This window comes from Accipiter gentilis, chromosome 31 (genome assembly GCF_929443795.1).
Source record: "Accipiter gentilis chromosome 31, bAccGen1.1, whole genome shotgun sequence".
Classification (NCBI taxonomy): Eukaryota; Metazoa; Chordata; class Aves; order Accipitriformes; family Accipitridae; genus Astur; species Astur gentilis.
The window spans coordinates 6379316-6451037 of record NC_064910.1 but is presented as its reverse complement, the minus strand read 5'-3'; the positions used below and the strand labels follow the sequence as shown (position 1 = coordinate 6451037).

At 41.8% G+C, this 71722-nt stretch overlaps 2 protein-coding genes across 2 annotated transcripts; one reads left to right on the top strand and one right to left on the bottom strand.

Moving 5' to 3' along the window:
- Nucleotides 1-13284: 13284 nt before the first annotated feature.
- On the top strand, nt 13285-47666 carry SLC9A2 (solute carrier family 9 member A2). The gene is made up of 12 exons (XM_049834373.1): nt 13285-13598; nt 19136-19599; nt 25007-25257; nt 32041-32258; nt 33569-33771; nt 36543-36632; nt 37828-37898; nt 39333-39494; nt 40081-40177; nt 41074-41205; nt 43039-43129; nt 45243-47666. Exons 1-12 carry the CDS (start codon nt 13322-13324, stop codon nt 45611-45613), a joined length of 2427 nt encoding a protein of 808 aa, XP_049690330.1. The 5' UTR covers nt 13285-13321; the 3' UTR covers nt 45614-47666.
- A 4335-nt stretch (nt 47667-52001) lies between these two features.
- MFSD9 (major facilitator superfamily domain containing 9) lies at nt 52002-63096 on the bottom strand. The gene is made up of 6 exons (XM_049834372.1): nt 62972-63096; nt 59863-59950; nt 58481-58524; nt 57065-57194; nt 55566-55775; nt 52002-55018 (listed from the first exon to the last, which is right to left on the bottom strand). The coding sequence occupies exons 1-6, from the start codon at nt 63071-63073 to the stop codon at nt 54228-54230; spliced, it is 1365 nt and encodes a 454-aa protein (XP_049690329.1). The 5' UTR covers nt 63074-63096; the 3' UTR covers nt 52002-54227.
- Between the last annotated feature and the right edge of the window lie 8626 nt (nt 63097-71722).

Here is a 71722-nt window from a genome sequence, read left to right as displayed (position 1 = left end):
AGCCACAGCAATACAGATTGGTAATTATTCCTTCTGTGTCTGGTGTTATGGCAGGCCTGACCATGATCACAAAGCTGGGAGTTTTCCCAGTTCAGGTATTTTAATTTATTAATGCCTCCACCAGAGCCTCAGAAGATTTATTTTTACTATACTTTCCAGAACCACTGCTGTCCCTCTGATCCTAAAATGTCCTTCTCACAAGAGACAAATGGATATTGGTAATGACACTTTACTAGTATCCACTATGGTATCCTTGTTCAGGCTCTGCAGAGAATAATTTCTGCAAGTAAGGAGGCAAAAACCCCAGGTTCATTCTGTTTTAAATAAAAAGTATGAAAAGCTGTACACAAAGCAGTATCTTATTTTGATACAGATAAAATCAGAAAATGAAATAATAATCAGTGCACTATGATATCATTAACTAGATAGTGGAAGTGTAATTGCTCTGCCAGTCTAAGAACATCAAGATGCACTAAATGTACAGTATTAAAATCAGTCCTAGTTTGCATATGTTACAGATGCCGTAAATGTCATGGCATCTTATACAAATTTCACAATAAAGCCAAATATTATAGGTACCCATTTGAGAACTTCAGGCTGTCAGGCATGAAGGAAGCATTGATGTATCTTCCATATATAATTAATGATCCTGGCGAAGATCTTTATTGACTTCTGGGAAATTAGGTCTGGTTTTTTTTTCACTCTGCATGAGTCTGACAAATTTTTGTGGAGAGTGGTCAGGATGGGAAGTACAGCTGGGTGGTAGGTTAGATCAAAGATTTCTTTGCCTCAGTATATTTGGCATCCTACAAAGACCTCTACATGTTAAAGGACTCACTCATCTGAAGATAACCCAAGAAAAGGCTCTGTTTCTGAAAGAGTTTATACATTAAATAAATTATGTTAGAATAGCACATAAAACCATTCTATATAAGGAACAATTATTTTCTGCCAAGCTTACCTTGTGATAGGACAATTATTTTCTTTTAGGTTCCTTGGCATAATTCTAAAGTGAACATTTGTAATATTGTATATAGCTACAACTTTTGCACCGAAGGCTGAAATCACCCATGCTCTAATATCTGTGATAAAGATGAGTCCCAGTTCCACATGTATTAGCTTTTCTACCTCAGGTTTAGGAAGCAGATTGTGACTCAAAAGGAATCTTATCAAAATATCTTATTGCCATTTTTCTGCTGTGCATTCTTATTACCCAGCATTCAGGCTTTGTAATTTAGTTCTTTTCCAGTTTAATCTTACAGTGCATTTATGAACAAGTTATTTATGTACCAGTCTTCAGAGGTCAGCTCTTTTGGCTTATCTTATAGAAGAGAAAGGAAAAAGTCAGCAGTCATCTTTTTTTACATCTGGAAAAGTATCTTTTTTCATACAATTATAACTGTTTGACAGGAATTTGCTCAAAGTTAAAGAATATCTTTGGATGGAGATTAAAAATGGAAAATTACATCTTCAGAGATGTACTTTTCTTTAAATTACTAGTATGTGAAAACTGTTTTGGAACTTTAATTGCTGCTACAGACTTACTACAAAATAAACTTTGCAATAAACCCTGGCTGATCCTTATCTATAACCAAAAATCTCCACACTAGCAATAATATAATATAGGGTGAAATCATATTTGGATTTGGATTTTTTTGCAACTGAGTTCAACAAGGCAGGATTTTCTCTTTCAAACAGCCCCAAACTTCTCCTCCTCTGTGCATGTGGAGATTATCTGGATCCTGCAGTAATTGCTGGTTGGGTCAATCGCTTGATTTTTTACCGCGAGGAGACTTACATACTTTCTGGTTTTGGCCTCACACAGAAGGATTCGGGCATGATTTCTCAGGGTAAACTGGACAGTCAAACCCAGAATTTGAGCGACCTTCTGAGTTAGAAGCCAGCTTCTCTGCTTAGTGCCAGCTCGGAACCCTAACAATTATGCCTGTTTCCAAAAACTGCATCCGAACCTGCCATTCTTTTGACCACTGTGATTTTGGCAATTTGCGTATCTCTGCTCGTCCTGTTTTGGCATCCTGCAGGTGGGACAAACCTGAGGCTCAATCCCAGGAGAGAAGGCTTCGTCAAAAGCTCCCAGACTAGCAACCACTGCAAAGTTGATAGGTAAAATCCCTTCTCATCACGGAATGGTTGAGAAGGGACCTCTGGAGGTCATCTAGTCCAACCCCTCGTCCATGGCTCCTTTCCCCTCTTGTGAGTAGTCACTTGGAGAAGACCTGGACAATGCACGCAGCCACAAGTCTATCAATGCCCAAAACTCATATTCCATCCCAGCGCTGTAAGAAAAAAATCATGAAAAGAGGTACATGCAGTGAACAATGAGGGAGAAGGCACCTTACTCAGCTTGGCCCGTCATTTTAGCAGCAGCAGCAGGACAAATGAAGGGTTGGAATCCCCCACATCTGGCTGCAGATGTGTGCGCCAGCCTATAACCCCCGGCTCCTTTCATGCTCAGCTGTAAGAGGCAGCAGCTACAGGCAGTGATTGATGGCCCCGTATTGCGAAGCAACACGCGGGCCCTTTGGAAGTGACTGCTGCTTTCCAGGAGCCCTAAATAGAGCCCAGGGTGACAAGCTGGGACATAGATGCCATTGCTAAAGGGCAGATGAGCCACCCTGTAAATAAAATTATGACTACTACTGAGGAGCTGAAGGGGCTTTAATAGATTTCGGTCTTTCTATGGGCAGCACCTGTACACGTTTTATGTGATGCTAGGGCTGAAGTTGTGAGCAGTTGTTAAAAGAGTTCTGATACTTTTTGCTGGAGTTCTGTATGCAGATATTTGCATTAGCTCTAAAAAAGCAATTTCCAGAACCAGAACAGCTATATCAAAATCTGTATCATGAGCCCTGTGCCCATCCACGTTTGTCTAAGAAGCCCAGCTACCTAAGAACGTATGTGCCCACATGTGTGCTGTCCTGAGCTAGTCTGGGAATCCTGCTACCAGGGCTGGACTTCATACAGGATCAAAAATTTGTTAGTGCCTCACTGCTGGACTTCATGCAGCTTCAAGTCTTAAATTGACTTCTACAATAGAAAACACAGGTCAGAGTGATTCCTCTTTCCCCTCTGAGGTTTTTCAGATAACTAGCTTCTCTGGTTTACTTCAAACACTGTGGGATGGGTTTTGCTACCATTACAGGACTGGCACCAACAGGCTGGTCAAGCTGAGATGAGAACCAAACTGCTTATGTGACAAACTTACTTCACCACAAGACAAGCAGAGGTTGATTGCACAGGACAGATATGCAGCCTCTGCTCCTCTCCTCAGAAGTGGCATTATTACTTTCTTGGCATTTTCCAAGGTACCTCCAAACAGAAAAGGGAATTTACTTATCTCTGTGTATCATAAGACAATAACCCCTTTTGCCAATTCTGTTAGAAATTTTGCTAATTCCATTTTTTGGCAGTACATTCCTTCCTCAGGAGGCATAGATGGAGCGTCACGCAGGAGGAGTTCAAAAAAATACTGGTAGTTAATGACTATGAACATAATTGCTCCACCTTTTTTTTTCCATGACGTAATGTTCCAAGAAAGACTGTTGCACAAGAAAGCAATCAGAGGCAGGTTAAAATACAACAAAATGGATATAATCTTCTCAATAAAGTAATGCTATCCTGACATGGCTTCCCTGAGTAGATTTATTTGTTGTAGGCATTGGAAGGCACTTTACCATTCCTCCGCACTTTCCTGCTATGCTTATTAAAATGGTTTTCTTGAGGTTTTTTTTGTCTGTTTGTTGTTTTTTTCCCTGTGCAGCCTTTTCTCTGATTAAAAGGTATGCTCACATTTTGATCCCCGTATGTAATTGTGGGATCAAATCCTACTGCTTTTTTTTTATAACTTGTAAATGCTTGGGATTAAGTTGGAAACTCTACCATTTAAGTATCTATGCCTAGCTGAAATGATTTAAAAATACAGGAGCAGATTCCAGATTCTGCATTCATGAAGAAAGGGAGGAATAATTTAAAATGTAGAACTGTTGATCAGAGCTAACTATGTGGAGGATATATGAACTATAAATAAAATTATACATACACACGCACATGTGTGTGTGTGTAAATGTGTAGATACAGATATTAAATATCTATATGTAAATAAAAAAGGAAAAAAGGCTGGCTGTTAGGCCGTGCAGAAGCAGTAAATTTATTCTCTACTGAACTATTAGTATTCCAGTATAATCAACCCCAAAATATAGGTAGATAGAGAGGGTATGGGGTTCAAAGTGATACTGATGATCACCAAAGGATTGTGACCACTGAAAAAGGTTCATCAGATCTTTCCAGTGGTATAAGTTACGTATGTCTTGCATTTAAAAATTTATCAAATGCTGTTAAAGTTTACCGAAGTAATTTCACTAAGACAAAGAATATTTGCCGTCTTCCTCACGATGCCAATGTGTCCAGGTTGTTTCTACAGCAAACAGCAACCATTAATTTGTTAACAAAGGTTTTCACTCATCTGGAAGCTTTCCAATGAATTGTCCACATTTTCTATTCCTGAAAGCTCCTTTATCCTTCTTCCCAACTTAAAATGCCATTAAAATTCTCTGAAAAGTTTTATACTGTTAGTAATTCATCCTATTACTTTTCATTTTTTTATTTGGAAAACTCTGAGAATGAAAATATTGTACATTTTTCTTTACACTCTTTTGGAAGGTTAAATGAGGCATGGGGTTCAACCATATCGTCTCTGAGATCAAGAGAAAGCTCCTTCTATAAAACAAAGGATTTTGCTGCTTGGCTGCTGCTAGCTCTAACCGCTGCAACATTGAATATTTTAGGCTGAGGCTCTCTTAACCCCACATACTGATGCTATTCCACTTGGGACATGCTAAAAACCAGGCTGCAGGTTAGAGAGGGTTTTGTGTGCAGCTGAACGCCGTACCCTTTTCTCCACAGTGGAGAGGCAGAGTTTAACAGCCGGAGTCCTTTTGACTCTGTGTTTACGGTGCCTACAGGGAACTTCAAACCGAAGGCTGTCTTTTAACTCTCACAGCCTCACTGACTATATTTTCCCAAACACGTTATGCAGCAATGGGGAGGGTGGACTTTCCCATGATATTTCTCCTTGAATGAATGAATGATTTTCATTCATTTCTTACCTGATTGTTCTGTGCTAAATTTCCCAAGGACAGGATTATGTGAAGAGGTGAGGAAGGTTTGTTTTTTTACACATGACTTTGGAACAACAATTGAACTGAACTAATTTTTATTGAAAACATGCCATATGTAACATTCTGTGCAAAATTTAAAGCCAAACCTCCACTAAGTCAGGTGGAAACCTATGTTCACACCAGCTGTCTACTGGTCATAAAGGCAAGCAGCTGAGATCAACAGTTAAAGATTCTGCAGGGGTTTATTAACTTTCTGCATTGAAAATATCGTAACATAAGAGATGCAAGCAATGGCTAATTAACTTCAGTGAGTAGGCTGGATAAAGGGAAACAAGGAAAACTGGGGAGAAGTATTTCTGAACCCTAACAGAAAGCAATACATAGCGTATAGAAAAGATCACCTACTCTAGGTTTCTTCTTTGTCTAGATAACATATGCTCACTCTTTAACCCCTGTGTGCACAGTATTAGTATACGAGCAGTTAACTCTTTGGCTGACCACTGCAGCAATTCACAAACTACCCTTTAGTGCAACTCAAACTGCAAAACACCTTCTTTGTACTGGGGCTGCTTCTGCTTCAGCTGGCAGGAACATTTCCCTGGCTTCAGTGGGATACGTATAGCATCACCCAAGACAGAGAGTCAGCTTTGAGGGTTGTGGAGGATCTAAGGCAGTTTTTTATGCTGTTGCTACAGGATTGTTCCTCTTGGCTCAGGGATGACCAGTGCTGGCCAGCTCTGACTGAGCAAGCACTGGGTGCTTGTATTTGTATTTTGCAGGTGGGTTCTTGGTGTGAAGGGGAGAGAAGAAGGTGTCAGAAACAAAGGGGCAGGTGGGAAAGGGGCCATGGGGTGAACAGCTCCCTGTACCACCCACGTACACACAGCAATTCCAGCTACTGGTTGTAAACTGACCTGCATCACCGACTACAGGATGATGTTCTGTAAGGCACCCCAGTAGACATTCCTACACTCCTGAAGATCTGAGTCCTCTCAGAAAAGCCCTTATCAAGGGCGTAAATCTAACCTGCTATGCCTCTACAAACCCGCTTGTGTTGGTGAAGGAGGAAGCAGGCTTTAGGTTGGGCTGACGAGCTGAGGGCATGCGCAGAGAAGAAAGCTCCTGGGCTAGGGGAACCGGTCATGGTAGGAGAGTCTGAGAGTAAGGTGGCAGTTGATTTGATTCAAGGCAGAGCACAGCCTGGACACATTTTTTGCTTGCTTCAGAACTGCTTGAAAAACATTGTGACATTTATTTTTAAATGAAATTTTCTTCAGGAAAAAAACCCCACAACCCCTCAGCGTCTTTGAAAACAACGTTTGTTCAACATGCTTGTGCCATTAATCTACTGACAAAGAACGAGTAGCAAATGTAGCTTAGCAGAAGGCCTCCCAGGACTCTAGGACTGGGTAAGGCTTTACCTTGCCCTTTGCAAAATGAGGTTGTGCCTCTATGCTTTAAAGGTTGCCAGAGTTGTAAATATAAGCTATAGCGCTAAAGGAATTGCTTCAGTCACCAAATTCAACACTTGAACTCATGGGAAAGCATTTAAAAATATGTTTATAAACCTATCAAACTGCTTTCAAAGGAAAATTCTCGTTGTTGGTTATGATGCTATTGAAAGGCTGAAACAGGAGGCATTCTTTTAGTCATTAACTTTTTTTCCCCCAAAAGTTAAACATTTAAATTAGTATTTCTGTATTCATGGCAGTAACAGGTGCTAGGCTTGAGAACAGTTGCTACTTTTGACAGCCAGCGTGGGGACACAGCCTCAGAAATCATTCAATGACTAAGTGTCCTGGTGCAGAATGAGCTAAAGAGGGAATTTACAGTTTAAACATTACACATGTTGCTTAGCTATTAAACAATTAGATTGTTCTAATCCTTAAGAGATGGAAATCAATCTGTCATCTCTGGTCCCGGGTTTCCAGCACATGTGCCCAACAATGTCTTTTTCCAGTGATACCCAGATCACTTGGAACACAAGTAATGAAAGAAAGGAAAACCAGCACAAACCCCTGCCAGGCGGCTCCTCTCAATTTTGCCTGTCTTATGAACAGAAGGAGGGCACTGTACTTTCAAGTTATGGCAAAAATTAACCTCATGGGTTATTCACCTTCCTGGGATGTAAGTGTGCTTCTGGAGCTAGAAACATCACAGTCCTCCTGCAGTAGCTGATGGCGGGTCCCTTTTTTGTTCTTCGGTATGATATTTAATGCTGATGCCCTGCAGCACTGCAAAAACCTCTCTGTTATTTGGTACGAGGCACAACACGCTCTCGCAGAGCTTCCTGGCTGAACCTGCCGGAGTTGCTTACTCATGGTGAGGAGAAGTGCCTGCGTACACACCGGCCGGCTGGGAGAGACCTTAGGAGAAGTCTTGAGGAGAGCGTTCACAGGGGTGCAATTACTCTGATACCCAGATTAGCTCTGGGGAGGTGGTTGCCCATAATCCGCAGAAGCAGCAGCACGTTGCTCCCTCCGGGCTTCACGCTGGAATAACTGCGACTGGTGCCACGGCACGGCAGCCTCTGCCTGCAGCCTCGGGAGATCCCAAGAAAGCAGAAATTACCGCTCGGAATTCAGCCACAAACTCGTGTTCAGCTTCGCTGCTGCTTCATTCATGGGGCTGCTTTTGAAGATTAAAAAAAATAGCTACGCTCCTTCCTTCGTGCTCTGCATCTGTAGTCATATAGCTTGCTGCTCCCGCCACTCGAATTCCGGAAAATTAGGCAGCTGCCAGTACCTGTGTGCTTTCTCAACCCTTTCCAATTTAAAACCCGAGTTGTGCAGACACAACAGTTAACACCGTAAGGGCTTTAAAACAGCTTACCAAAGTTCAGACCTGCACAACTAAATTGCTGCCATTAAAGTGCCCATATGAGGAAGGTATAATGCCTCTGGTGGACCTGGTTTATGGGGACAGTTGCTAAGCAGCCCTGGAAAAGGCTGTGGAAAAACACATCCTCAATGGACTATTGATTTCATATAATAAATCAGTGGATAGCTGAAGATATACTTTCACTAATTAATGGATTTAGAGACAGAGTTACACGGTGAAGGCCATGATGACATAGTCCTCATAAAAAGAGTCTAACCCCTAATGGAAGAGAGATTTTGAGAAACGTTTGTTCACATAATGCATGCAGGTGAGCAACCAGCTCCCCTCCCAAAGAAAACAACTCTCAGTCAACTATGTTCGAATTTTATAATCCTTAAATCTCCACTGGAACTATTTCTAAATGAGTCAAAAAGACCTATGTCACCTCTTTGGTGTCTGTTCTCCCTTAACTCTTTGAAGATCCTTGTTTTCCCGGCATTGCTGTGATTCCCATGCAGCTGCACGTGTCAAGAAGAACCACCTGTTTACCTGTGGTAACCTGAAAACTTCCTTCTTTGTTCTAATGGAAATACTAGAATTTTTAACAAATTTACTTTAGTAACACATTAATGTATTTTGGCAAGGTGGTCTGTGTTTAAGCCTCCTGTACTACACTTTTGGGGAAAATTGGAGAAAATCTTTGTTTGTTTTAGAAAAGTGGCTAGGAAGAAGGGTGAAATTTATACTTTTCTTCTGAACCAGGAACACAGAATTTACAATACTGCTATCTGGACTGTGTCAGGGAAAATTTAAGAAATATGCAACATAAAAGCTCCTCTGCACAGAGTTAATTTCCATCAAAATAAAATATAAGCAGTAGAATATAGCACATTTTTAGTCTACTGAAAATGTCTGTCAAAGTAAAATAGCAATGAAAATTATGGACAAATATTTATTATGTATGATTTTCCCCCAAAACATTTCGATTTTTTGATCATATTTACTAGAGAACATCTATAACATCGCTTGTAGGAGATCCAGTTATTGAAATAGTCACAGTAACATTTTCCAGAAATGCTGCCTTGATATTGAAGAGAGGTCAGAAAATTAAGTATGAAAATATGACCTCATGACTTTTAGGGAATCCCTAAAAATGGAGCTAAATTTATGGTATAGTGAAAATTCTAATTTGTTCAAATCAGCATATTTCTTTTAAATGTGAAAGCAGAGTTTTGTTAATAGCAGTAAAGATAGATCTTTTCCTGCTATATAGATAAAGCTGGATTAATAATAACAGGTGACATACAACCCTGTAACTCAAAGGCATGCCTACAATGAAAAATCCAATGCCAAATACAGCAAAAGTAAAACTAAACTGTCATAACACCCGTATGAACCACCCAAGCTACCGCAAACCTGCGTGGTGGGACTGCCTGTGCCTCTCTTTCCCAAACCGCATGCTATGGGTAGCTTGAGCAGTTCCCTGCTCTGGTAGTAATTTCCAGTAGTAATCAATAAATGGATTAAAAGGTAAACAAACTGAATTATGTGAGTTACCGTCCCGATCTGTAACGCAGCATGCACTTTGTCACGTGAAGTGCCGTTAGCTTTGTATCTGGTAACGCAGGCAGTGCCTGTGAGCAGAATTAGAGATAAAAGTGCTCGTGGGTGCAGATGGCACAGGACGGGCAGTGAGGCATCACTGGGGGCATTGCGGGAAGGTCCTTTATGGATCGGTTGCGACCAGGCGAGTGCGGCGGGCGTGCTTTCTGTTTGTGCTATCACTGAAATGGTGCGGAGCGACCCGAAGAGCAAATTGTTCTGAAGTGGGAGCAGATGCATTGAGCTGTCAGGGGCAGAGCCATGACGAGACACCGCGGCGCCAGGCACACACCTTCACGTCTCCTCTATCCATCTCCCTGGCTGAGGGGACCCCCCTCCTTCCCCTTCCGGGGCAGCTTGGAGACTTGGGAATATTTTTCTCCATATGGCAATGTCCCCAAGGAGCTGCTTCTCATGCAGATACCAGCAGGGCTAGGCGCAGCGCGAGCCGTGGTGGAGGGGAGGGAAGCTCTTGCTGCTGTCTCTTACAGCCCGGGTGAAACAGAGATAATGGGAATATCACCCCCCACTCTGCCATCTCAGGTAAATCTCTGCCTGGATTTAAAGACCTTGCACCAGTGGTGAAACACTTCAGTGCCTGTGGGACCAGCTGCACAGGGCTGGTGGTGATGAAAAGCAGCACGTGCTGCAAATACCGAGAGGAACTCCACAAAGAGCTTCAGCACCTTATACTGTACCAAGTTTCGCTGCATCTATTTCAACAAGCTCCAGAGTCAAGTACGGTCCACTTCCCTGCTCTAGCAGGCTAGCCTGTAAAGGCAGTTCCTAGCCAAATGTTGGATATTCTCATCTACACAATCCATCCATAAAAGAGATTATGTTGGTGTAAGGATAGACAGTATCAACTTTAGTAATTAATCTCAACTCCAGTTTTCTTTGCTCTCCCAGTTCTTTGGAGTCTGTGTCAATGGATTATTTCCCTTTTTATTACTGGCATATAAGTCACCAGCCTCAGGATTAAGGGCATCTTTCCCTCTTTTTTTTTTTTTTTCTTTTCTTCCCAATTACCAACTTCTCAATTTCATAATATTATTTAAAAAAAACCCCAAAATTAGCCTGGCACCCTGATCCACAGCAGTGCCAGAGCTAGAAAGATTTCTGTCATGTGTGCCCTTTTATTTTTGGAGAGGAGGAAAGTAAGAGGACAAATAATGGCAAATATGTGGATGGTGCCTCAAGGAAGGGTCCGTATTCCTGTGCCTGGGAGAAACTTTGTGACTGTAAAGGCATGACCTGGGTGCCAAAGCATCGCTTTGTCTCTGCCAGTCCGCAGCAGCCGGGCTCTGTCATCCCTCACTGCCTGTAATGAAAAGGGAAGCAATGAAGTACATTTTCCATGAGAAAGGACCTTCCTCCAACTTCTCATGCCTCAGCACTTTCCCACCCAAAGTTTTTCTTCCCCTCTTGTGGCAAACCGAAAATCCTCAGCCAGTTGTTCACAATTTCCAAATGCTGGTCTGGCGGCTGGCACAGCCGTGGGGCTGTCGTACGGTGGTCCGGTTCCCTGCTCTACAGCGTATTTCTGCTGTGATTATTGAATAGGGATATGAATCCCAGCGTAGAGGAGGATTATGAGGTGATATTAGAGAAAAGGTTTGATGGGACAGTCTATAAATAACCATGCTTCCAATAGCCTTGGCCAGCTTGCTCTTGCCAATGCCTTTTCATTGACATTATTGAAGATAATTCTCAGTCCAGCGCAATATCCTGAAGGCACATGTCAGATAACTAGAGAGGATCTGTAACGCCGCTCTTAGGAGAACGGGTATTGACACTTTCATAACCGTATTTTTCAGAAAGTCTTTCTTCATCTGCAGGAAAGGTCATAAAATGAGACATGCAAATACAGTTACAGATCTTACGATTTGAGACTGAATTACATTTATGATTTACAGTCTGATTTGCATGTGAGAGATAATGCTATCTCCTTCACCTGAGGGTTAGACTTGTCTTCTTGTGGATGGTCTTTTGGCAGGCACCAGGAGATTCAGGAATGACTGAGCTTTTCTTTTTGTATTTTTTTTCTGTATAAAGGAAATGTCCTCAGAATTTGCAATATTTATCTGTTTCTCGTATTTCAGAGGATCTGATATAACAAATAAAAGGACCTATGAAGATATCATATGCAGCTAGAGAGTTAGATGGTGTATACACTGGTTTGATATTCAGATGTGTTCTCCTGGCTGACTTGTAGATAAAATAAAGAAAAACCTTTTATTAGTGTCATGTTTCTAATTTTGCCATTAAAACCATAGGCTTAGTAGTGCCCTGTTTTCAGGTTCTGGGGGTAAATGACAGCTACAGATAATCACCTAGTTGATTCTGAGCTTTAACTCACTACAGGAACAGTAGCCACTGGTTACTTTTTGCCCTTTGGGGAAAAAAGGAGAACTCTTTACTGCCTGTTTTTGTTTTATTTGAAGTCAAGACAGACATGCTTTGCTATAAAGGCACGCAGAACGGTGTGCTATAAAGATTTTATGAGTTTGAGCTTTGGAATACTGTCTTACTCACAAGTGGTGAAGTCATGAGCACATTGTGGCTGAGATTCCATTCTTTCAGAAATACAGAAAGCCGGTGCTCAGCAGTATCTGACGGAATAGCAGCCGTGCTGAAATTCACGGCAAATTCCCCATGCCTTCAGGAACAGGATTTTGCCAATCACTTGTTCAATATTGGCAACACGCACTCACGCACACGCGTAAACATATTATTAGCTCTATACACGTATATGAGAATATACGCATGAAGACTCATATATGTCTTTACAGTGTGTTCTTTTAAGTCTCTGAATTAACAGAATGTAAACCTCTTCCTTAACAGGAACAGGATTGTGCCTATAATGTATTTGATGGGGGGCAACACCTAGGTAATATCTATTCATGCGCCATGTATTATTTTATGTATGAAATTTATTATGTAATATACTAAACAATTATCTATCGTATGGTACAGAGTATAGAATGTATTATTATATAGCATGTATATGCGTGTACGTGGACCGACACACAGATATGTATACCGAGCGTGTTCTTTTAACTCTCTGAATTGGTGGAATTTAAGTTTTGCTGAGTAGGAATGGAACGCTGTCTTTCGTAAGTTTGGTGGAAGCACCTCTCCTGCATTTGGTAATGGCAATATATATATATGTACATGCACATATACAGAGAGAGGTATACACGCATACGTGAAAGTTACTTTATTAGGACAGATATACATCCACACATCCATACGCATATACGCACGCGTTCGGCTGTGTGTCCGTACGCGTATACGCGTACAAAGTGAGTTAGATCTGTGTGTGCAGCGACCACGTCTGTACGCCTGTACCTGTCCCCACAGCGCGGGCGGCCTCTCGCCATCCCCTTCCACGAAGACGCAGGGGTGCGTGTGTATTTCCACACAAACCTCCGCCGAAGCAGCTCCGGCTCCCTCCGTCCCTCTGCGGGCTCAGCCCGTTACCGAGGGGGGGTGGTGGGGGCAGAAACCGGGGTCGGCGGGGCCAAGCCCGGAGGTTTTAGCCCGGCGGGGGCGGCCGCGGGTGTGACAGGATTTGGGCGGGAGCGGGACGCCGGGCCGGGCCTCGCCCAGTCACTGGGGAAGAGGCGGAGCCGGCGGGGCCGCGGCAGGTGCCCGCGGCGGCGGGATGGTGGCGGCGGCGGCGGCGGCGGCGGCGGGCGGCTGAGGGGCCGCAGGGGGGGGGGCGGCGGGCCCGGGCAGCGGCAGGAGGGACGGACGCCATGGGCGGTCGCGGAGGTCCCCCGCGGCGTACCGCGGCTCTGGTGCCGGTGCCGGTGCTGGTGGCGGTGCTGGCGGCCGCCGGGGCGGCGGAGGGGCGGGCGACATCGGAAAGTCAACTGCCCGGCGCCTCGGCCGTGGGCACCGGCCCCCCGCCCAGCCCCAGCGGCACGGCTTTCGAGGAGACGCGGCTCCACGTCTTCACCTTGGACTACCCCCACGTGCAAATCCCCTTCGAGATCACCCTCTGGATCCTGCTGGCCTCCCTCGCCAAGATCGGTGAGCGGGGCCGTCGGGTGAAACGCCACCCCCCTCCCCACCACCACCACCACCACGACCACCCACCCCCGGTCGTCCCTCTGGTCGTCCCCGGGGCCGGGGTGAGCGGTGGGCGGCCGGAGGCTGATGGTCGGCGGCGGGGCGGGATGGCCGGGCGGGATTTGGGTGGCTGGAGATGGGGTGTTGTCAGTTGGGAAAGGTGTGGAGGAGCAAGTGGGTTACCTGCAGCCCGTAAACCCCGGGCCAGGAGGAGGAGGAGGAGGAGGAAGGTGAAGCCCGGAGTTCACCCCCTGCACCACTGCCTTTTCCTTCATCGCCCTTGGAGCACCATCTGCTTTTTCTTAAAATAACGCCGGGTACAGGGACGGTCTCAGAGCCGCGCAACGGATCGATGGAAAGCAAATATTTATGAGGGTAGAGGAAGGCTCCTCGTTATACTTCCCACCGTTCGCTTAATGTCCCGAGAAAGACATAAAAAGGCAGCACTGAATGAGTAAGGAAGGCCACCTCTTCCCTCATGTGGAAAATATTTGTACTGCATAGTTTCGCCGTGTTTTCTGCAGCTGATACATAATGGTTTTAATTAGCTTTCTAGGTCCCAAACGGAAGAGTGAGGACGCTATTATAATCTAAAGAATATCACATAAAGGTGTACTGCAGAGCCATTTAAAAATCAGTAAATCTCTGCAAATGATGAAATCTGTATCTTCTTAACTAGAAGATAATGTAAGGAATAAAGCCATGGGAACAACAACAAAAAAAGGTTTACTCACATGCCAGTTGTTTGATCCAGAAGTCTGATTTTGCAGCTCAGATTTCAAGAAAAGCTATGATCATACTCATTTTGATACAACATTTTGATAAAACTTCGACTTCTGCTTGTGGCATTTAAATAGACACTGTCACATTCCGGTTAGTGATCAGGTAATTAAGATTCTGCAAAACCAAAACTTTGTACTCACCTCCTGCTGCGGCTAGTGGTGTGGTTGGGGGCTGATCCTCTGCCCAAGCAACTGGCTATGTCTTCATTACTTTCTGCAGAAGTACTGTATGTTGCATCCATTAAGGATGCGTGTACCTCGAGGCAGGTATCTTTAATGTATTAAGATGCATGCTTAGGCTTCAGTATGTGTTTAGGTGTTGCAGAATCAGGGCAGAGTTCAAATATGATACACTCAAGTGTATCATGAACAGTAATAGCCAGAAAATATGGAGTTTGGTAAAGAACTTAGCTGGTTGAGTATTGTAAAATTGCTCTGGCTTCTGAGTTTAGATAAAGCAAGAACTGTTGAATAAGCTAAGACTAGTGGAAGAGTTTGTGTTTTATTAAAGATTACAGGGAGGCCATCTGAAACATGTAAACACACCTGCATACACAATAATATATAATTTCTGTAGGACTGTATATTCTGACTATCACAATATTTTGCTAGTGCATAGGCATTTAAAAAGTGGGGAAAAAAAAAAAAGCTACTTGACTACTTCCATTTTCCAGTTTGACTGCAGTACAGTAAACAAGCAAACAGTGTAGATGAGGATAAATGGATAGAATTATTAAATCCCTTCAGTTACACCAAACAAGAGCCAGTGTGGCTAATCTAGGGCATTACCTCTGCTGTCACAAGTGTGCGTGCGCTAAGCACTGAGGGCCGGATCCAGGAGAGTCCCTAGGTGTGGCAGTGCTCAGCTTCACCACACCTATCTGCAGGCACCCTGACTCCGGGACTGGAATTAGGAACATCCAGTTCTTGCTCCTGGAGCTCTGTCTGCGCTTTCTTATCCAGCGAGTGCATCAGGTAAACCTTCCCGGGACAGACTCCCGTCGCTCCTAAGCCACGTTCCCACAGTGTCCATTTTTCACTCGCTCGTGCCTGCTTTTGTCTTAAAGTTTAGCCCAGACGGGCAGTTCTCTAATGAAATGTCGGCTCTGCCACGGCCGACTCTGTTTTTAAGAGTGGGCTGTGGGGTCTCCGTTGAAAGGAGAGAGGTTTTCCTGCCCATAGCCTCGAGAGCGGCTGCGGGAGAGGAGGCTTGCCGATGCATTCCTCTCCCTAGCATTTCCTGATGGGCAGTGCAGGCATCTCGCCCAGGTCGTGCCAGGCAGCGTGAAATCCACCTGGAGACTCACACACTGCCCGGGAAACTTTGGTGCTTAATCTGGCATCGCAAATTCCTTTCTCGGGCTAGACCCTGAATGCTTACGCTTGGTGCTGGCCGAGTAGCAAACCTTTGTGAATGGAGCCTTAAGGTCTTTTTCAGCTGTGAGCAGCCCAGAAGGTAGGGTCACATTTAATAACAGGATTCCAAAGACAGCTGTATTGCAGCACCTGCTTATCACCCGACTGGAGCCTTTTTGAACAAATGTGTTTTCGCAGAAGTGTAGTTTCACTGAAGCTGAAACCTTCCAGCATTTGCTTGTTTTTATAGGGGGTTTATCTGCAAGGTTTCTCAGATCCTGGCTGTGACCGTGCCATTGTAGGCTAGGTTTAGAGGGAGCGAGAAAGACAGCAATGAGAAAGGAAAAACCTGAAGTTGTCAAGCAAAACTTGAACATTTCGACAAGGTACATTTTCACAGAGACAGGAGAAACCTGGTGTTTTTTATTCCAGCATAGAGCAAGGGCACATTTTGAAATCTAAGAAATTGCCTCGAACAGAGGTGTTATTTTCTGGCTACCTCTTCCTATTTATTCTTGTGTGGTGATACCATATAGGAGGTATGTTACTCCCACGCCGATGGACTCCTTGAGAATATTAGGTGGGACCCAGTGCACCTGAAGTGTGCTGCAGTCTCTAGGCAGTGAGACTAGTCTACTTATCTCCCAGTTTTGCTTAATTGTTATGCTACCAAACCTGCAAAATGTTGCCTAACTGATCCAGGTTCCCATTACTTCTGTGTTTAATCACAAATGCACCATTAGATGTGTTTCTTCTGGGCACTGAGCTGATATCCTTCCAATGCTTCTCTCCTCAAAAAAGTTTTAAGCTGTTCAGAGGGTCTCTTGGAAAACTCACCTATAATCTGAAGTACACATCTCAGTGGCATTTCCAGCATCAGAGAGCATTGGATTTCACCCAAGAAGTAGGAAACCAGGGCTCTAAGGACTTTTAGCTTGAAGAACACTGAACTTGCCCTTTAGGCAAGTGTCCTACTGCCCAAACGCCCGAGGGTGAACATCTTCCACACTGTTAAAGCTGGGTCACTGCATAGTCAGGAGCCCAAGAACAGGGTCAGAGGAGGAGAAAGTAGCTGTTGTCCTGGGTTCAGCATAAAAGTCTGAGTATCCGTGTGCTGGAGGGGATCTGCAGATCCATCAGAGCAGGGAAGATGTCCTTTGTCCTGTGGGGAATCTGCGTCTGACTTGATGTGCTCGGGATTCTAAATCCTAGCTCTCTGCCCTTATGTGGGGAATCGCAGCTTGTCCCTGAGCACCTTCAGATGCCTTGCGTGGAGGCAGGCAGTCTTTCAGGAGTTTTGATGCTGTTGACATCGATAAAAAGCACATTTAACTTAGTGGGAGCCTTTCCATTACCTTTGAGGATGAGGTGGAGAAGGTCCCAAAAGCTCTGAGAAGGTATGAACTTTCCGAAGAGTGACTTGTAAAGAAGAAAAGAAAAAAAACCCCATAATTTTTATTTTCACAATAGACATTTCATTGCCATTGCATTACAACTGTTTGGGATGGTTTTTTGTTTTCATTAAAAGCGGCATTAACAAAACTTTCCTCCTCTTCAATTTTTATTGAGAAAATTATTTAAGATACTTATGAAGGGCTTAAAAACCCTTTTCTTATAGCAAAGCCTACTTACGCAGGGGAAACTTCAATCACTGTGTTGGAAATTTTGGCATCCTGCCACGGCAGAGACTAAGACAAACCATAAAATGTTCATGTGGAAGTGGCTCAGAGGTGAAGAGTCAAGTCTCCAACCACAAATGCTTGTGTTTCCAGGGTCATTACCTGTTCTGCCAATACAGGATATTGGTGATTCCGGTTTTGAAGAATGACAGCGAATTTGGCAGTCCTTCTAACAAGTCACATAGGCTGTGTTTCTAAATATTAAAAAGCAGTCTCTGTTCATCCAGAAAGGAAAGAAAAATGCAGCTTGAGTTGCTTACTTTTAAAAATAGCTTTAATAGTTATAGAATATGTAAGTAAAAAATCTGTAGATTAAACCAGCTTTCCCCTTGGTCCTTCTTAACCATTTGTTTTTCCTAATTGTAAGTTCAGGCTTTCTTTTACCTGGAAAAAATCCATGATGAAAGAAGAATTAACAAAAAATTGTGTTACAAGATACAGAAGCCTGAAATTGGGAAACTTGATTGGGATACCAAGCTTGCACTAGTTTAACTGTTTCGACTACAGGTGTGATTTTTACTGAAAATAGTTTTACTGAAATAGACTCCCGTTATTACCACACCCAGTGTTTCTGTGCAGCTCTCATTTAAAATAATTTAAATGCTTTTTAGTTAGGCAGGAATTGTGGGATCTTGTGGGTGTGGATAGTTTTCTGTATAATTATGTGGGCCAAATATAGATAAGGAGGAGCCTGGAAAAGATTGGCATCTCCGAGACCTGGAATGTGACCTCGGTGCATAAGGTTGATTGTTCCATTAGATTGGCCAGAGTATGTTCCTTCAAAACTTTTGCCATTCATTACCAAACGTAGCTTTACAACAGCCAACTTGTAGAAGTAATGGGAGTCTTTAAATCAAAACTGCATGGCTTCGAGAGTTTTAGTAGGCTAAGGAACATTCAACCATTAAGTCCTCATTCAGAACCTGGTTTTTATTCATTTTTTCAGTACTTTGCACAGATTTTTATGAGAGAGTCCTGACACTACCACAATTCATTAATACAGAAGAATGAGCACAATAAGACAGGCTGCAACTTATTGTGACTTTATGGAAAACGTGTTGCTGCTTCTGAAATTTATTTGGAGGCTCTGCTAAAATTAAAAGAATAATTGTGCCTGTAAATGCTTCCTCCTGGTGGCTGGGCAAGTGACCATGGGTGACTGGGTGCAGGTCACGTGTGCTAGTTCCCCTCCCTAGCTTTGAGACTCTAAAAGAGTTTTAAAAATTAAATTAATGTACTCCTTAAAATCCTTTGTGAAGCTGTGCATGGAAGAGGGGATAGTTGGCATGTTGGTTTTTTTCTCTATCTAGATGTAATTTGCCCTAGAAAATTGGATTGAGTTGTGTTTGGATTGTGTTTCTGGAGGATTCCACATTACAACCCCTCCCCCACTTTCACAAACAGAACCCTTGCAGACAGTTACTCCAGCCAGCCTAGCTATTAACTGGAACGTCTAGCTATTAAATTGTCTCTCCACCAAATTAACTCAATTAACTACCCTAGCTGACAGATTTGCCTTGACCTGTTGTGGTGGTCCAGTTCAGTCTTTGCAATGAAAATGAAATTGCCCTGCGGTTGCTGTTTGTTTACTGTAGAAACTAAGATATCGGAATCCAGAATAAACTTTCGGATTCTGTACAAATAACCATTTTACTTTCTTGTGTTTGAATTTCCTTTGAAGGCTTTCATCTCTATCACAAGTTGCCCTCTATAGTACCTGAAAGTTGTCTCCTCATTCTGGTTGGATTGCTTCTTGGTGGGATTATTTTTGGAGCAGAGGAGAAGTCCCCACCTGTAATGAACAGTGATGTTTTTTTCTTGTATCTTTTACCACCTATTGTACTCGACGCTGGATATTTTATGCCAACTCGTCTTTTCTTTGAGAACTTCGGTACCATATTCTGGTATGCCGTGGTGGGCACGCTCTGGAACGCCATCGGCATTGGAATTTCACTTTATGGAATTTGCCAGATCAGTGCATTTGGTTTGACTGATATCACACTGCTGCAGAATTTGCTCTTTGGCAGCCTCATTTCAGCTGTGGATCCTGTGGCGGTGTTAGCCGTTTTTGAAAATATTCATGTCAATGAGCAGCTTTACATCCTGGTGTTTGGAGAGTCTTTGCTGAATGATGCTATAACTGTGGTAAGTTACTTGATAAATGATTAGTTGATAAAAATGATAAATGAATTGTTTGCATGCCGCCCCATTATATCTCTTTGTATCTGATTATTACTGTTCACTAATAGGCGGAAGTCAAGGAGCACTAATGTGTTTATGTGATTCTCTAAACTTTAGTTGTAGAAACTATGGTAGCCTTACTACACCAGAGTAATGTGTAATGGTAGCATATTTGATCTTGGGATTTATTACCTGATCTCTTTTGTTTCTGTACTTTTGAATTCTGTTACTTCTGTAACCTGAAAGTGGAGGTTTTCCTCACCTGCAGAAATGCCGTTGGGCAGGAGAGGGAAAAGGGCCAATGTGGGGTGTCCCAGCATGTTCATGGGGAGAATGGGCAAATCATTGAGACGGCACAGGGCCCGGTTGATGCTAGCCTTCTGCATGTGCCCATCCAGTTGGAACTGCCCTGAGACCACCAATACGTTTCTCCCAGGCTACAGATGAGATAGGACAGCCATCTGGAGGCAGTAATTTCTAATCATTAACTAGCTGAACTGGGTTTGTGGTGCTGACCTGAGGACAGCAATCTGCAAATTCCATTAACACCCCCAATGCCCCTTGTTTGTACCTGATGACACCTTGTCTGGGACGTTACACCCATTTATCCATGCTTTTCTTGAAATCCTGCCCGTGCCAACTATGTCCTGACACGCTTTCTGTTTTGTGAGACATGGAGGTCCAGTTTTTCATATGCCAGAAGGATCAGAAAGATTCATGAATTGGGTCCTTGCCTTCCCTGTCTCTGTCACTGCCTTCTTATTCCTGTCCAATTCTATGTACAATTGTCCTTTGGTTTTCTCCTTTTCTAGGACTTTGCCTCACCTGCTTAACAAATGTATAGCTCATTGTTTAATCTGAGCCTTGGTACTGATCATTTTTTGTGTGTCCGTGGCAGTACTGTTTGGGTTTTTTTTCACTTATGCTTCAAGCTTTACCTGATTCTGTTGCTAACCAGCCAGCTGAATTGCATCCTCTCTTATGAGCTTGCCTTAAAGCCTAGCTTTTCTCATTAGCTTACAGGTGAAACAGCCCACCATTACTAAACTGGTACTTAAGCCAGTCCTGAAAGTAAGTGGATGTAAATACTGAGTTTCAAAAGGCTTAGCAGTTCAGCCATGGCTGAGTCTGTCTCTATTCACTTGTAATGGACACTCATGCAGTGGAATTCTTTCCATACAAGTTTTTCTAGGGGAAAAAGGTCTGGTTTTATGTTAATGTCAAACTTTTTTTTTTGGTGGATTTTTCCAACCAAAATCACTTTTCCCAATCACAAAAGCAATCACCTTTCCACTGGAGCAGCAGTTAATCCAGCAGGATTTCCTGGGAAAACACCGCATCCCGATGACGGAAGTCTTCATGCGTGCCATTGCCCAATGGCAAATGACCCCAAACCACCATTTTTATAGGTGCTGGCACGGCAATTTAATAACCGTGATGCATGGCTTTCCTGTAGGTGTCATTATTGCCTCCTTTGGAGGTAGTCCTTTCTCACAACGTGCCTGCCCAGACGCCTTAACGCAGGGGAGATACTCTGAGTCGTCTGTAGGGCCAGCCCAGCATATGCACTGACCACACATATTTTCATGAAAGAGGGAAAGGAATTTAAAGTACCTTCAGTCTTACTTCCCAGCTATCGCTTAAAGGTAGCGCTTGGCAGGAGGTCAAATGGTTTCCACATGCTAAGCATTGGTCTGCTAATGGCCCCTTGTTAGGATTTTGCACACCTGCAGTCGTGTGGTTATACTCAAAATGTGTCCCAGGCTGTCACACGGATACCCCGTGGGGTCTCCTCGGAGGACCCTGCCTCCCCTGCCTGTAGTGGTGCTGCCGGGATCACGCAGCTATCCGCTCAAAGGAGACCATGTTTTGTAAATAACTCCCTCATCCTCTACCCTTCTTGTGTTACTGGGAGAGCTGATAAAACCAGCTAGCAGGCAGAGCTCAGCAGCCTCCAGCTTTCAGCTGCTGGAACCCTCGAGTCCCACCTGCCTCCGGTGGGATGCAGGGACGAGGCAGGAGGGGAGTTGAACGCAGGCTGGCCATCCATGGGAGCTGCCTAATTCCTACGGCCGCTGCAGTATCAAAAAACCCCAGGGGCTACCCGGGTGGACAGTGCAGAACAGCGTGGCTTTAGTAAAGATGCTTTCTAAATACTTCAAGCTCTTCCTCCTGCTATCCCACTCGCATTGCCTGGCTGCTCCTAATAAAAGCTTTTATTAGGATAGCAGTGTCATCTATGCTTTCCCTTTTCAGAAAACGTGCTGCCACACCTTCATTTTAGATATGAAGTGAGGAGTGCTTTCTCTGGAATCCCAGCTCTGCTGCGTTTCTCAGGTGGTCTTTCATGCCTGATAGTTTTTGTTTTATGCCTGTGCTTTTGGATGATCCTTTTCCCCCACTGATGGAACTTTGGAGCTTGAATTTGGCTGAGGACAATGTTTGCCAGTTGGCTTCTTGTTCAGAGTTGGGGCTTTACCAAAAGACTGGGTCAGTGATAACTAGCACAGGGATATTAAATGGCAAGATCACAGCTGAAGTTAGCAGTTCAAATTCCAATTCTGGGCTTAAAATCACAAAGAAGGAGCCAGTGTCATTACAATAATATTATTCCCATGTTAGAAAACATTACAGCCGTGCTCTGTATTCCACCTCTGCTGAAAACATTATTTTAGAGTGCTTTAAAGTAATTTCAGAATTAAAAACTGAGAACTGATGAAAATAAGCAATTAATGTTTAGGAAGAACAGAGATACTCTGAGAGGAGATTAAAAAGTGGTTGTTGACTAATACTCCTTGGGGTAACCTTCAACGAGTTCAGCTGAAGGATGTTGAGTAAATGCAAATCTTGAACTTGGAAAAAAAAAAAAAGTTCTCGTACCAAATGCATTACAAAATGTGACCGGAGTTGATATTTTTTAACTCACCTGAAAGTTTAGAGAGAGCTGTAAAACTGAACTGCTGTAGAGTAAAAGGGAAGTGAACCTGATTTTGATCTCATTTACAGCAGTGTAAATAAAGAACAATAGGAATGAGATTAAAATCATGTTCATGACATTCCATAGTCCTAGCTGCTGCTTCTGCCGTGGCGGTCTGGTTTTGATCCGAGGTACAAAGGAGAACATTGCTTTTCTTCTTTCAAATAACTTACGGCAACAGACTTGAGATTTATGGGGATGTCTGTATGTGGAAACAGCAGGCTCCATTCTGGTTGCAGGGTGAATACTTCGCTGTGAGGATGAGGTGGTGTTATGGAAAGGCTATTGCTTGCGTAGATCAAAATTATGTGCTTCTTTACAAGCAGCTCTCAGTGGCCTTACTTTGGAGACTCGCCTTATATATACTTATATAGTTCCTTGTTAAAATATAAAAAAGGCTATTTAAAACTCCAATTAAAGAAAATAGTCATCTTCCCTGATACATACCAAGGGAGTATTCTGCCAGGTCGAATGCTGTAGGTGTCTTGAAGAGTAACACGACTCTGGGGTAGTCCCAGGTTTCAGTAAGTGACTCAGAGAAACTCCTCTCCTTGCAAACAATACAAGTCAACAGTATTTTTGCTTCAGTCTGTGATTCATGGAGTCCTGGGAGTCTGTGGACTGAGAGGTCCTTGTAAAGTGACTAACAAAGGACCTATTGTCAGTAGGCTTAATTCTGGTATACTTGTCTTCATGCAAATCTGTAAGGTCCACAAGTCAAAACAGGTGGAAAACCAGTGGAGCCCAGAACATTGCTTTCCTGTCCTGCACAGGATATGGTAACAAGGAACAGGGCAAAAAGGCTGGGAGTCTGCCTGAGAGCAGCAAGATGAAGGGTTTTTGTCCAGGTGAAAAAGGACACTTCTCCCAGGTGGACCCATCCTGAGGGCATCATTGTTTTTGAACAAGTAGTTCATGCTCCTGCTCTTGTCCTGTTTCTTGCTTTGTAATGAAAATTACTGGTGACCATGCTAGGTTTGATTTAACCTTCTTTTTTTTTTGTGCTTGCTCTGGAATATATTTTTTTCTTTTCTTTTTCAGTTCTTTCCTTTCAGTTAGCCCAAAGGACCCATAATAGGCCATGTCTTTGCATTAGTCTATAGTGAGAACTTTTACTTCTGTAAGACCTATCAAATTTTGGCCAAGAAGCGCTGAACAACTTGCTTTCTGTCATGTGAGAGAGAACAAGACTGCAAACATGACAAATCCCTCCCAGTCGCTATTCAAACACCTACATTGTTGGCACAATGCAAGTACTGATAAAACATTGTTCTCTCAAATAGCATTTCTGATTGAGAAACCTGTTTCGTTTACTAAGAAGTCTAGAAAGAAAGTGGAGGTTTAACTCCTGCAGGCTGTCCAAGATGACTGGTCAGGTGTTTATTATGACCACGGTGGCTTAGCCTGTGAACTCCCTGTGACAGGAATAGTTGCCATCACGGTATCGTGTGGCTGGGAGCAGACATGCAGCACCAGGCAATGCTTAAATCTCCTAAGTAAGTCTGCAAATGGGGACACCCTTTAAGGTTTCTTTAACCGATTCCATTGTTGTCTGGTTTGTAGTAACTAAAATACTGGATATTAGAGAAACGTGGACTTTACATCATTCTGTTTCCTGTGTAAAACAAAAAGGCTTTCTGGCTAAGAAAGTGTGATAATCCCATTGACCCAGTTTGAAGGATGGTTATAAACACTTTGAAAATTAAACTGGGCAAACACGTGGTAACAGGTCTTTTAATGGGACTTAAATCCAAGTCTCTTGAAATAATCTAAAGTTTGAAAAGTCTTCAAACCATTGGATTCCTAATGGTTAATAAGTCAGAGAAAGAGCACTCCATGGATGCCATGTTTCTTGTATTCCTTGGGATGGTCACTGTCCACCACCCCCACCCCCCCCACACCCCATGCCAGATGAATCTGTCTTCTGATTCAGTACCGCAGCTCTTGGTGTCTTATGTAAATCAAGCACATTTGAAAATAACCTGATTTTTCACTGATTATGAAACTGTATTTTTTCCTCCTCCTTTTTTATTTCCTTGATTCCGGGGAAAATCTGAAATGGCTGTTTGTGGAGAAATGAGAAGCTCTGCAAATAAAAGAATTTAAAGAAAGATGAGATAGATAGATCTATGCTCCTGGCCTGCAGAACGGCATGGGTTAATAAACCTGCCCCATTTGCAAAAATGGGAATAATGATGTTTACCCTTCTTTGTATATCTCTCTGATATTTATGGATGACGAGTAATATGCCAGAGGTAAACAACAGCATATCTCAAGAGTTAGTTCAAGGTAGACAGAGAAACTCAAAGTTCAACATTGAAGCAGAGGAACATAATGACATGAAGAGAAATTGAGAAGAGTTCAGAAACATAACGTGCTTTCTTTTTCTCATAGGTCCTGTACAATTTGTTCAAGTCTTTCTGCCAGATGCGCACAATTAAGGTTATTGACATATTCGCTGGGATTGCTAACTTCTTTATAGTGGGGATCGGTGGAGTATTGATTGGAATCCTTTTGGGATTTGTAGCGGCCTTTACCACCCGTTTCACCCATAAAATCCGAGTGATTGAGCCACTCTTTGTCTTCCTGTACAGTTACTTGTCATACATAACAGCTGAAATGTTTCATCTCTCGGGCATCATGGCGTAAGTACCCCAAACTTCAGTAATAATAGCACCCAAGTAAGAATGCCAAAGGAAATTGCAGAGAGGACCAGCTTTTGCAAACTTTGCCATATGGCAGTGTTCCACCGCGCATGGCAGCGATGCTGGCTTGAGGATTTCCGTCCTCTCCCCTCCCGCTTCCATCCCATCCTCTCAGCTTGCCACCGCACCAGCTGTGTCACTAAAACCAGTCGTGGCATCACACCATAAACCGTATCTTTGAAATGTTCCAAGTTAAAAATAATCCCTTGTGTTTTCAGTGGGGTTATTTTTAACCCAGGTCAGTTTGGGTGACCTGTGTCCTCGTGTCACCCTACAACTAGTGGTAAGGGCATGGCTGAGGGGTGGCCCACGGGCTTGTAGGGGCAGTGGTGGCTGGGAGGGAGTGGGAGCCGTGGCTGGGAACTTCACCAACTGGCAATGTATTGTGAAACTACGTCTTACACTTAGTCGTGTGAGCAGCCAGTAAGTACCATTCAATGAAGACAATGTATGTATCATCAAGGCAAACACCTGCTGGATTACAAGCGCTGCAAGGATTGGGTGAATGTAAAATTTGCAGAATCTAGTCCTATGGTGATATAACCCTTTAGTTTAGTATCTTGATACGTGTGCCTGTGTGGTACCATGCTCTCTGTGTACATCATTATGTATACAATAACATTATTCTTCCCGCTTCCAACAGATAAAAATATTTTCACTCCTGGTTTTTCACTCCTGGGCTTCAGTAAAGAGAGAGCACAGCCTCTCGCTTGATGCTGTTTATACTGTAACAACCTCCACTTTAAAAAGAGCCTTTATGACATTTGATACACTTAAACGGTTTGCTCTGGTTCCAAGTAGTATTTTTGAAGGCCAACCTTCTTTAATGACTTTGTATTGTTCTAGTGGCAAATGTGAGTCATTCAGGCATTAGGAGCATAGCTTTTTATGAAAGCTCCGATGTTACTTATGAGTATCACTAATACTTGATAATACCTCATCTGATGATTATCTTTTAGGAAAGCGAAGATAGGTTTGATATCATAGTCATGCCAGCATAAGGTTTTCTGGGGCTAGGAAGTAATTTATATGGAAACTTATAGCTGACGATTTCAGTAGCGTAAAATAGAAACATGCCATGAAACAGGAAGGGTTACTCCTTTAATATAAGTAAAGAGCTAAAGATTGCATGGGTTTCTTTCTCTGATATGAGCCTAAATAAAGTAACATATGCATCCACTTTGACCGAGTTCATAAATGTGCCATCTCTTTCCCTAGCATCTATTCATAGCGTTTGTGTGGTTTCCAGTTTCCTCCACTTCTTAAGTCAAATGCCCTTGACATCCTATGATCAAATACTTAAAGGGCTTCTAAACCAAAAACGTGTGGCTAAGCTGTACATGGAAAAAATTGTGGCAGTGTGCATGAAAATACAGATTTGGACATGCTGCATCCAGGATACAATGGAAAGGGCACCGTGGGTCTGCTGGTGGGTCAGCGGACCCACCACGTACCAGTGCCTGCAACTGGCACACCAGTGCTTCCCACGGCGCTAACCACCTCTTCCTTTTAATTTCTAACAGCAGCCCCTGAGTGGGTGTAAAACAGAAAAGGAAACACAAAGTATTTTTTCCCTCCAACAGCACAGCAGAAAATAAGTTCTCTTTAAAATGTTTCTTCTGCGTTTTTTGACTCTAAACCTATTTTGTAATAGCTAAAAGAGCTGGATGCATCAGTAACACTTGGGGGGAGGGTGTAGGAAGGGCTCTCTGCAGCCGTGTAGTGTCTTGGCTGTCAGATACAAAGCGTGCCCTCTCCCAGCAGTGCTGCTGAGGGCCTCAGAGCTCCTGTCATCTCCCCATCCCCTTGGAGTAAATCTACCCCCTGCTTTCCACATGTTGTTGAGCTCTGAACTGCAGAGAGTGTTTTGCTCTGTGTCACAGTGCAACGCGCACCAGTACGGGGTTCCTCGTCGTTTCCCGCAGCGAGTGACTGCTTTTGAATCACGGCAGGGTTCAATCCTGAATCACGGCAGGATTGCTTGGGTCTGACTTCAGCGTCAGCCCTCCTTTGAGCGTGGAGCTGGACCAAATGACCTTGGAGTGTCCCTTACAACCCGGATTGTTTATTCATTATATGTTTCTGCGGCCGTTTAGAGTTCAGCCTATAGGGAATAATTGCCTGAGCTCCCCTTTTTCACCCATATCCACGAAAGTCTGTTAAACTACCGATTCCCACTTCCTTCATAACCAGGTTCGTAAAGATACTCAGCGAGACCTTGTGGTTATGTGCTGTACCATACTTTAGGGGGGAGGACATGAACAGGAACATACAGTGTTATCAAATAAATAAGGTGCATACACGGAGTGCCTCATCTCTGTGCAAGTAGGAATTCCCAGGCAGAGGAATAGAGGGGAATGAAAGGTGCTTGTCTCTCTTCTGGTAAATCTGTGTACTCGTTCTGAGGACAAATGATTCTTGAAGCACCCATGTATAACCCCTGCACCAGGTTACCTGGCTGAAACAGCGAAGGGACTGAACCATGTCCCTGTGAGCTGCAGTGAGAAAGTCCTCTTCAGAAGGAAAAAGCTTCTGCTGTAATTAGAGCAGGGCTTGAATCAGGATCACAGGTGTAAAACATAGAGATGTGAATCTGAACTTTATTTGCTTGGTTCCATTTCTAATTATAACGCTTCATTTTCTGCTTACTAATTCTCATAAAGCTCTCTGTGAAGCAGCAGAACTATTAATATATGTTTCTTTTTTTTTTTTTTTTTTTTTTTTTTGCAACAGTGAATTAGCAGGCTGAAAGGAACAAACATTGAAACGACTGTAAATTTAGTAGGTCAAGGAAACTTGAGGCTTGAACCCAGTGTCCTAGTTTATTGCAGTCATGACAGAAACTGCACTGTTTGTACAGGAGATCTTTTATTCTTCAGAAGCACAGAAAGTTGCAGGTTAATTGCAATTAACTGGGTTTTCCCTTCCCTTCTTGACCAAGGCAGCTACCTCAGGTCACAAAAATGGAAGCCAGAATTAATGTATGTGGATAAGAAATGTAAAATAAAACACACCTAAGCTTTTGCTTTGATTATTGTGACAGCAAAAATTTAATTTGGGAAGAACATATTATAATAATGTTCATAAAGTCTTGCATATTTAAAGAAATCGATTTTAAATTAAATTCTAACACTATATTGCTGTATCATTTTCAAATTAAAGAGATTTCAACAGGTCTTTTTCTAATGTAAATAAGTGCTCTAAAGAGATACCAGATTCTTAAAGTGATCAGTGATTAGCTGTGGAATATTACTTACCTGAAGAATAATAAATAATGTAGAGCACTGTTTGTTATACTGGTGAATCAACTCATCCGTTAGTTGTCACTAATTGAATGAATGCAAAATGGGGCTGAAAATAATATTATAAGGGTGTCGCCCCTTTAAATTCTAGTGGTTAAGCATGGTAGGTGTTTTAAGTTACAGCTTGCAAAGATCCTGATTAATCTGGTGACAGATTCTTATCAGACATCTATTTACAGTGTCTCCATTACCTCAGGATCCAAAAACAAACCATGTCCGGAACATGCTTCCCCACTCCCCAAGCTGCAGGGCTTTCCTAAATAACTCTAATCATGAAACCTATTTATTTTAAGAAAGTAATGAACAGTCCTGAGCGTTTTGTTGTGTCTTTTATGCAGACCTGACAGCCCTAATGCTTCGGGCAGTAAGCTGCAGCTTTGGGACCCTGAAACGACCGTGGATTTGGAAACGGCGGTGTTGCAGCTTGCCCACTGCATTCTTGCTCTGTGGCATTTGCTGTCCTGGCACTTGCCAGCTCCACTGTGTGCGCAGTCGGCCGGAGGTAGCTGGGATGCATCGGACTTGTTGTATTTGTGCAGATAAGCAGTGCACGCACAGGAGAGCTGTCACGACCCGTGACATAACCTGAGATATTTGTAGGTCTGTCGGTGCAGCCTGTGGCTTGTGAAGAGCTGGTCTGCCACTGGATGTGAGAGTTTTGGAGGGTGAAGGTGTTAAGTAGATTTGAGACCCTCCTTCACATATACCTCTGAGGTTGGTCACCAGAACTAGGTGTAAATTGAAGAACCTGGGAATGTCTGACAGCTTCTGGGCTTGGCTGGATATCCTGGCCAAGTCACCACTCCTTGTCAGGACAAAATCCACGCATGGCCCAGGTGCTCTCCCACTTTCCCCCTGAGATATGCAGGCACACGTGTTTGTGGGAACTATGACAAGTCCCCAGTCTGGGCAGCTGTGAGCTCAGAACAAGGAGGAGAGCTGTGAAGAGCATCGGCAGTCCGTCAGTCCTGGCAAAAACGCAGGGATGTCTGTTGAGCCAGCCACATGCTCAAACTAGAAACGTTACCTAAACCACTGAGTATTGCAGTGAGGAAGCTTGCATGCTTATGAAATCTGTGTCATTTTTTCTGTGGTGGATCCTACGTAACCGTGATGAGCTCTGCTTCCCAGACAGCATGCTTCTCTTGGGCCACAGAGGATCTTTCTGGTCAAGACCGTGGTGAAACCAGCTGACCAAGAGGAAAGAGCTGACCATTATCTCAGTACAAAACGCAGATGGGGATCTGGGGTAGTTTTAGCCAATCTTTCCTTCTTCTTAGTCTTGGAGTTTGCTTAGGGTTGGAGCTAGTTTTTGCATGGCAGTGGCCATTTTATTTTGTGCTGACTAGAACTGCCTCTATCACCAAGTGCAGGTGGATGAAAGCGCAGGGTGAAGGCCAGGTTAGGTGCACTGTTCCGCTAGCAAATCCTCTCCACCTGTATTTGTAAGCCGCTACCTGCCCCATCGGTCTGCATCTGTCCCCACATCAGACCCTCTTCCCTGAGTTTTTATTCACCTTGATGTGCCCGCAGGGGCTGTGCGGCTTGACAGAGGTTAGCAAAGTCCACTGTGTCCTCTGCCAGTGTCCACGTGTCCTCCCGGCTTTGTCCCTCAGAAGTAATGCTGCCCAGTCTCTTGGGGCATGTGGATGTGTTGGTGGGGCCAGAGATTCACAGCTGTGTTTCAGCTCTTGGCAGTTGTTGCCAAGCAGGCCATGCTGGCTCTATGTAAGAGAAGGAAACTTCTGGACAAAACTAATTAATTAGGAGAAACATGGTCAGAGTCTGCCAGTGACTACAGCCTCAGCTACTGTTATGGACACCCTCTTGGAAAATGCTAAGAAAGTTTACTATGCTAAAGTCCTTTTGAAGTTACTGCTGCTTCTGGGACTCCTCTTTCTGCTTTGCAAAATTTATTTATTTTTTTAATCCCTTTTTTTAGAAGAAAGAACCTAGACATGTGCCTTCATAATGTCCGTGAGGTTTTTCTGAGCTCTCCCTCAGTCCGCCTTTCCATTTACACTCACATTCAGGGACGTTTGAGTTGTTCAGAGATGGGGGTCTTGGCTTAGAGGCAGGACATGCTCAGCCAAAGACTTTCTGCAGTGGGATCTCCATGAGATGTGGGAGAGTTGTCTTCAGCTATTTCCAAAGAGATGCTGGCAAACATCCCGTCCTCCTCCACATGGGAGAGAAGTGCGGAGATTTCAGTAGGAGGAAATATCCCCTATGTTGGCAAATAATTATAAACTGAAAACCTGGTGGAACTGGGATAAATAACTATAGGACAAGTCCTCATGGGCTGTATTAAGAAAGACAACATAAATACACATATCTCTCTCTGTTTAGGTTTAGTGTATATGGTTTGACAGAGAACCCATACATAGGTATGTATAATGTCTTTAACTAGGAAATCAGAGAAGACACGGTTTTGCCCGAGATAATAGAACCAGGAGCGACAGCTATTTCACAACACATCTTGCCCACTCTGATAATTATTAGGCAATTCAGACTGTGCTTCCCTCCGTCGAGGCACCAGCTTGAGGTTATCCTCCAGACAGCTCTGCTAACTATCCTTAAACCTGTCAACTCTGTAGCTGAGTGGTCCTCAGCCATCCCTGCACCATGGGCAAGTGATGTATAGCCGGTAATGTCATGCTTTGCTTTTCCTGCTGATTAAGAAACTGTTTACTAACACAGGCTTGGAGCAGGGACACGTAGGTGTACTTGCAGTAAGCCCTGTCTGTTTTCCCATGTATTGGCCGAGATGCCCATTTCAGGCCTTTGCGGGTGCTTTAAATGTGCAGCAGCACCAGCGTTGATTTCTGGTGGATGTTTTTTCTCCTTTTCAGCCCAATGCACAGGCAAAGCAAGCAGTGGCCTGAAGTGGTGCAGGGTGACAAATTGACTGTACCGCTGCTGCTTACTTTGCCTGGAAAGAGGAGCTGGCTGCTGCCACTGCCATTGAGGAGGGGAATGGTTTGGTGGGACAGGGGCTGGTGGGCAGGGAGGGAAGCCCTGCCCCAGGACATGCAGTTGCCGTCCTGTCTGATGTCTCTCAGCAGCAATAGAAGCAGCAATCCCTGTTTTCGAGGGCTGCCCCTGGCTCTCCTCAGGTCTGCCTCTTTCAAAACACAGAGTTTGAGTGACCCCCTGCACAAATCATGTGTATTTAGTACGTGGCAAAACTCTCCATATACTGATGTCTTCTCAGAAAACTCACCACTGTGGAAAAAAAAAATAAAAATCTCATGCCCAAAACTGTAGGTTCACCAAGTCTATAAATTCAAGATTGGTTATGGAATAGCTTGTGCTTTGTATTTTAAAGAGGACTATGGAAAAGTGAATAATATTCTGTAGAAATGAGAGGGCCTAAAAAAGAATCAAGCCAATGAAATACAGGATAATGTTTGCCTTCCAGGATTACAGCTTGTGCCATGACCATGAATAAATATGTGGAGGAAAATGTTTCTCAAAAATCCTATACGACAATAAAGTATTTCATGAAGATGCTGAGCAGTGTCAGTGAGACCTTAATCTTCATCTTCATGGGAGTGTCTACAGTTGGGAAGAACCATGAGTGGAACTGGGCCTTCGTTAGCTTCACCCTCCTTTTCTGTTTAATCTGGAGGGCACTGGGTAAGCACGTCTCAGTCTACATGTCAGTATTCTTTGCAAGTGAAACTTTTAACCTCCTCTCATAGACAGAGTCCCATCAGCTTGTAGGATGGCCATCTTATTTCTAACATGTCCTAGATCGCAGGGTCAACTTCCATCTTCCCCTGAAATGGAACCCCAAAATGAGTTCGGTCCAGATCCTGCCCATCTAAAGTCAGAGGCAGTCTGCTTGTTAATCAGAGTACAGGTATTTAAGTGAACATTTATTTACAAATAATCAATTTTTGCTTAAAAGAATTAGCAGTTGTACAACAATTAAACAGTTTGTGGGGTTTCCCTGTCATTGGCACAAATAGCATCAAAACAGAAGATGCTGTAGATGAAGTGTTGTTCAGGTATATATTGTGAAGAAAAAATTCCTATAAGAAACTGCTCGATCCCTCCTGAGTTTGCAGTACTAGCTCTTCTTCTTTTACCTTGAGACCTAAATGCAGGCCAGGCTCGTAGGTCTTAAACCTGCCCCTCGCCCCAGTTTCAGCTGTAATGATTTGGTCCCTCTGTGTGCGAAGGCGACTCATGCTCTGATCTGCCTCTGCAACCCTACTTCCAGCTCCCAAGTCTCCCTCCAGCACAGAAATCGGGACTGTTTTCCCTCCTGCACCTGCAACCCCACAATTAATACCTTATGCTGAAAAGCAACCAAGCAGCCTGACTGTCCCCCAGCCCCTGGCGCCCATGCTTTCTCCCTTCACCTGCCTTTATACCTTTAATCCTGTCCACCACGTCCCTGGAGCCTTTGCCTTCGGTGCACCAGCGTGCACGGGCATCATCTTCTCCCTCCATCCCCAGTCCTGCATCCTTCTTGTCTGTGCAAGTAAAATTAAGTGAATAGGAGTTTGCAGGATTCAAAGCACAGACCGATGGAGGTGACAAGCCAAAGTGTTCAAAAGCACCTCAAATCCTATTTAAAAAAAAAAAAAAAGATTAGTAGGCTCGGTCTGTAATGACACAGAGAATTATTGCTGTTCTAGAAGTGCAGAGTCCAGCAGATAGCTGTCTTGTGGAGATCAATTAGCTGCTTCAGGTCCTAAATCGAGCTGGCCTGAGTTCGTTAGCTCACTAAAGGTCTTTAAGATGATGCTCCTTAGGCATTTTAAATTTTTCTTCCATTGTGTTTTCAAGCTGCTAAGTGACATTTCATTTGCCAATAATATATAGGTAAGAAGGAAATAGAAGTGTTTTAAAACAAATATTGGCATCATGGGGGATTTCTGTGTAATTTAATTTCCCTTTTTTCCCCTCCTCCCTGTATTCCTGTTTTTTTTCCTCAGGTGTTTTTGTTCTCACTCAGATCATTAATGTGTTCCGGACAATTCCTCTCACTTTTAAGGACCAATTTATTATCGCCTATGGAGGCCTCCGAGGAGCTATTTGTTTTTCACTTGTATTTCTGCTTCCTCCTGCTGTGTTTCCCAGGAAGAAATTGTTCATCACTGCTGTTATCGTGGTTATATTCTTCACTGTTTTCATTCAGGTAATGCCTTTCCTCTTCTGGACTTCTTTCTCTGACAGCTGGTAAATAAGCAGTGGGTAGAAAAATAAATGTCCTAACTTACTGGAAGGAACATTCTTGAAGGTACTCTCTATGGTTATAGCTTGAAAAAAATGCTATGCAGACTGCAGACAGGTAGCAAAAGTATGCCAGATATTAAGTACTTATACTAACATATAAGTAGTATTAATCATTTAAGACCCAGTGAGGTTGGAGTAGAGATAAAAGATAATCTGGGTACAGCCCCAGCCCTAATTCCTTGTTAGAATATTTAAAGTTGTGTGTTTACTCAGGAGTTCGGTGTTGGATGCGGTGCACAGCGAGAAGTGGACTGGAGTGTTTGAGTCTGGGTGTTAGGCAGTGGTGCTGCAAACCAGCTGGACGTCCATCCAAAAGCACCAGGTGTGCAGAAGAACATGAAGAACTAGTCTCTGGTGTCAAGCTGGCCGTGGAGGTCTGGTCAGGAGTGACCAAGAGAGAGGGAAATGACTGAACCCAGCAAAATATAGAAGCGGCTAAGCCCCTCAAATAAACATGTCAGGCTAGTCATTATCCAGAGCGGTGAGAGAGATGTGAGAGGCTAGTACATGGGATTTCAGGTCTGTGGGAAAATAAGTAGATTTTTATCCTGCCTTTTACATACATAGGTGTGCCATGAGAAGTAGCAAGTATCTGTGCTCGTGCTTGGGAAAGGGCAAAAGGTGGTTGGAGCAGCCGGAGATCAGTTAGTTGACCTGGTGTGTAAACTATGAAAACTGATTCTGAAGGGTAGAATAATTTAAAATACAGAGGTAAACGGAACGTGTTATGAAATGCAGCATAGTTTACCAAAGGGAAACCTGGTGTCATTGTTGAATAAGGCAATTTATTTTCTAGAGTAATCTGTTTTTACTGGACTATTGTAAAATCTTTGGGGGAGGGGACTCCATAGGAGATTGTTAGCATAACTACTTGTTAAACTGAGGTTCAGATTGACATTAGGATGATTGTAAGATGAACGAGGAAGGAGCTGACAGTTTCGCCTATAAAGGGAAATGGAAGCATATGGTCCTTTGGGTCAGAAGGGACCTCTGAGGGTCTCTGGTCCAACCCCGTGCCCAAAGCAAGGCCCCTTCGATGATAGATCATGTTGCTCAGGGCCATGGCAAGTTGAGTTCTGAATATCTCTCTGGATGGAGATTCCCCAGCCTCTCTGGGCACCTGCTGGTCAGATAACAGGCTGACAAGATGTTATTAATGGAATTCCTCAGGGGTGGTTCCTGGGGTTGGTTTTGTTTAATATTCTCATTCCTGACCATGGCACATAAATGTAGGAGTTTTTTGTTGCTGATGTTTCTTGATGACAGGCTTTGGAACGTGTTCTCAGGGTGACAGCAATATGGGGTATCGTGTAGGAAGAAGAGAGTAACTGAGGGCCAATATGATAGCAACAGATTGAACTTTAAGTGCAAGTGTGTTCTTGCTAGGACTTTCTTACTAGGGATTTCTTTTATGAAATGGGAAGCTTTCTTCTGGAAAAAAATAGAAGGAAAAACACAGGTGTACTAGTTGATAATGGGGTGGAGTTTAAGCCACAAATGCTGTGGGGACAGAAGAAAGGCAAATCTGATCTTAAGACATACTGAGACGGGTATTTCCATTAGAGAGTAGTGTCATGTTCTAGAGTGATCACGGGACTGGCAAGCCTGTTGTGTGAAAGGAGACCAGAATGCCTTGGCCTTAGCAAAATGAAGGAGAAGAGGGAATATAATTACTGTTTATATGAGGGAGTGAACACCAGAGAAGGAGGAACACTGTTTAAAAAGACAAATGTTGGCACAAGAACAAAGTGGTACGAAGTGACCGTGATGCAATTAAGAAGCAGCTTTCTAATTATCAGAACAATGTTGTTCACGATGAGTGTTCCAGTATGAGCAATGGGGCAAAGAAACCTAACTACTTTTAAGATAAAGCTCAATTCATTTATGCAAAGAAATATGTGACCTGGTTGTCTGGGATAGTAGGGACTGATCTCAACACCATGAGAGATTCATTCCTCTCCCCTGTGCTAGTGTGTCTGTACAAATCAACAGATTATATATCAATTCTTCCACAAGTAATTGTTCAAAACCATTATACCATTCTGGGATAGGCAAAACTTTCTGTTCTTTCTCTGAGAATAGTCAGGCAAGGACACATATTTACAAAAAGTCTTAGTGTCACAATTTTGAATAGCAGTTTTAGTGCTGCTGTTGACACATCTTTGAGTACCTGTTTTGGAAGTAATTATGAAAAAAGAGGACTTCATATGTTTGCTTTGGAATGATGGGGGATCTCTTTATTAATTCAGAAAACAAGTGAGGGTTTTCCTAATATATGAGAGAACTGGAAAAAAAAAAAAGTTTAAAAATACTATGGATGGGGTGAGTGATGTATTCCTGATGGGGTTTGTCAGGTTACCCCTCTTGGACCTCTTAGCTCTTGGGAGCCCCTTCCTTCCTTCTGTTGCATTAGGGGAGTCTGTGTGCTGACAAGGACTTCATAGCTAAGTGCAACACCTGCTAATAACAAGAATGAATTCACTCTTCTAATTATTGTGTCAGGCTGGATTTTGGGGTTAGGAAGGTGAAAGTGTCTCCAGAGCTAAAAAGGTATCCACAGCCGTTTTCAATGCTCTGATAAAGATGGAAAAGACTGAAAGGCTTTGTTTTTTCTTTATGTTTATGGAAAAAAACCCAGAACTATTATTTGCCTTTTTTTTTTTTTCTTCACAGGGAATAACAATTCGCCCACTGGTGGAATTTCTAGATGTCAAAAGGTCAAATAAAAAGCAGCCTGCTGTCAGTGAAGAAATTTATAACAGGGTATGTTGCAGCTTCAGTGTCATAGATGAAACCCTCATATAGATGAAATTCCTAGTGGCTTTCAGTAAGACAAGGACTCTTGTCCTTGACTACTGTCCTTTCAGTAAGACTGTAAGGACAGTATTACAGAGAGGCACATGGTCTTTTAGATTTCTTTTTGATACCTGTTATAAGCACAATAACTGTAAAGGTTATATTAAACCTTTGGCAGTTACCAAAATTAGCATTATCACGTATCATTATTTTGAAGTCTTCACCTTAATCGTTCACCTCTTGAGGTAAATTAACTTTCTGTAGTTTGTTTCACATATGAGATACATGTCATTTTAGAACTTGGCTATATTAGGAAAACTTTGTCAATTTAATTATACTACATTGCATTTGAGTAGGTCTAATTAAACAAATGCAAACTCCTCCTAAACACGCTCTTAAAGTTACTTAACTCTCACATCATCAGCCTCTTGATGGATTTGTATTTGGTACGTGTATGTCTCCAATTATTGCAGTTTATTAGCCATTCATATTCTTGAATGTATTTCTCCTTTATGATACTTGAATTCTGAGCAAACAAGCTGCCTCTGGGGATCAAGTGAGATCTTAGCTGAACTGATTCACTCTTTTGTAATTCATAAGAGGCTGAGGAAGAGTGTGTTTCTAATATTAGGTGATCAGGATGCTTTGAGGTGAGGCTAGACCACAGTTCCCTAAAATAGGGAGCTCAGGACTTGATGCTGGGGATCTCAGCTCTGTCCTGTGCATCCCGAGGGGCCGGTGCTGATGTGGGGATCTGCTGCCCATGCAGGCTCTCCCCGCCACAAAGTCCTGCCTGGTTCACTGTCAGGCCTGGGGAAGCCCCTGGAGAAATCCCAGGCATAGCCCTGAATGGTCAGGGAACTTAAAAGAAGTGAAAATATGGGAAAAACCTACAGATTCAGGCAGGAGCTGAGCAAGACTGCCATTGAGGAAATTAGGAACTAACTTCTGTCCTTCTGAGGCTGTGAGCTAAGGAAGTTTCAGGGGAACAAAACAGAGTCTGTCTCTGAGTTTGGTTAGACTGCATTTAGTGAAACTGAAGCATCGTCCTGAATTCTGACTAGATGTTTCTGTTTTGAAGTAAGTTAGAAACTAATAATGACTGAGGGCAAGCCAAGTGATATCTAAAAGTTTGTGTAATGAACCAACGTTTCCCCTTCAGTTCTTTGACCATGTGAAGACGGGAATTGAAGATGTGTGTGGACACTGGGGTCACAACTTTTGGAGAGATAAGTAAGAATGGCATTTAAAACTCTTTGTTACACAGGAGAGGCTGAATGAAGGCTGTTGGGCATCATATTTCATTTTCAGCATTTTATTCTTGAGAGCAGATGGTTGTTTTTAGAACGTGTGGGTTACAAAGGGAAAGCAGCAAAACAATGTCTTTTTACTAAACCACAAGCAAGTAGAACAAAAGCTGCAGCTGGGAAGAAAGGCAGCCCTCTGATCCCAGGGTAAAGGATGGTACCTTCTGAGGGTGCGTGTCCTCTCCCTGGTTCTGACTGTTTCCGAGCCTTTCATCCCACCCGGCCTTCCTCCTGCAAATTGTATGTCTCTGCTGTGTGTGTTAAGTGAGGGGTTAGTTCCCTATTTCGTGGGAAACATAGAAAAGCTTTGGGACTTTCTCTAGCAAGATCAAGGCGCTAGCTGGCATGAGGTGCGCATGAGAGATCCTAATGGCAGGCAGCTCCACAGTTCTTGAGGGTATTATTTAAGACTTAGCGTCTGTTAAGAAGATTACCACTGGCAATACCTGAGTAAGTTATGTTTTCAATTCAGCTGCTGAATCATCATCATCAGTTTGGATCTAACTCCCTTTTCTCAGAAGCGCACTCTTTTACACCCAAATCCTTTAGTCCCAAAGCGTGGGCATTGTTCTCCTACCTTCTAGTCACTGCTCCAACAAGAATTTAAGTGTTTATTACAGAGATGAATAGCACCAGCAGGACGGGCTGGGAAGAGCCCTCTCAGATGATTGAGGGCAATGCAGTGAGGACACTCTCCTGACATGACATGGGTACAGCTTTCCTTTACTCAGCCTGGTTCTCCTCCAGTCTGCGTGGGATCTTGAATGAACAGATTACGGAGCAAAGGGGGGTCCCACCTTTTCAGGACCTTCAGACCCAAAATCAAGAATAATTTCAGAGTGGCCGGAGGGCAAAATATTTTCTGACAAACAAAATCACCCCAGCTGTAATCAATATTTTTTCACTAAGCATCCAAGAGGGTTGCAGTTTCTGTAGAGGAAGGGAGAATTTCCAAAGTTTTACAAGAGCAGGCTAAAATTTCAAAGAAAAAGCAATCGGTGCAAATTTAGACCTTTTATTTGTTATTACAGTAAATATTTAATGTTCTCTTTGTCTCGATGAAAATGGAGAATTAAAAATAATATTTTCTAATAACACAGAATACCTAAAAGTTAAAAGTTGCTGCTAGGGAGACTGTCTATTAACATATTAACCAAAACACAGGTTAAGAATGTCTATCATCTGAAGCAAAGATGAACTCGACCCTTTTTTTATTTTACTCAGCAGCAGGTTGTTAATATGAACAGACACATTCCCAGGGAACAGACTCCTTCACAATTGCATTTGCTACAGTATATTGGCTTTCCTTAACTATGCACAGTAAAAATTAACTGGTTGGGTTGGTTTGCCTCACGTACAGGTTTAAAAAGTTTGACAATAAATACCTGCGAAGACTTCTAATCCGGGAGAACCAGCCCAAATCCAGCATTGTTTCTTTATACAAGAAGCTGGAAATCAAACATGCCATTGAGATGGCAGAAAGCGGAATGATAAGCAAGGTCCCATCGTCAGTGTCTCTCAGGTAAGCAAGCGATGCCAGTGCAGCCGAGCGTTCCGGCTGGGTCATGTAGTTTATTTCACAGCCCAGTCTGTAGGCAGGATAATCACTTTGACTTAGGACACTGTGTGTGCAAATGTCACCTGGACAGAGGGCAGATACGAAACAGGAGTGTTTTGCCTGCAGCTCATGCACAAAGCACTCGGTGAGCTGTGCTTGTCCAGAGCGTGCAGTTTTACAAGGGCAGCTGCTCACGGGAACATTGATTTGCCATGGAGAGCGGAGCTGGATTTGAGCCAGTGCCTGCCCATCTGCTGCAAATAGCTATGGGTGAAGCCTGAGGAGCATTTTGAAAAGTACCTTAATCAAATTTACAATTGAATGTCATTTATATCAAATTTTGGTGACTGAGTTTTGAGCCTTACCACTGACTCAAATGAGATCAAGATTTCATTCCTACATGTTAATGTTTTCACCTGTTACTCGGTTGTTTTGAAATGTTGTTTCCAGCTCTAAGAAAGGAAGTAGTTCGAATGTAATTCCCAATCACAAAAATAAAAACATTCTTCCTCTCTCTCTCCTCTATTTTCCTTCTTCTATCCTACCACAGTGAATATCATGAAGGAAAGATAAAGCCACTTTCTCCCACTGAAATGGAAAACATGCGGGAAATATTAACAAAGAATCTCTACCAAATACGACATCGAGTAAGGATGAAGTTTTGCATACTTAAATATCCCACTACTCTCTGAATATACTGATTACCTTCCCAACATATCTTTGGGCTTATACATCTGCTGTACCATAGCATAATAATGAAAGCAGTTATTTACTTCTATTGCCTATGAATCCATGTCCTAGCATACGTTTAGCAACATATTCATACTCCTTTATGTAAATAGCTTACTTGATCTTACATTATTGATAAAGCTTAATGTTTCTGTCATATTGCCTGCAATATACTTACATTATTTACAAAGGACCACAGGTGCAAATTCAACCCAACACTGTCCACTTATATCAGCATTTTGCTTGCTTCATGATATGGGATTAGATTTCCCATTTGCCTCCAGTTGTGAAGTTGTTTGTATGAAGAGCAGAGGTGATGAGCTGGAAAAAGAGTGAAATAAAAGCAAAAGGACATTTCACATTTACCCTCCTGTGGCTAAGTAGTTTGAATGCCTGAGCCCTTGGAAAACATTCAAAAGTGGAGCAAGCTTCAGCTTGCTGGGGGTAAAAATGACTTCCCCCCAGGTGACTCATCTTATCGCTTTCAAATGGGCGTCCTCTGTTGATGTATTGACTGAGCTAGTACAGTGTGGGGGTAAACACTGTATTAAGCCAGCTTCTTCCAATTTCTCTTTCATTATAAATATCAGCAGGTTAAACCAAACCAAAACAGGTGCTTATGAAGCAGATGACTAAAAAAATGCTGGCATAATTAACGTTCTTGTTCTTAATCATCTGCAATGTGGTGTTGTTCACAAGGATTTATGATGCTTATTAAAACATTAAAGCAAAAAGCCTCTTTTGCAATGTGCATGTAGTTCAACACATTTGACGTTACGCTTTTCAGAATGTGACCACTGTTTTTATATTTCAGACAATGTCATATAACCGACATAGCCTGGCTGCAGATGCAAGCGAAAAGCAGGCCAAAGAAATTCTGATCCGTCGCCGACACAGCCTTAGAGAGAGCCTGAGGAAAACGAACAGCCTGTCAAGAGAAACACCGGTACTTGAATTTTGGTTGTTTTATAGAAAGCAGTTCTTTGTAGCTAAATGTCATGCAGAACAAAATCTTCTGAAATGCAGAAAAAATAAATCCTGAATTTGGAAGACAACTGCACATATAAAATCCCGCCTTGAGCTGCACCCATGGGTTCCTTAATTTGTGTTAACCCCTCCAGCAAAGCTTCAATCTTGTAGAACGTGATACAGGAGTGGGATTTCTCTATCAGTATTTTGATGAAGCGTGGATGATGAAGGTCAAAAATGACTTTGAGATAGACAAACTACTTACAGTATGCTCCAAAATATGGGAAAGAGAACTTCTCATCGAGTCAGTTAGAGTGAGCTCTTTGTTTGAAAAATGTTGTGGGCTCTTTAGTGTTCATAAAATGTAGTCAGGACTTCAGGTTTTGACACAGAATAGGAAAACCCCCTCTGCCTACAAGAAATGCTGTGGCACAATAATACTTGGCTCTCTGAGGCAATCCTGCAATACTTTCGCTATGAACTTCAGACCATAGTTGAATGGAGCACACTGATTTCAGCAGGGAGGCTGATCCCCCAAATCACCTTCCCATTTTAGGTATCAGGGAAATTAACCATCCTATAAACATGTATTTTCATGTTACAGGAATACCTAGTGACTGTTGTTTTCATTGATACAGTTCTCCTTCAGCAGCTGAGGATGGAATGGTGTCTCCAAAAAGTGCTATATCTCATTTGTGATCATTAGCAGGGCTACTGTGGTGTTAATTGTGACAATAAGTCTGTTCCTGAATTATTTTTTCCCCTCTCAACCACAGTTACGTATGTTGTCTTTGTCATACAAATAAATGATTTACTAGGTAGAATAATGAAGAGACTCAACAGGATGGAGACTTTTTGGGGCAGGGAGAGAAACAGGGTGTCTGACAGCTTTTTAAAATGCACAGGCTATAATTTTAAAAATAATTATCCTTGGATAAATCCACCACAGAGGGAAGTGTAGTGGTCCTGAGCAGCACAACACTATCTGAAGAGGAAAAATCTCTCATGGAAAATAAATTTCCTTTCAGGTTCCCTTTGAGCATGCAGCAATGAAGGGTACAAGCAGAGGAGAGCTGGTAGACTGTAAAGGTTTTAAAAAAGCGTGGTAACACATTGTAAGAAAGGATGCCCTTGAGAAACTTTTGAATTTTAAAATAAAGCAACCTGTCCTGGAAAGTACCTCTCATGTTCCAGGAAGTATGAGGTGTGCTCTGCTCCCAGGGCCTTTCGAGCTTAGTCTTGGGAAAACAAGGATTTTATGCCCTGAACTGGTAAATGATCACGCTGGTGCCTAACTTCCCCATCAACTTCAGTGTGACTAGTCAACTGTATAAAGTCATTTATATGTATAAAGTGCTTGCAGGATCAGAATACAGATTAGTTCTTGTGCCAGAGCTTCAGTCTCAACCTAATTTTTGCGGCTGACTAATAAAAAGTTTCAAAGTGGAGTTGCATGAAGTGATGCCATGCTTGCAGCGTTTGCCTGCCTTAGGAAAACCTCTACAGGTAAGGTTGAGGTTAGAGAGCATACATTTATTAACTTCGATCTCAGAGGACATATCACCAGACTTTCCTTTGATTAAGCTGCTTGAGATTACTCAGTTTTTACCTTAGTTAACATAGACCTCAACCAGCAGTCAGCGTTAACCTGAGTGTGTAGTAAAAGGTCACATATTAGCTAATCCCAAACTACTCTCCAGCCCTTTAGCTACATAAACCCATTCAAGCCTCAGTCATGTATCTTAAAATATATTATGCAGGTATTTCAGTCTGCAGTAACTTAGCATTTCTTGTATTTCATTGCACACAGGCAGCTGCAAATACAAAAAGATTCCTTTCACTTCCTAAAAACACTAAACTCCCAGAGAAGCTACGAGTGAGAAACAAAACATCTTCCAGAGGTAATGAAAACTTTTCTGCTGTCTCTTACTGTGCTGCAGTCATTTTGCCTATGTAGAAGGAAGGTTTTTCTAGGGATGACATAGAGAAATCAGCATGTTAATTTTCAAATAAATATTAAAAGTTTTACATCCACTTGCTTTCATTCTAGGGTAAATAACCTTCCTGGCATATTTGTAGGTGTTGGATATTCTTAGAGCATTAAAAGCAGTGGGTCCTGAAGTAGGTATTTGAGTGTAGAGAAATACCTCAGCAAGCAGAGTCTTGTGGGGCTTTCTCAGCTCAAATGCTGTTGTGGCAGAATCCTCCCAGCACATCTCCTCATGTGAGCAGGCAGCAGCCTGAAGCACTTCTGCACCAGAAACACTGCCATGGCTCATTCTCCTTGTCTTTATTCCATAATGTCCCGATCTCCCTCTTGGATTATAAGCATATTTGGTTTCTTTTATCACTGGGGTCAGGGTAGAGGACACTGCTCTGAGAACCAAACCAGAGAGAGGTCATGAGGTCTGGTTTATGAATCTCATTAAGAACTTCTCAAAATGCTGCGATTTACAACTAAAATGTCATTATTTTTTTTCTTCTGCCTAAACTCACAGATGTTTTATATTTGCCTTCTTGAATTCTAACAAAAAAAAAAAAATCTGGAGGAAGACAACAATTTGATGTGAAAACTTTGCCCAATTCTCTGTGTTACTTTAAATTATTACCGGTTGCATTACCATGCTTATACCATGCTCAGGAGCATTTCCTTTCATGACAAGCAACCATCAAGATCTCTTGCTGGGAAGATTAAATCTCTGCACAGTCACTAAAATGTCCTGATCCCTACCCCAATTAGTTTCCCACTCTTCAAAATTCATTTAGCAATAGGCCATGTTTTTGTCTGTTAATAATTACATCTTTGCTCTCCTGAATGTAGGATGCCTTTTATTCTGTAGTTATGTATGCAGAGGTCACCTACTGTCACCTAGAATTAAAAAGGAAATGTGCCTCCAGATTATTCAATTGTCAAAAAATATATTATTTGACATATTTAGGGGAGAAAAAGCCTGCAAACACAGTCTGATGAAGACCTTCCTTGATATATAATTATCTGGGTGAATGGACAATGAAGTGCTGATATATTTTGTTGACCCCTTCCTCACCTTTTTAAAAGAAATGACACGTAGCCTACTAATGGAAGTTGTTCTTACGGCAGTTGCACAATACACAATTCTGTGCTTTGATATGTTTAAAACTTCCTATCTGACTTAAGTGTAAGAACAAATCCGAGGCATTCATAAATGATTGTTAAAATGATTATCAAATGACCGAAGTGTTCAAGTTTTGATGAAGATGTTAATCAATTTAAAAGAAGGCTGCTGGGGAAAATATAGGTACATGTACACATCCAGAAAGTTTCCAGCTTGGTTTACCTGATAACGATCATTTAAGTGCATTCCCTGAAGGATTGTGCCAGCTTTCCTTTGACCATTTTCTACCCTGCTGTGAGGGGGTGAAGGAGTCTGCAACCCTTGCAACCTGTGAGATTTGCCCTGTGGATTTTCTTTGATATCTTATATTCAGGCGTATTAAGGACAGGGGGTTTCCTCCCATCTGTACATTGACCTTGGAGAGCCTTTGCTCCATGGACTATTGACGTTCCTTTTCCAAAGTCAATTCTCTAGAGCCCCTGTACATGTTGTGCTCTGGAAATGCATCTCAGATTAGGTTTCATGGGATGTGGGGGTGAGAAATGTCGTTTTTGTATCCTGCGTGGACGTAAGCAGGGACTAGACCCCAGGTAGTTCAGAGAGAGACAGGTTTTTCCATGTCCAGAGCCAGAACTGGGGAAATGCCAACTCAAACACTTGGGCACTTGGTGGGTAAGGAGAAGCTGAGTGAGGGCTTTCTAAAAATCACTCTGAGGGGAGAGATGTTTGGAAGTCAAATCTATCTTCTGTCCTAGCAGAGTTAAGTGTCTGTTACCGGGTCTAATCAGAAAGCACCAAATTTAGGAAATACGGGGAAAGTTTCTTCTAAGTGTGCTAGTGCTCAGTGTGCTGTTATTTGAATACTCCTGAAAGAGTAATACTCTGCGCCTAAAATTTAAATTTTGTTTTCAATTAACAGTGGGCGACAGCAGTGACTCTGAGTTGGATGCCGCTACCACGGTGCTCAATTTAAGACCCAGAGCAGGGAAAATCTTGAGAGACCAGAGACTGAGACAGCAGAGGCCAGCGCCTGAGTTCAGGGTGGAGTGGAAGAACGAAGTTGACGGGAGCCAGGCTGGACAAGGAGAGCAGCAGGAGCCAAGCGCCTTGCCTCAGCCGTCCATTGGGTTCAGGCAGCCGCTGCTGACGAGACCAAGATTTGGCACTTTGAGCAGGGAAGATTTGACTGCAGACCACGGCTCAGCTAGACCCGTGCCACCACCACGGTTAGTTAGGCAGGCATCCCAAGGGGAAAGGCAGAGAAATAAGCCTGAGAACCAGCCATACTGAATATAGCACAAAGGGGACTATTGGTAATAAACCATGGACGTATTGAATTAGGATTCTAAACTATCTGCTCAGAATATGGGATCCAGTAAAAAAAAACAAAACCAAGCCTCAGTGTGGATCTAACCACTTCCATTTGGGCAAAGTCAATGTCATTAACTGAGTGAAAAGAATACTGGAGCAATTGCGAAGCTGAAGACATAAGAAAAATTAATCTCTTTTATAAATAACTTATGGCAATGCTTTAATTACATTATTTCCACTATTAAGATAGGATGGAAATGTGCCTTATCACATTATCTCTTGTGGAACCGAGTCATGCAGGTTCAATACCCAGTTATCCATTGAAAATCATTGTTGAAGGTCCAGTGATGAATGGGTTCTTAAAAATTTTTTATATCATTTCAGATTTTATTTATAATCCAATAATACTTGTTTTAACCAGAGCTTTAATATGAGTAACACTGAAAATTGCACAATGCACCTATCATATAGACTTTGTAAGAAGAATAAATATATTCCTGAAGCCCAGTTTGTTCGAAGAGCTGTGATGCAGAAAAAGGAGGAAGAAGAGAAGGAACAAGCTGTAGGAGCAGAATTGCAAATACACTTTATAGAAAGGAGTTGCAACAGAGACGAGACCTGAATAGCTTGAATTTTTGCTTTTTGAATTTTTGGCAATATGCTACCTTTGATAGGTACTGAGGATCGCCAAAGGAAATCTGAATTACCTTGACTTTCACTAATGTCAATAAGAGCTGAGAGCACCTAGCAGGACACCAGAAGCCCTAAAAAGAGAAAACTTCAAGCGGATAAATAATGTTGTTATTCAAAATTGCTTTTTGCACCTTAGTTTCTTTGTTGCAGTGCAAACACAGCAGTAGAATAGTTGCAGAGTGCTACACGTAGACAATGTGAGCAGTCTCCTGTTTGAGGCAGGGACCACTGAGACTCAAGAAAGCTTGTTTACTCACGCTTGTGACCCTGGTCAACTTGTTTTCCTTTTGTTTCCTCATCTGTAAAAGGGGGAAGATAATCTTTTGTCTGAGCTATGCACTCCAAGGAACGAAAAATGTTCCGTTTGATTTGTTTGTACAGAAAAGTAGCACAGCAGGGCCCTGGAGTCAGTTGAAGTCACTATGCACCTTAATAACACCCATAAGAAACACGGACTTCTTCATCCTAGCATAAATGGCTGCCATTTGAGTGCATATGGGAAGGGAGGGTGCATTAAAATAAATGATACTTAACTGTAGCTCTCAGGAATTTGCACTTTCTGTCCCACTTAAGCTGTCTTAAGTTTTGAGCTTGCTTTAGCACAGATACACATTTCAGCACAATGCAGAAATAATTTTCATTCTACTTGTTACAAGATTGATAACTTTTGTTGAAGAATGTACACTGTGAAATCATAACTTTTCTTTTTCATTAGCACATTTCTACATCTGTGGGCAATAAGATTCTTTTTTTTATTTAAGCTTGTTTTGAAAGAACTATTAAAAAACAATTTCCTTTTAAAATCACAGGGTAGATTTCTTTCAGAGGTTCACGGGGGGGGGGGGGGGGTTGCTAAATCAGTTTTATAAATGGGGATTTAAGACTTTCCTTCTTCTAACAGCTTTACCAAAGTATTTATTTCATGTATGTATTTGAAATGTCAAACCTTCCTAAACTCCTTTATTGGCACAGGTCTTTTAGTCTTTTTCCTCTGTTCCAGCTATGGAAGTTTCTGCTGTGTGTCAAATGCAAAGTCTAAGCTGCAGAGGGATGGCTATGTGGACCCTAGAAATCTCAGTCAAATGTTCATGGCTATTCTCAACAAATGGTTTTTGTGGAAGGCAATACTTAACTATTTTTTAATGATCATCTCCTGTTTGGAAATAAAACTGGATTCAAACAAAACCAGCAAGCATTAAAAGAAAATCTGAATTTGTCTTTCAACAGGAAAATATGTTTTCGTCAGTAAAACTGTCAGTGAGTACTCTGTCACTGCATTATTGGGATCATATTTGAATAAGAAAGAAGCCTTGAAGTTTTGAAGTTTGTTTTGAAGAAGTTTTGAAACCACATCCTCCTTGCAGATCAGACTGTTTAGATTAGGTGTTTTGTATCAGGCCCATCTGAAATCTGACCAAATAAATAAATGTGAAGTGTTGCACATCAACATTTAGTTTACTCCCTGTGCAGCTTCCTCATTCATGCGCTGGTAAATGACCAAGCAGTTAGCTTGTACCTGGGGAAAGCTGCCTTTGTTTTTTTTAAATGGGTGTCATTTTTTATGGCACAGTTTTAAATAATGAATGCAGGCTTCAGGAACCTTACTGCTTTGCTGGTTGTCCGTTAGTACAGGGCATGCTCAGATCATTGGTACTTAAAAGAGGATGCCCCATCGTACAAGCGCATCCAGTTGGAGGTCATCTTTATGAAATATGGTCTTAAGCTCTTGGTGCTTCAAAACACGCTAGCACGTTGTTACCTTTTGAAAGCACTTTGAGACCCGCAGAATAGAAAGCATCAAGGCAGATCTCCAGCACGGTTACGCTGTGAAGCAGAAATCACAGATCTCCTGGGACTCTTGTTCTCCTCGCAAGTGCTCTCTCCCTTCCTCACTCCTGCTCCTCCCACCCTTTTCAGGCTCTTTTCCACTGCTGCTGGGTCAGACCCTCATCGCCTCTGGGAAACTGCTTTCCTGGGTGTTCTCCTTTTCAGTAGCAATGACAGCAGCAGGTGACACAGAGCTGTCCCCCAGGTTGCCCTTCTCAGGCAACTCTTGTTCTGGTTTAGGTCAGAGGTTTGCCTTTTCTTATTTTTATTTTTTTTTTTTTTCATTCCTTTTTCTGCAAAGGAAAAACAAGTTCAATAGCACTTTTTGATCTTTCTATTCCTATCTTCTTTTTCTTTTCTTTCCTTTTCCTGCAAAGGAGAACCAAGTTCAATAGCACTTTTTGATCTTTCTAAAAGGCCCATTTACCTTTAGCTTGCAGAGGAGACGTTTCCTTCATGTTGTATCAAAGAGAGTTTGTCTGCTGGAGAATGAAGTGCCCAATAAATCTGTCCTCGAGCACCACCTGATGGGGAAAGTCATGTATTGACCGGGAACATGCGTTTCACTTTTTCAGGAAACCGCATCTTCAGCAGTGACTGGGAAACTCGCCAAATCCACAAACAATTTTTTTTGTTTCCAGATCCCCGGTACACTCTGTAGTATTGATATTTTACTGCCTTGGTGAGGAAGCACAATGTCCAGTTGTCCAGTTTTAGGGACAGTAGGAAAATATATATGTTGCACTCTGAATTAGGGTTTTCTGAGCATTTCTTTCCCCCTTCAGCTGCTGAGAGGTCTATAAATTGAAAGTAAATAGGATAAGAAAGTACGTATAGCAAGGGCTTAGAGAGTAGGTAGACATCCAGTTATCTGTTTTAAGCAGATATTTGAAAGAGAAAATGAGAATAATTTGCCATAAAAGGCAAAATTTTAAGGGCTGTCCTACTTGGTACTAAAGTATAATGCAAGCTCCACTGAAACCACAGGTGTTTGACAAAAGAAAACCATACTGCATAACAATTTAGAAACTTGAAAATATCCTTCTCCACTGAAGCCACATAGAAATCACATGGAGAAACAAAGTTCAAAATTTGGCCAAAATAACATGCATGCTGTTACGAAGAGTATCTTGGCGTCTCTGGGAGCAAACACACTGCACCCTGCACCACCTTTTTCAAGAAATGCCAAGTCCACCAATTCCAGACACCAGCAACACTTGAAGGCTGACGCTGCAATAAATGCTCCAGCTGGTCACTGTTTCCAAAATTCTCTTGAGTTCTGCCAACATACCCCAGCTCCTGAAGAAAAGAGGAAGGATTTTGAAATTGGCAGGAGGAATGCTTTTTTTTTGTACTACAACAGCTCCGCACCTATAAAAATATGCTCTGAATATGCTTAAAACATCTGCAATACCCAGCCCCAGCCAGGCCAACCAGAGATTGGAGGGGGTATCAAGTCCAAGCATGAGAAGGAGGAACTCCTTTAGGACAGAGTACAGAGAGGTCATACACTGCCGGGATTCAGATGCTGTTTAAATCCGGGAGAGCTAGGAGGACTAACAGTCCTTTTTTTAATCCCTTATTTTAGTAGATCATGATATAACTTGCACCTTCTAGATAAACCTGCAGCTGTACTTGACACTGTCGGTTGTGTGAACAACCATGAGAAAGATGTCTTACAATTATCAAGTCAAAGAGTTTCATCTCCCTCTATTTATCAGACAACCAGCTAAAGGGGGAGCTACTTATAAAAAAAAAAAAAACAAACCCAAAACACGTGGCAGCTTAATTCTCCTCTGAATAGCTGAAGGAACCTTAGCATTTGGGAGTTAAATCAAAGTTGGGGCAGAAAATTGTCCCTCTTGGATACTGTGCTGAGCCACTTGAGAATCTTGCCCATCAGAAGAATTCTTCTTGCAGGTGGTAGATCTTCTAATAGGACAACACGGTGGGAGACTGGGTTAGCATCATTCCTCTCCCAAGTCGGCAAACACTGATGCAGTTCCCACACAGCACTGACATGCTTTGGAAGCCTTTTTATCCTGTGAGATTTGACAAAATATGAGGGACTAAGATTGCAGAAGGGAAAGCAATAGTTACACTGCCTGCTTTGGTGAGTCTCACTGGTTCATGATCTAAAACGTGCTCGGGTTTATATTTGTTAGTTAACAACTGGACCCTAATTGCCACAGGTTTTGTTTCAAAAAGATTTTTTTGCTACAAAAAGTAAAAGGCATTTTAAATACCCCAGTTCATTTATTTTTCATATCTAAGACCTCCTATTTATTACAAATTTGACAGAATGGAAAAGCAGTTCCTATTGTGTAGCACATCTCAAAAATAATTCTTTGATGCTAATTTAGGATTTAAAATAACTAGAAATTTGGCTTCCTTTCTCTTTGTTAAGTTACCAGATATTTTTCAAGACTTCCCTTTAAAACAAGCTCTACAAAACTCTTTTCATTTTTATGAGAAAGACTGAGCTCCACTCACAATCATTTGATTCTCAAAGTTCAGGCTCCAATATACTCCCTTAGAAGATTCATGATATTTGTGAATGAGTTTTCAAAATTATAGCAATAACAGCACAGTCAAGTCTTGGGTTTTCAAATCCCAAAGCGCTAAGCTATAAAGCATCACTTACCCGGGGTATTACACAGCACCCATAACCAAATGGGGGCTGGCAGCACCTGAGCAGACCCACAGAGGTTCCCATCAGCTAGAACGTGATGACATTATAGAGTGCTTGAAGTAATGAGCAAGCCAGTTAGTAAGCAACGCTTGTCCCATTTTGTTGCTGCATTATCTGCTCAATAATTAACCTGTTCTCAGAAAATGAGAATCGTACTGACCTCTATGATGGTGCTGCAATGAGTAAATTCAGTGAAAAGAGGACAAGAAACTCAAATCTGCAGAACTGGTATGTTTATAAAGGATCTCTTCAAATGTATGCAGCGTACATCAACATGGAATAAATCTTACGTTTGGTTCATCATTTAAAAGCAACAAAATCAGTACATATATGCTACCAGCTGTTTTACAGAAATAAATTACTATATTGTATACACAGCGTCTTCAACATCAGCTGATCATAAAGGTCAGAAAAGTAGTCACTGTTAAAAAAGTGACTTTCAAAAGGTAAAAAGCAAAAAAAAAAACCATCCCAAAAACCAACCCTGCCTACAAGCCCAAGAAAACCAACCCAAAACTAAAGTACCAGCAAGCAAGAGAAAAATCTTAATTTATAGTAATTTGCAGGTAGAAACTTTCTCTTTAGTCCATACTCAGATCTCTGTTTTGTTACAGTCTTCAGATACCACCACTGGATTCAAGAAACTGCTAATTCAGTAAAGCCACTAGACTGAAGCCAAAAATGGCTGCAACTGCTCCTCCCACAACTTAAAAGGGGGAGTCACAGCTCCTCATTTGCAGGGATGTCATTTATTCATCAGTCTCTGAACTTGCATGGTTATGGCAACTAAGAGACAACACTGGGGATCCAAACGTGGTCTCCAGGCACGAGGAACAGTAGCTTTAAGCACTCCATCTCAAAACTGCTAAGTTATCCATTTTCTTTTACTTCTTTTTCATTCACTGTCAAGCCATGTCTTGGTTGAATCCTTGGCTCCTGTGTCTTTTATGTGAAAAGTACATAGATTCAAATGATCATTTTAAGGAACAGCTTGAAAAAAAATAAAATAAAATCTGCACTTCATGCTGACCAACTCTGTTTTGTGCCCTAGTTTCAGCAGAGGAAGAGGGGAAAAACACAGCCACAAAGTGATAGACCTGGAATGTCGCTTCATTTTATTTCTATTCCTTAAAAAAAAAAAAAAAAAAAAAAAAAAAGAGAGAGAGAGAGAGAGAAAAAAGAGGGGGTAACTTTTCTGTAACTGAAGCTTTACAAAGAAGAAACATTTCTGCAGCATTTTTGGCCTACAAGTAAAAAACTTTTCTTCTGTAACATCAGTTGCAACATGACCCTGAGACTACAGCCTTCCACAGATTTCTCAATTTGATTATTTAATTTCATTTTTATTTAGTGTATATGGAGAACTATTTTTCAAAATAAAACAAAAATATCTGCTGATTGTGGAAAGCACTTTTTTCAGTGATCTATAACAGAAACAGTGAAGTTTTGAAGTTTTTATAAGCAGAAAAGCAATATTGAGGCAGCTGTATATGTTAGTATAAACTGAATTTTATGGTGTTTACAGAATTCAGCTTCCATCAGTAAAGTTGTTTCCTCATATAACCAACAGCTATAGTAAAAACTACTAAATCTTTCATATATATTTATTTTCAAGGGGTTCTTTCCTACCCTTTTCCTTCACCCCTTGCTGTAGCTGTAAAATGGAATTCCCTGACTTACAAAAGGGCGTTTTTTATGTAAAAATAAAATAATAATAATAAAAAATTTAAAAGATGGAAAGAAAGAAAATAGGAAATTTAGGGCCAGAATGTTTTGAGGCATCTACCAAGCAAGACAAGAGGAGATGACACTTGAAAATGCCTCAGGTTCCTAGGGAGAAATGAAACACAGATTATTACAATAAGGAACTCTGAGGATACATACTGAAATCATAGCAGTAATAAGACACACACTCATTATGTCAATATATAAAATTAAAACAACTCAGACTTCTATACATGTTCCCGCAGTGCTGCCACTGGAATCACTGAGGTTTCAACAAGGCTTTAAATGATAGCAGGCACTGGAAAAGGTAAAGAATAAAATAAAATTAAAAATGCAAAACACCGTCTATGACTCTCCTGAAACGGCAATGCTATTTGCATGGATGTGTTCAAGGAGATAACTGAATTGTTTTTAATCAAAAAATCCCCTCAACAATTATACATAGTTGACTTTGTACTTTCATCAAGTAATACTAGGAAAAGCATATGGAACGTTAGCAGTACAAAATACATTTTTCATATGTTTCAAATGAAATGCAAACAGTGGTGACTGGCAAGTAATATGAGCTTGAACAGTAAATAGCACAGGAGAGTGCTACAACTCTCAGTACAGCCCTGAGAGTAACATCTCTTTAGTTAAGCAATGCAGACAAATGAACACTAAAATACCAACAAATAAAGTCTTTCTTGTCACTGAAATGTCACTTATGCCTCCAGAGGTGAGAGAGAATGCATTAGTCCAGATCCATGAGGTACTGCTAGTTGCTCCAGCTCACCTTTAACAGTCATTCAAAAGAATTAAGAGGCAAATTTATTCTTAAAATGATGGAAAAATTGCACAGGAAACATTAACAAATAATTTATGACAAAGTTGCTCAGTAGAAGTTACTACTAAACAGAAACCAGTTCAAGTTTCAATAAAGCTTACATTCAGTGTCAGTTTCAGTCTGAATGATGCCATATTATTCTAAAATTGTCCATTTTAGGCCTTCTAATACATGAAGTTAGCATATACCCAATTTTGTTACCTGGGCAAGACCAGGAATCAGCAGGGGTTGGATGGCTACCCCAAGGTGCCTAATCATGCTGTGCAGCAAGTTTTGTAGAGAAACTGCTTAACAAAATCACATAAGCAAACACCCTGTTAATTAAGCTACCGTCACAGCAGACAAATGGCAGCAGACCACAGCATAAGAAATTAAGGCTAACAAGCTACATTGCAAATTCTCCTTCTGATTAAACAATAAAAATTCACCTCTGATTAAATAATAAGAAACAACTTCCGACTTTTAACAATCTATCAATCTAAACACTGTTTCAAATGTGAGCTACAAGCAGGATTTGTGTATTTCATGTAATGCTTTTTTTCCCCTCCAAAAAGTTTAAAAATTCCTAAAAAAATCCCAGCCAGTACAATACAGCAACACCTGTCCCTCTCACAAGTGTTCTAGTGATACCAGTTAAGAGTAACATTTGTCTAGCGTTAACATCCCGCAGCAAGCAGAAATATTAATATGTACTTGCCTCCACATGAACATAATGTGCCCTCTTAAAAGATCCTGTTACTACTGTACAAGTCTGGCAGGTGTAAGCATCACCCCAAGTTGATTCACTTTACCTCTCCTGCAAGATATCTCTATGCAATCCAACTTTGCAGCTATTGATTTTTTAATTTAACGTTTCCATGGCTACAGTATTTTTGTTTGTTCGCATTCATTATCAGAATAGCTACTAAAGCTAGTCCAACCCCTAGACTGGGGGGGCCACAAGGACTGAACTCCTGAGCAATTCCAGAAAGGAGCGGGGCAACTATACGTCCCACTGATGTCACAGACTGTCCAACACCTAGGAGCGTACCGCTGGCCTCATTCCCACCAATGGTCAATTCAAGATCAATAATACAAGTACGACCTATAGTAGTTGAAAAGGCTAAGAATGTGGAAGACAAAATGACCATCCATATGCTCAGCGCTGACGCATACAGGAGAATCAACATGCAGGTAAGAGTGCTGGAGTGCAACAAAATTCTGTAAGTGTTGTGCTGATAGAGTCTTGTTATTGGTCCGAGGAGACAACCAGCCAGGACTCCTAGTGCACTGCTATAGCTCATCAGGTATCCAGCGAACAAGGGTTTCACCCCAAATCGCTCCTCCAAGGCCAGACTAAAATTACTATAGTACAGCAGTATAGCAACAGACATCAGCAACCGCACTAAAAATACATCCCACAGATCAGAGCACGCAATTCCTTTAATCCTCTTCAGCACCGTTGCAACTTGAATCCACGGAGACTGGAAAAGACTATCCCTTGCCATAGCTCCATTACTTGCTGATTTCAAGTGCAGGTCATGATTTGCTTTTGCTGAGAAACTGTCTGTTTCTTTGTTGCCTCCTTGATGTTTCCTATTGCCAGTGTTTTCTTCACTCCAGGGTAACATCCAGACAAGACCTATGTAGACCAAGAAATTAGTTGATTTCATTCAATTGCATTAGCTTTACATGGAAGACATGAGTCTGATTGTAAGTTTACTTGGTGTAAGGATCAAAATTCAAAAAAGGACTTTGACAATCATTTCACTTTAAAAAATTATGAAGATTAAGTCTAGTGGTATTCACAGTATCAGTTCAATTCTAGATGTGGTGAAAGCAAGAAGGAAAACACTGAGGTGACACATTCGCAACATATAAACAAATCTAAAAGCTAAAGCCAAAATTCTGATTTCTAGTCTTCAGCTTTGGGCATATTAAAAATTCCCATTCCCGTGTCTGAATATAAAAGTCATATATACAATACAAAGGAGAAACATCTGGACGTTACCCGTTTCAAAATTCCTGCCCTTCCACATAGGTTCACATTTAAAGGGTAGTGTCAGGATACAGAACACGTATGCCATAGATGATAAACGCACCATGAATTCAAGGTATTACAAATGGCATAAAAACACAAGAGTGAGGAATGAAGGGAACCAAGATGCAAAATACGACATACAACTTACCAGCATTCAGAAGGAAGATACAGGCACAGATGAAGGACGTTTGATAAAAGCCATCTTCCAACTCTGTAAGGTAGCCACCAACAACAGGTCCCAGAATGAAGCCCACACTAGAGGCTGCATTGAAGCGTCCCATTACTAAAGGGCGGTCTCTCTCAGAAACCAAGTCAGAAAGCAGGGCTTTAGAGATGGAGAGTGTGTGTTTGAAAATACCTGCAACATAATATAAGCAAAATAATAAACATATATTGCTCAGTCCAAAAGATTGAAAATGACAGAAGCTATCTGAAATATCAATGGTCAAAACCTGTATGACTGGTATTTTTAAGATTCCATTAACCCCAAATTTTTCAATGCTAGCTTCATGCAGCACATTGGGCCATGACCATCATCCTGGCTGTTCAAGGATATGGACTTGGGAATCAAAATTATTCAGGCATCTGTGTCGAAGGAGTGTTCCTGCAGCCCTGCTGAAAGAAGAAGTAACTAAGCTGAGTGCTGAAGCACACTAGGAATAAAAAAGCTGCTAAAATAGGAACTTGTGGGTGGGTAACGGTTAAGGAGGAATGGCTTGACTGTTTATGAACATAGCTCTGTACCAATTTTGCTGAGTATGAAGATTTCCAGGATTGTAACACACCAAATTCATACGGGAAACTGGTGGGTGGCAAAAGAAAAGCACAGAAGGGTAAGCATACTGCAGGAATACTAATAACGCAATTTCTTATGTTCCTTCCCGCTGACCAGGGCAATGCTGTCACAGTCAAAGTGCTGTTAGCATTGAAAAGGATTACCTCTACTGAGTAGTCAAATATCAACCAAATAATTCATTAGCAAATAGTCTTTCAATTAAGAAACAGTATAAACAGTTCCTAAATCAAAACTATGGGCCATAAAAGTGCCCTTTAGTAGATATGTTCATAGTAATAACAATGCTTATTATATCAGAATATATGCAATAGGTGTTCAGCTATTTTAAGAACTCTGATACAAACCCTGGCACAAACTTAGCTTCAGTGCTGCAAACATACCTGCTTTTGCACAACAGAAATCTTCTGTTCAAGCAGTGACCTAAAATTTCAGCCACATTTTGTAGTATCACTTTGATGGTATATTTTCAGCATGAGAAAAACAATAACGCACATATCATTCCATTCTCCATTGCAAGTGCAGGCCAAGATTTCCAGTAGTGACCTGGTAGATTGTATACCTGTTTTGACTAACCTTACAATAGCCTCTTTCAAGGAATTGCTGCACTCCTGTTCTCATAAAATTCAGCCATTCAAGGTAGTGTAAAAGTTGTGACAGTTGTTGAGTATACACTTCAAATTATTTTCAGAAAAAAGTCACATGAATGTTTGATTTGTAGAGATTTTTCCATTACTAAGGTTCAGATGGTGCTGCTGGGTGATGATGCTATGCACCCATCCACATCTTTAGTAGTCATTCTCAAGCTGAGAGTACAGGGAATTTAAACTGCAAAACGCCAAGTGTTTACTCACCTACAGGGACTCTAGAAATGGCAAACAGGAACACAGTGGTGGATGTTCCAAGAAGGAAGTAACCCAGCGCACTGAGAAGAATACAAGCAAGCAGGGAATACCGTCTTCCTACTATATCACTCCAGCAGCCCTTTCACAAAGCAGGAAATTAAGATTAGCTTTTTATAACATTTAACTACGTACAGTGAACAAACAGTACTTCTAAATTAAATTGAGAAAAGAGATCAAAGGACTGTCAGTGAAAGCTTAATAAGCTTATTACACAACATTCCTAAGTGCTCAAAATCTGGAAGTCATGAACAGAGTTCTGCCCTGCCGGCAGTGCACCTGCTGAAACTGATTCCATTTAATGTCACGCGCAGAGCTTCTTTAAAAATAACTTCTCTCTTTTAAAAATAAATTCCTGAAACAAACACCATGAAATATTAGTAGTAGGGGCCCTCTGAAAATGTTATCACAACCAACCAGAAATATTTGTTTGCATCAATGGTCGCTATGTACTAGACACTTTTTGAGCATCCTAAAAGGAATGACCTTAGCTATACAGAGTTTGTCATCTAAGTGCAGACAAGGAGGAAGTAGTTATGAGAAGGGCAAACAGTAAACTCGTATGTAGCATGTTTATAAATCAGCTTGATTCCGAGCAGGAAGTAGGTTTTTAAGAAGGTAGGCAATGGTCTTGCAGTTCAAAGACAACGCCACAGGATTATAGAAGCAAATTATCCCAGGTGCCCTGCATAATAACGCTGAAACAGTTTTTTCATGAGATGCTCAAAATCTGCTCTCTTGAAAGCTAGGAGGCACCAGGGTAATATTAAAGGTGCTCCCAGCTAACATAGGGATCTAAGGTATTGATAGGTAAAGCATGCATTCAAGAGGTTTAGTCTTTGCACTCTTGCTTAGATTAGGATGTCAAAAATCAAAAGCTAATAGAAAACAAAACCAAACAAAGCTCAAAGACGTAATGCATGAATTTAGGCCATATGGCAAACTATAAGGCACTGCTCATTCAGCAGGGAAAGCAAACTCTAGATAACAGGTTTATGAAGCTCTGACTGGTGAGACTGCCTTTTGGACAGGCTACTGCATTAAAAGAAACTGCTTTACTACCAGCAACACTGAAGAGAACCCTGTGTGACTGCGACGTGCTCAGAAATGTATCTGAGCTCAAATCTGGATTGTAATTTTTGCCTAAAGACTGTACTCTGTTTAGTTCTGAAAAATCTGGCAATTCCCTACAAAAGAAACAAACATTTCCCACACAAACTAAAAACTGGATCCTCCAACAAAAAATGCTTATATGAACACTATAAACATTTTCAAAATGTCAAGAAACACTATTATTAGCCTCATCCTTTTTCCTCCTAAAATCCATAGAAATACCAACATAGTCAGGAATGTAGTGTTAGAACTCACCACAAATGTGCTGGAAAATAGTTGCATTATACCATAGAGAGATCCTAAAATAAACAAGTAAAATACCAATGTTAAAAATTAAATTATTTTTTTTAAAAAAAATGAAAACTGCACAAAATTTTAAATGAGGAAGAATGAGAGAAATTCTGGAAATAATTTACTAGAAGAATAGGAAGAGGGAGCAGGACAAACCAAGCGTGGAGTTTAGCACATAACCAAGGAAACAGTTTCAGGAATGGCAAAAAAAGAAAACCAAATGCTGAAAACTTGTAAAACTATTTAGTGTAGAAGGATGTTGCTTTGTATGGTGTATTAAACAAAACAGACCTTGGCATTTATAATTGCTTTCTCAGAATCAGGAGAGAATTTCATTACTGGGAGGCACTAATTATTTTCCACTTGGCACTTCAACCTATTACAAGGCACCACAGAAGCCCTGAAGAAACCACAGACCCTACTCTTTCATTTTGGAGGCTAAGAGTTTAGCAGCATTTAGTGATGGAAGAGAAGAAGCAACGAGAAGCAGAGAAAAACATCTGCCAGCCTCTTTCATTTATAAGGAATCACCTCAAACCCCAGTTTCTTTTAAAGTTAAAAATCAAAGCAGACTGTTGAAATGAAAATGTATTTTTGATTAATTACTGCTTAAAGTAATACTCTGACAACTCAGAGCAGAACCAGAATTATTTCATGAAAAGTGCTAAATCTTACCCAAAATAAAAAAGGAAGGTAATAAAAAAACTGAATAACAGAGCCCATGTCAACCACACACAGCTATAAAGAATATTGTATTTTTATCATTACAAACCATAAACAGTACCTTAAGATATAAATAAGAACTTTAGAACCACACAATTTCATCTTACTGCTTCGTTTTTTAAGATAAAATTTCAAACCTTCAGAATTTACATTAAGCACTCCTTGAAGATGATAAATATTTTGCCAAAAGGGAGCCGCAAGGAATTTAATCAAACTGGGAGCACTCATAGGCATTGGAAAGCTCAGGAGAACTAGCTGCAGAAGTACTGTTTGCAACATCTGTAAATAACAATAAAACTAAAAGCAATGCCTCTGTCTCTCAAAGTTGCTAAACTGTAAATTCTTGGATGCTGAAAAGCATCTGTACAAGTGTTACTGCAAGACTTCCTTGCTCCTTCCAAGAATGCTCTTTCCCAAGCACCTGCTTTGGGCTACTGTCAGCAAGCAAGGTTGGACAGGTCTCACAGTATAGCTGCCTGTACAGTTTTATTTGGAAATTGGCCTTACTTTTCATTATGCTACTAGCAAGGAAGAGTTATGTTACAGCGTCCAATGTGCCGTAAGACATAATCCAGTTCACATTATCTTATTCTTTGGTAAATCAATCGAGTACTGCAACTCACCTATTATTCCAGCAACTGTATGACTTGCTCCTAGAGATTTGATATGAAGGTTCATTAAAGGTACAACCATGCTCACACCAAATAAATCCTGAAAAGAAGGCAGAAAAAGTTTTAGTAACTGATCATAACAAAGATGATGGCAACCTGGCTTAGTCAATATTTTTAAACATTTTAAGTTATTTCCATATTGATACAAGATTAACATGGCCAGCGTGGCATGTTGTAACCTCTACAATGCATCCTGTATGTACAAAACTACAAAAACACATAAACTGAAAAGATAAAGGATTGCCTCACAGAGGAATTAAAACTTTGAAAACAGCAATTCTCTTTATCCCTCCAGATACAATCATTCTGCATATATTTATTTAAACATTTAGTATTCCTTTAATATCTATTAAACTTTATCTGTTTAATAAGAAAAGTACTTGGTACTATTATTTTAAATGTAAAGTAGTCTGTAATTTCAATCGCCTGAAAATACTTTTACTTGTGCAAAGAGAGTATATTTGGAAAATTTACAGTATTTTACCTCTCAACCACAATGGGGAAGAAGCTATGGTAGATCTAAACCTATGTATAGACTGCCTTTCTGTATAACTTACAAAATGTAGTGAAAAGACAAAAACATGAAAAAAAGAAAAAGAAAGAAAAAAGCAAATCATAAGTGAAGAACTTTTTGTAAGAGGAGGGCAAAGGACACTGCCTATCCTGAGCAGTACAAGGATCTCCTACTCATTCCTTTTGATTTTTTATCTTTTGTTAAGCTAACTACAATGACCCCAGTAGTTCTTTCACTGTATGCTCCTGGCACAGCATACAGCGTCCTATACCAAAGCGGAACCTTACAGAAGAGATCTATTGGAGCAAGACCACCTTTTATCAGTGACTGCATGAGCTGAACAAGACTAGCCATTCATAGTATGCCCAAGCCAGAATAACTGTATCAATGCATAAGAAAATTCTCAGTCTGTCATTAAAGTATCTTTTGATGGTTGAAGTTGAGACTTTCAAGGTTAGAACCATGATTAAAGACATTAGCATGAGCAAACAGACCACACAACTTATGAACATATTCAATAACACAATCTTAGGGCTCAATAAGCTATTCCAAGCACTCGCGTGCACAATCACGGAATAGCAGAATAAGCCACTTGGAAGGGACCTCAGGAGGTCTCCAGTCCAGTTTTCTGCTCACAGCAGGGCCAGCTCTGAGGTCAGACCTAGTAGCTCAAGGCTTTACGGAGTCAGGTCTTGAACACCTCCAAGGATGAAGGCTGCACAGCCTCTCTGGCAACCTGTGCTGCTGCTTGACTGTCTTCATGGTGTCAAAGGTTTTCCTTAAACTGAAACAAGAGGTTCTGACTGGAAATAAGACCTTCTCTCTCTCTCGCCCTGCACTGCACTCTGGAGTCTGGTTGCAGCTTCCCGTTAACCTCCTTGCAAGCAATGGAAAGGCAGCTGCAAGGCTCCCCTCAGCCTCTTCTCACAGGGTGTTCCACCCTGCCAACCATCCTGGTGGCCCTCCAGTGAACTCACTCCGACCTAAACATGGTATTTTAGATGCAGCCTCATGAGCGCTGACTGAAGGAGGACTGCTTGCTTCCCTGTTCACACAGCCCAGGATGCTGCTGGCTGCCTCTCCCCCAGGGCACACTGCTGGCTAACGTTCAGCTTGCTCCCCACCAGGGCCTTACCAGCAGAGTTGCTCCCCAGCCGGTATATTTGGAAGGGGTTCTTCCTTCCCCAGTGCAGGACTTGGCAGTAGTCCTTGCTGAGTTTCATTAGGCTCCCGTCAGCTCATCCATCCAGCCTGTCTAGGTTCTCCTAAACTGCACCGCCTACTTAGGTGTCACCTGCAAACCTGATGAGAGGTTCAATGACCTCGTTGAGGTCATCGATAGAAACATTAAAAAGGACAAGTCTCAGAATATACCTGGCAGTACTAGACTTGTCACAGGCATGCAGGTAGGGCAAGACCCCTTAACCTCTATCCTCTAATGGGTAGTTATTGCTTATTTCACCTATAATTTCTAATGTCAAATGATAACTACGCTCTATTTGCTTGGTTACAGGAAGCTTGCGTCACAAGCAACAGCTCTTTATCACGACATTTCACTATACTTCACATCCTCTAAAAGGACACTCACTTCTTGGTTGATTTCAGTGTGTACTCCATGTTCTAGGTGATCAAGGTATTACAGAGTTGGAAAACCACAGTGTTTAAAAGTGAGCTAAGAAGCAAAGCTTGTCCTAACACACCTCTCCCTGGAATATTTGCTCCAGGACCCAAACCAACCAGACTGTTTCTACTGCCCAACCTAAAAGTAAATATGAGAATAGATCTACATTTCACAGTGCAAATTTGTACTTGTTTTGCAGTAATTTTCCAAGTTACCCCTTTTAATTTTAAATTAACTAAATGACATTTTCCCAAGGTTCATGAATCACTCCAGAATACAAACCTTCTTTAAAGTCTATACACTATATTCTTTCAGTAAGGGGCTTTTTTCTAGAAGAAGCATGGATTTTTATATTTTTTTTCCCGGTTTACACCAACCACTGGAATTTCAAGGAAACAAGGACCAGCTCTCTGATAAGCATAAGGCAAGACTTGGCTTTAAGGGCGCTGCACTATTCTGTTTCATTCACGGGATAAAAATCATACCTTCGTATCAAACTGCACGACTGTTTGCAAGGATAAAACAATACGGCCGCTACAAACCGCTATCGCTACAAACGCCCCAACTCAAAAAAAAAAAAAAAAAAAAAGCAGCGAAGTGATGTACCTCAAAATCCAGCACTTTATCTGGAGCGTAAGGGGGGAGGCCCGCTGCGAGTCGGGACCCGGGGAGGGTAGCGGTGGTGGTGGGGGGGTGTCTGCCCGACTTCGGGCTTTGCAGCATCCCCCTGAGGGGACCTCACGGCTCCGGGGCCGTTCCCCCTCCTCTGCCTCCAGCACGGCCCCTCACAAGGGCCCCGGAGCCGTGGGGCCGGGCAGCGGGGTCGTGTGAGGCGGGGAGGATTTCCCCTCTCAGGCACGGCCGCCCGCCTCAGGCCGCTCTGCAAGGGCACTATCGCCTCCGCCGCAGCCCGCCTGCCCGCTTACCAGGAAGCCCACCGCGTAAAGGCACCGCACGAAGCGGCCGGACGCCGCCGTTGATCCCCCCGCGTCTCCCCGGCCTCCATCTTCCTCCTCCTCCTCCTCCATCCGGCCACCGGCGGCCGCCGGCCCGCGCCTCGTAGCGGCGGCGGCTCTGAGCATGCGCAGTGCCGGCGGCGCGGCGGCAACATGGAGGCGGTGGGGTGAGGAGAGGGGCGAAGGTTGGCGTTGGGTTTGCCTTAACGAGTGTAGTCTTCGTGTTTCCTCTTCTTCAGGTGAGGAGGAGGCGGAATAAGGATCCCTGCAGGTTTTGGAGGCTGTCGGGATCCCTCCCTCCCCACACACACCCCCACCCCTGCAGGACTTTGCCCTTCCTGCCTCATCTCACAGGAAGAGATGTTTGTACACCGAGAGTTTTGCAACCTCTCACCTCAGGGCCTGAGGCTCTGAGGAGAGCAGGAAGAGCTAGGTAGGGTGGAGGGGCTTTGGAGGCAGAAATACGCCCTGGGAGTGTGGTAACGGGTCCCCTGCACCGTTTTCTGGGCCGCTGTGGAAAGATGACTTTGGAGGCCGCGCACCTCCGAGCCTGCCTCCGTCATGGGGGAAGGCGGCTGTGTCCCACCCGCTGCTGCTGTCCCTCGGCCCTCTCGCGGGGCTCAGCCCGGTGCCTTCTCGTCAAGAGTTTCTGACGGCAGAGTGTTTTCCTGCCTTGTTATGTGGCTGGTGGTTGTGGTACTGAGCCAGGGAAGAAGGGCGTCCCTTATTCTGCTTAGCACGTACGCTGCTGTGCTGCCTTTCCGTTAAAGTCAGGGATCGCTGGAATTGTGGACGGCTATGATGTTATAATGTATTGGCATCCAAAGAAGTAAAACGATGTTTTTAAATCTCTGAGGTGCACGGGTGGAAGCGATTGTCACGTGCAAAATACCTTTGTGCTGGAGGCAGAGGGGTTTTTTGTATATAGTTGCTAGGACAGGGATCAATGGAAGGGCTGCAGTTTTAAATACTTTTTAAAAAAACCCCAAATGCACCAGGGAACAGGAGATGCTTTAACCTGGTTTTACTTATCAGTAAGAAGAAGCTTTTGAAAAATGATGATGACTTAAATTTTAAAAGTTAGCACCAGCTGATAAAGTTTGAGAACAATCAAAAACTGAGAAGAGGATGCATAACTTCAGATCTGTCTTTGTGTTTTCAGAACAAATAATTATGACAGGATCAAGGGCCTTCGACAGGTTTAGGTCACAGAAAAGGAGTGTGTTTTTCCTTACGGCTATGAAGAATTAAGCTCAACCCCCTCCCCCCCACCAAAACTGGAAAGCAAGACATATTCGTAGATGTGCAGCTAATTTATAAGATACCAAGGCAAAGCTTAGCCTAGCATATGCATAGGGACAAAGATGTTATCAGTCTCCAGAATAACTCAGTTGTGTAATATCCCAGTGGCTGTGATAATTTATAGTTGGCTTAACCAATACATCCTATTAATTTAGCTCTCTGAGGCCACTTTGAATAACAAATCCTCTCAGTGAGATTTTTAAAATTCTGGATATAACATTAAAGGAGATCACAGTTGCATACAATTCCTCTGAAATGGACAAAATGGTTACAAGATATTGAAATATTAGATCATCATGGGAATCAACACTACATTGTCTGCTCCATATTGCACTAATTTTACCCTTGGTCATTTTAATGCTGATAGAAGAAATGGAAAGGGCCTGAAGATTTATCAGAGGAAACTATTAAGAGGTGGATGATTAAAAGATATTACAAGGGTTTAGGTACTGTTCCTGGGCTATAAGGCAGATTGACTTTTGTGCAAACGCAGCCCAAGTGAAATTTTTGAGGTTCTATGTAAATGCAAGTCTCTGCTATAAGTCTCAGAACACAGAGGTAGCAATTCTGTATTCTTCTCAAATTCTGAAGATTAATGTGATCTAATACAATGGGCACAAACTGTTGTACGCAGGAATATTGAATTCCCTGACAGCGAAAACTCTTAGTTTTGTTTATTATTTCAAGCTATCTCCATGCAGAATGGCTTGTAAAGCAGAGAATAACTGAACTTTCTGATGCTCCAATAACATTGTCAGTGCAAACTGTTCACAGAGAAAAAAAACACAAAAAACAACTTAGAAAACCTATAGGTGTCTCTTCCCTTAATGGATTTCTTACTGCTTTTGTACTTGCAAACTTGATTAGATTATTAAAGGATTGTGCGTATTAAGTGTTTACTTTTGCATAATGGTTAAGAAAAAGGCATTAATGTATAGTAACATGGCAAATATATCTGCTGCCTTTGAACTGAAGGCAGATGGTTACTGCTACCTCAGAGGTTCCCTCTCATGTTTTGTCATTACAATTGCAAAATTTAAGATAAAAGCTCCCAAATAAAGAAATCTTAAGATAAAATTTCCCAAATAAAGTGATGGTATGACTGGTAAGGGAATTGACTAATAATTAAGGTAATGAAATACAATGAATCCCAGTCTAAAGGAAAACAGAACCAGTCTAATATCTTTGGGGGCAGAATTACCTAGTTGGTTGATTAAAATACTATCAATAGAGTACACTTACATTATTTTAAGGTGTTTGACTTGTTACTGGATGATTCGTAAAGACAGTAGAGCAATACCTACTCAGAAATGGTAAACAGCACATGGATTCAGAATTGTTTGATACATCTCCAGACTGTATTTGTGAATGGATAATCTTCCCTGAGGAAAAGGTATGTCTAGATGGTCCTCTCATTTCTAACCCTTTTTTAATGACCTGGAAGAAGAGATAGAATCAAAATTATTGGTTATATGGATAATGCTAGGACCAGGAAAATTATGTAGACTACTGACACAACACAATCTGAGTACTCAGCTTTCATGATATATAAGTATACTAAATGTAAAGGCACATCTAGAAACAAAGCATGATGCTTAGAGGGTGCACCTCTCTGTTGTGGCAGTCAGCGATTATGAGATGAACTTGGTAGTCACAGTAAATAACCAGTGACCATAAGTTTTTATTGCTGTTCCATGGCCCAGAAAGCAAACTCTATCTTTTGATAAAAAATAGAGGAACCTGAAGTAGAAAAGCAGGAAAACTTTCTTACTTATATATCAGTTATTTGGTCTGAATACTAATGCAACTTTGTGTCTAGTTCTGCTGTCCTAATTGAAGATCAAAGTTGAATAAATGGAGAGGGTTAAACCAACAAAAAAATAGACTTTAATGGCAGAAGGAACATTTCTTACAGTGTCAGGCAGCCGGAGATCGGACTTGCTTATTGGGCTGTTCTTGCCTCAGATTATGGATGGGAGGAGAACTAGTCTGGGCGAGAATGTCTGGGGTTCAGTTTGCTAATGAGGAGAAGGGGTGAGGGATCTGCAGCCCTTTACTAAAAATACCCACTGTGGTAAATGCTTGTGTCACCTGCCAAGCAAAGGGTTGAGGCAGTCTGCAGCTGCCCTTCCTCAGCCAGTTCTGTGGCTGTGTGTGCTCCAAGCCATGACAAAATGAAAGCACTGATGGAGGTCATCTGAAATCGAACAAAGTTTTGAAAAAAAGATCCTTTCATTCCTTCAACAGGGCAAAAAATTTTAAACCTTATAAATTCTTAAATAAAGTTTGTAAAATACTTTTGTAAGACAGATCTAAGACAACTACAGCAATTTATTGCAGTAAATGGAATATATTCTTGGATTCCCACAGTACAAATAGGTAAGGTCAAGACCCCAGATGTACAATTCGTCATCAAATTTAGCGAATCGAACAATGACTTATTTCATTCTGGTTTACCGCTTCAAATCATTAGGGTAACATTCAACAGTCATTTCAACTTTTCATATACAAATTGAGCCCAGTAGAAAAAGTTACAATCCAGTGGTCCAGAACATTTTAAGAGGTACTGTAAATGAACTTGAGTTTGGAAACTACTGTTAATCTTAAAGACATTTAAAATGTAATCTCTCTGAAAAGATCCGCAGATTTAAGGAATGTAGAAACCTTTTAATTGACTCCACCCTCAAAGCTGTAAGTGCTGGTGTGCATGACAGAGTGACTTAGAAAGCATTTATAAAATCTTGTTAAAGGAAGGAATTATTTCAGGCGATGGGCCTACTTTTCCCCTTCTGGAGTTTTCCATGGCAGCATAACTAAGACCACATAGCTTTCCATGTTTCTTTCAGTTGATGTTTAACAGATAAAATAAATACGTCAGGAGTGGTTTAGATACTCTTGATCCTGCTCTGGAGCAGAGGATGGCCTGGATGACTCCTGTTGACTCCAGTCCATTTCCTGTTTTACTACATTACCCTTATTTCATGCCGACCCCAAGCCTATGTTTTGTTTTGTTTTTTAACCTGAGGAGCTCTATAGAAGCTGCAAGTGTACAGAAAGGACTGCAGGCTAGTTCCTCAGGCCTCCTGAATAAAATCCAAAAATATGTGCCAAAAAGTGTCTGTGCAGTAGATGGAAGGAGTTGCTGCCTCAGAGTGAGATTCATAATAGCTTCCTGCTGTAGAAGGACCCATGTAAGACAGCAGTGAAAATGGTGAAGAAGGGTGCAACTCTTAATTTCTATTTCTGGGGTGCAGGCACATAACTATTTCCATGGGAAACTGCCTGGAACACCTCCTAAAATTAGGCCACTCCTTAATTTCTGTGAAAATTGCACATGGGGTGAGTTATTCCTTTAAAGCACTGCAGGAAACATTAACGGTATTGGCCTGGCTTTCCTATAATTTTAAGAAAAGTTTAGAGTACTCATCAAGGATATGAGGAACTCAGATGCACCTTCTTGTACCTCTGATGGTTTTAGTTATCTTGCCCAACTTGCAGGGACATGGATTCATCACACCTTGAATCAGTGTATGACTCAAAAATTGTGCCTTCCCATATTTTTACCTATTTTATTCAATGTAGAGTTAATGTAAAATATAATGCATATATGACATATGAAACAGAGTGACCTGTTCACAGTCATACTAAAGTTTTCTCTTCCTTTCTGTGGCTGAATAGATCTGTGATACCCTGTAGAGTGTCAAAGTCCTGAACACAGAGAGGGTATGAGGCAGGCTCCAAATGGCATATACGCCCTGCAGCTTTGTTCATCTGGGTGGCTGCAAGTCTTTCACGTGTTCCTGCAGATGCCTAACAATGGATCCTGGATACATAAAAATGTGCAGATATAATGCCTCATAAAGATTGTTCTTACTGGTTTATTAGAGTTCCTGTTGAAGCTGTTGCTGGGATATGGGCTGCTTCTGTCCTTATGTCAGAAGAAGGGTAGTTACCATCATCTACCTCCTCATGAGCTTAGTCAATGAAGTGCAGTGGAGGGCCAGTAAGATGATGAGGGGGGCTAGAGCATCTCTCCTGTGAGGAAACGCTGAGAGAGCTGGGACTGTTCAGAGCCTGGAGAAGAGAAGGCTCAGGGGGATCTTATCCATATCTATAAATACCTGAAGGGAGGGTACAAAGAGGACAGAGCCAGGCTCTCTTCAGTGGTGCCCAGTGACAGGACCAGAGGCAATGAGCACAACCTGAAACACATGTTCCCTCTGAACATCAAGAAACACTTTTTTTTACTCTGAGGGTGACCCAGCACTGGCACAGGTTGCTCAGGGAGGTTCTGGAGTCTCTAGCATTGGACATCCTCAAAAGCTGTCTAGACATGATCCTGGGCAACCAGCTCTAAGTGGTCCTACTTGAGCATGGGGATTGGACAAGGTGACCTCCAGAGATCCCTTCCAACCTCAGTCATTCTGTGATTCTGTGATTTGTGGCCTGATTTACTGTAGTATTAAAATTAAAGTGGCCATATCTCAAACTAGTTATACCAGGCCTCCTTTTAGTCAGTGGAGGAAAAAAAAAAAAAAAGAAAAAAGTAATTGTGCTTTTAGGGCACGATTCATTGCACATTGAAGTAGTCATCCAAAAATAGGTCAGATGGACTGTGCCATAAAAATGCCGATATGACTGTAAAGGAAACCTGAGGTGACCAGCTTAATTGGAGACAGCTACCCTGCAGCTGTCTAGTGTTAGGTAAGATGAATCCCAGCCAAGGATTTAACGGACAAGGTGTACTATACTCTGTATGGCTGCCCAGCATGCTGCTGACAATTGATCGTGTAGGTGCAATGGATAACATACTGCCCAGCTGGGGAAGATGGACAGGATGAGGATCTGAATCAGCGGGTGAGATACTCCATCGCTGTTCAGAATGTTTTTCTTCAACAGTAAATGGGCATGGAGGTCTCAGAAGGACTCAGCTCTGAGGCAGCTGCTGAAATTGTTTCTTGGTGTATAGTGAGACATGCAGCCAGTTCTAAAAGGCTGTTTTTAGATCATGGACGTATCTGCCAGCACAGATAAGGAGCTGCCTGCCAAACATACAGACACGACATTTACTCAATCACACACAAACATAAACAAGCAAATAAACAATCTCCCCCTCCCATAAACTAATCAAGCTTTTTTTCCTTCAGATGGAAAAGGAAGAAAGAAACAGCCTGCTATTGTTTTGGATTTTTTTTTTTCTTCTTTTCTATTTTTAAATACAAGGAGGTGCTCAGATACTATATTGAAGCTGGAGCTATTTAGATACATAAATAAAATATGCGGATTTAGGAGTTAGTTTAGCCTTATCTATCTGGAAAATAAACAGAAATAAAATCATAAAACTTTTGCCAGCTTTGTTAAATGAGATTGGAATCCATCCATTATGTGGGGGCCTTCAGTCTTCACACTATGCATCAACAAAATCAATGAATGTTGGGCTTAATTGGCCAAATTGATTGTATATTAGAACTGATTTAATTACTTCATTGTCATTATAGTAGGGATGAATTTGGCTAAGTCACTTTGGTTTAAAATGACAGTCTTTCTGTAGAAATTTAGGAGTTTTGGAAGGAGTTGGGGAATGACCTTCTTTAAGATACAGAATAATGATTGTTTTGGCTTGATAAGCCTGGCCTTGTTTTCCCTGCCTTGAAACTTTCCCTCTTCTATTCAGGAACATTCAGAATTTAATTTAATTGAAGAAGAAGTGCCCTGAGACTTCCTGTGAGTATTCAAGTAGTGGATAACATGAATTTTTAAGCTGACATAACAAGTCTTAACATGGCTTCTGATTCATTCCTGACATAGCTGGGCATAATACTGGAGATGTTAGAGTATTTGGAAGGTAGCACTGCCAGAGAATGTGCCATAAATATAAAAGAGAATAATTAAATTAGATCCTCTCAGGATGAACATGCTAACTGAGACCAGAGTGCATGTACAGTATATTAAAAATAAATACTTGTGCTGCACAGGCAGTGATTCAGCTGTCATTTGAATTCAGTGAAACTTCTCATGCAAACTGATTTCAGTGAAGCTACTCATGAGGGTAAGTTATTCTCATGCAGAAATGGGTTCACAGAGTCACTGGTGCATTTCTGACTTGAAGCCAGGTAGGTGCAATAAAGCTGAAACCAGCCATTTTATTTCTTTTATTATTTGTGGTTCAGTGGCTGGAGTTTGCTTTTTACTTCTGATGTAATGTTGAAAAAATAATTGCATCATTGTGTGCCACAGTTTCCTTAGTTACAGGTATGAATAGCAGTGTATAAGCATCTTTTCAAAAAGAGCTTTGAGAATTGTAGAGTAAAGCATGAGAGTGAAAAATACTTCTATGATTTTCACTGTCAGAATTCACCAGCTTCAGGTTTGTCCCCTTTTGCAGTACTTAAACATCGCTCTGTCCAATTGGCATTTTGGAGGTTATAAAAATATATCCTGTAACACTGAAAAATAAAATTATTTAAGATGAGCCAAATGCCATTATGTTAAACAGCACATCAGAATTAATTCAATTGTATCTGTTTTTTTTTAAAATGGATATCATGAAGAACTTTGTACCATTGATTTTGTTTATGTTGTGGCTATCTACGTATCTGGATTTCACTGAATAAAATTTCTTGAGCTTTGGGCCAATGCTTTGTAAGGCCACCCGTACAACAGCAAAATGGTTGGGAACTCCAGCCCACTGAGTGGGATTCAGTTCCAGATTAAGACCTTCGCATTCAGACATCTCCATGTGAAATAGGCATCTGTGCTGCCATTGGAGTCGATGGAGGTCTGGTTAAAACACTCAGTAGTTCCTCCAGAATGACCTGACCGGCTAATGGAGACTGGTTTCAGCCATCTAAACAGAGGTATCTAGCATCACTTTTAGGTGGTGTGAGTGTAGCCTGTAGCTGTCATTCAAGAAAGGAGTGGGTCTCCTGTAAGTCCCTTGTCATACCTGCCTGCCAAATGTTGATGCCTTAGATGTCCTGCAGCATCCAGTGGTGGGAGATGACAACAAGGCAACTGTATCCCTCTGTCCAGGCTTGATTCAGTCACCATCACATAGGCTCCTCGTGCTATTTGAGGTGAAAGAGGGTACGTAAGACCCCTGTGTGGGACTGGCAGATAGGGTGAAATCTGGGAGAGAAATATGCCCTTCTGGAGTGGCAGCTGAGAGCCAGCTGGATACCCTGGGAAGTAGCTAGAGCTAGGTGTCTGAGTCTAATCTAGGTCATGCTGAACAGCTCTCTTGGCTCCACTGACTGTATTGACTAGGTCACTATTGATTATAATGGAAAGACATCTAGCTCATGTGAAATTGTCTAAATTTGGGTATGTTAGTCCTGAACTGAATCCTACCTTTTTTTTTCTTTTTTTTTTTTTTCTTCTCTATTTTGGACAGAATAGAATAGAATAGAATATTTCAGC

What these genes read in the sequence shown, in the direction of transcription:
- MFSD9 (XM_049834372.1), bottom strand. Translation starts at nt 63,073, where the DNA reads ATGGAGGAGGAGGAGGAGGAAGATGGAGGCCGGGGAGACGCGGGGGGA. An exon ending in TTTACGCGGTGGGCTTCCTG is followed by an intron (nt 59,951 to 62,971) that starts GTAAGCGGGCAG and finishes CCTTCTTTTCAG; the next exon opens with GATTTATTTGGTGTGAGCAT. An exon ending in TACAGTTGCTGGAATAATAG is followed by an intron (nt 58,525 to 59,862) that starts GTGAGTTGCAGT and finishes TGTTTATTTTAG; the next exon opens with GATCTCTCTATGGTATAATG.
- SLC9A2 (XM_049834373.1), top strand. Translation starts at nt 13,322, where the DNA reads ATGGGCGGTCGCGGAGGTCCCCCGCGGCGTACCGCGGCTCTGGTGCCG. An exon ending in TGAATGATGCTATAACTGTG is followed by an intron (nt 19,600 to 25,006) that starts GTAAGTTACTTG and finishes TTTTTCTCATAG; the next exon opens with GTCCTGTACAATTTGTTCAA. An exon ending in GCCTGTCAAGAGAAACACCG is followed by an intron (nt 41,206 to 43,038) that starts GTACTTGAATTT and finishes CATTGCACACAG; the next exon opens with GCAGCTGCAAATACAAAAAG.